Consider the following 72,089-nt stretch of genomic DNA (forward strand, 5'->3'; position numbering starts at 1 on the left):
CTTGTACTAGAGATCTGCATTATCAGCGATGCTTTTGTAGGAGCCTTCATAGCTACATATGGCAGTCTTAATTTTGGGTGCATATCTAAGGCCAAATCCTGATCTTGGTGGCACCAGTGTAAAACTGAAATTTATTGTTACATTCACTCAAAAGTAAGCTCTAGGCTTACTTTGGGAACAGAATCTGACCAAACATCCCCTTCTGGATGAAGGGAGAATTGTACCCTTCGCGGCAGCAGGGTGTAAGAAAGAAAACCTTGTATCCCACTAGAGATCCCTCAGTGTATGGTGGAGAGGGCTGCAGGTCTGCGTGTGTTTTCACATGTGCTTGTGCTTGCACTTGGGAGAGACAGGCTGTCTCCATGAGCCGCAGCAGCTCCTCACTACATGCACAGCTGTCTCTTCACTCTGGGTAGGTAGCTGTGCCTGTAGTGTGTGTGTGCCGCTGGGTGTGGGTCATAATCAGTGTGCACCGAATCATCCCTTGAGCATAAAAACATATGTCCCTTATGCCTCAGAGTCTGCCTGGGGGAGAAAGCATGAAATTGAATCTTCTTTGTGGGTACGTGTCAAAAATCCCATATATATATATATATATATATGCACACACATGTGTGTGTGCATAAACACACACACACATATATATGTATGGTTTTTTTGTATATGTGTGTGTGTGCATAAACACACACACATATATGTGTGTATTTTTGTGCTTTCATATTATTTGAGGGTGTCTTTTCTGTGATTCTGTGCTAGTAGGCACAAAAGCAGTACTGAAGATTAATTCCATTTAATTGTAGCGATAAAGAACATGGCAGTCACAAGAGGTTTGCCATCAGTGTTGGAGGACATTAAGTATTTGGGTTTTTTCAGTTGCAAGATAATAATGTTCTGGTGTAAATGTTTTATAATTATCTCATGAATTATTCACAGTTAACTTGATAACCCAGCGTTTTATGGGATATGGTCTCTAGAGTGCAAGGAGGGGAGGGAAAATTTAAAAATAAATAAATGTGAAGACAGGACCCAGCTGCAACAATGAGAAAGCACAGAGGCCTCTGATTTATTTTCTGTCTGCACTGAAGGGTGGTTTCATTCTTTCATTTATATTTTTGTGGTGATGAGCCACAGAACATAAGTGGATGAGGTTATTTTATATATATGTATATAAGGAAAAGAAAAACTGGGAAAGAAATCAAACTCCCTTCACTGTTTTTTAATCTGAAAGTGGTGCTTGAATTATTTCACGTATTGTTGCAGAGCTCAGAGGTTCTATTATTGTTGATACTGTTTGCATCTGGTGAAGCATCAACAGATATTTCTGGACCTTTTTTCTCTCTTTCCCTTTCCTTCTCTTTCCCCTTCTCTTCCTTCTTTCATCCTTATTCTAATGCAAGTTCTTTATTCACTTTTCTTCTTTTCCCTTTCCTTTTCAGTTCCTCTAGGCTTGTCTTTTTCTCACTACTTCTCTCTGATTCTTTCATCACTTCTCATCTTTCAATGTTTTCTTCTGTCTGTAACTCCTTCTTTGTTTTCTCCATTGCTAACAGGATCTTGATATCTGCTGAAGCCCATGGGTCTCAACCCAAATCAGCTGAAGAAAATCAGACCCAAGAAGAGTTCCTGCAATTTAACAAAATGTGGTGACAGCTTCTGGAAGAAGTGTTGAAATTCACACCTGCACATCCAGCCTGAATGCCCATCAGGTCTAGATAACCAAAATACACTGGAAAGAAATGTAGTAACTTCATTGTCGTACCCCAGAGATCAATGGCACAAAATACCCAGTGAGGGACTGGAGAAGTCTCCCAGCTTGCCTGGTATCTATGAATCCAAATGGAAAAGAGAATGTGGCAAAGACACTCGGTCCTACTGTGAGCAAAGGCTGCCCTCGTACCCAGGGAAGCAACTAATAGTTGGCACAGGACTGAGAGCTCTGGGGAGCTGTGCAGGAGCGATGTCTCCTGTGGGGAAGAAAAAAGCTTAGTGCAGACTCCAAGTTCTTCTCAGTACGGGCAGTGGGAAGGGAACAGCGTAATGTCTGGAATTACCTGTCATTCCTAGCTGGCATCCAGGCTCTTAGCTGTGGTGAGGTTTGTTGCACTGGGGTTTCCATAAAGAGCGTTCATCAATCAGGAATGCAGGTACTTTTTCAAAGAAACTCTGGGCGTCTGCAGAGCTTGATGGATATGCTTATAAATTTGAAAGTGGCAGTTTGGAGGGCAATTTGGAGGGTAGCTGGCAAGACATGAGCCATTGTGGAAAAATGAATTCACAGGCAGGACTTCTTTGAGAATGAATTTGAGAATGAAAGTGATTCCACCAACCTGCTTCATTCGTTTATTTAAATTTATGCTATAAAATGAACAGCAGAGGAAAGCCAAAACTTGCACTGATGATTTTTCTTCTTTGTTCCTTACCTTCTTTTATTTATTGAGCTGCTCTGGATACACCTTTCAAAAGACTTTTTTTTTTTTTTTTGATTCACTGTTTATTATATCTTCATCAGCCTTGAAATGGGAGCTGCAGGCAGCTTGATAAATGGATCAAAAAGCTGCTTCTGCCAGAATCAAACTAACAAACCCCCTCAATATCCATAACCCCTTTTGTTTTAACATTTCTAAAACAAGCATGATTTCCCTCAGAGCAACACTGAAGAGTGATGCCCCAGTATCCGTAAGTGTTTCAGCAAAGGGATTTCTTTATTCAGTTATGTCCAGGGCAGAAGTTTGTCACTGGGTCACGAACAGGACTCAGCCTGCAGCACGGGAGAGCAAGGGTAGCTGGGGTATGGTAGAGAGAGTCCTTGGAAGGCTGAACAAATCCTGACTCTAAAATGTGCTGGGCAGGTTGATGGAGTAAATGAGCCAACATGTACGAAATTGGGTCTTGCTCACAGAAACTAACTTTCTTCCATACAGCTGGGGTTTTTTTGCCTAGATGCTTTCTAAACTCTCCCTTTTCTTCCAATCCGTCTTTAAATATGGACAGCTAAATATAGCCCAGGTTCAAACCTTTTGTCTTCAGCACACTTACTGAGTTCCACAGTTGGTGCAGCCTGGCAGTAAACCAGGGCTTTAGCTACTGTGATTTATTGATAGAGGTAAGTGGTTCAGCCCCATCTGTGATAGTACAAAATGTTCAGAAGAAAATAAATACCCCATAAGAAAGTGGTAATGGACCATCAGATGCAGAGCTCCCAAACAGCCAGGTGAAGACATCACATTTCCTGCTGTAGTAGATAGCACAGGTGTTGCAGCAAAGTGGGGGGTGGCGGGGCAGGCATGGGAGGTGGGGGACAAGTTTGGACAACCCAACACCCCCCCCCCCCCAACAAAACAAAACCTAAAACAAATAAAAAAGGCATGAAGTTGTATGACTTGTGAGAGGGAGTAGCAAAGCTCTAGTGGTGGATCCCGAGGGCAAAATGACAGAGGTTTGTGTTCCTGTCCTCATTAACCTTGTTTCACCTCTGCATGCAAAACTGGTTAATATGCAAAGCAGAAGATGTGAATCTTGGCCTGAGCTCATTGGTATGTAATTTGCCAGTATGGGTCATGCTGAGAACAGTGCATCCTGCTCTCCTAACACCGTTTCCAGAATGCAGCAAGTTGGCAGCACCCAAGGGCTGCCGCAAGGATGCCTGATGGGCTCTGCCAAAGCCAACAGTCTTCTCGTCGCTGTTCCTACCCACTGCTTGCCTGGTTTCCAACCATCTGTGTCATCAGTGGGCTGCCAGGGTCCTGGGCTGGTTACAGTCACATCTTCCAAGTAATGATTCCAGTGCCATGGTCATGCTGTGGGTTTGTTTCTGAATTATGGAGAGCCAGTATTACTGAATTATTACAGTGAACTGCTCCTGTCTGGGTTTTTTTTTTCTCCCATCTTTTCCAGTCTGTCTTAAGAACTGTCTGCCTTCAGAAAGAATTTTGCTGTTCCTTGGGGCAGGAGGTGAATATGAGTGGAGAAGGATGGAGAGCTGGAGGCTGCCTTTCTCTTGCTGGAAACACACAGCATGCACAAAGCCATGCAGGCAGGAATACTAATTGGAATAAGAGGTAAGAGATCAGAAGGTACCTTGACCCTTGTGGCTCGCTGGTTGTTTAGAACGCATAATTGGAGTTTGTTTAACACCAAAGGATAACTGATCATTCACAGGAAAGAAGCCAGCGGAGGGGATCAATTTTTCTATTGCTGTGCTAGAAAAATAGCAGAAAAGGGATGGTTCTTTACCTTTTACAGCAAAGCAGAAGAAATACATGCTTAAGACTGATGGTAGAAAGAGCTGACAGAGGGTTTGTTGGGTGCTGGCTGTCATTTCAGTCTTGAGCTTCAGTGAATGCCTGTGGATGATGCATATCCTGCACTTCAGCTGTGGCCCGGCTGGAGGCAGGGCAGAGGACAGCTCTACAATCCTTGAACTAGAAAGAAAAATTAAGTCACCTTGAAGGTGAAATAAGGAATATCCAGGCCACAGACTGATGTGTGGAATAGTAATCTGGGGAGATCACAACTAAGCACTTCAATCTCCATTTTCTGTGTAGGCCATACTGATGCATACTTTGTATAGACATAAGAGTTACCAAGAGCTGACTTCACTTGATAGAGCCAGAGCTTGGTTTGCACTTCACCTGTGGGATCCTGTAGTAAAAGCACAGATTCTTTTTTGGGGGGGAACAAATTTGTTTTATCAAAATGCTTAGCTGAAGGCTTTTGTTTCCCATCAAATACCTGTTGAGCCTTGCTTGAAGGGTCTCACAGAAGTGGTAGAAGAAGTGACTCTTCGGATGGGATTCAGTGTAGAAAGTCGTAATTATAGGCTTTGGCAGGGAACATGGTTCTGAATTAGGTATATCTGGACTTGTGTTGGTTGTGCATCAATATTCTGATCTCTCATCCAGAGGGTGCAATCTGTATACAATTATAATGCCACTCCCCTGTAAAACAAAACTAAAAGGCTGAGAATTGCCCTGAAACAAGAGTATTTTTCAGGTCAGCTTGGACGAGCAGGCCAAGCCTGACTTGCCAGCTGTGTGATGCCACCGCACATGTCTGCTCTGACCTAAGGACCATTCTGGGTTTCTGTGAGCCTGCGCTGTGCTGACTGAACAGCACACATATCTCTCTTGCTGAGATTATCCAGCGACAGCCCTCTGGACACTTTTGAGCAGGGAAAAAAAGAAAGGAAAACAAGAAGAATCTCTGAATCATGAATCAACACCGAGGGAGCTGGAGCAGGTTGTCTCTTGGGGCATGGCGTGCACCCCACAGGCGTGCTTGTAGTCCAAGGCTGCTGGAAGTCACAGGGCACCCCATTGCCTCCTCCCCACGCAGGTTTGCGTGGCACAAGGCTGACCTCCAGTGGGCACTGACTAGTGTCGTTGGCCTGTAAATCTGCAGAAGATGAGTACAAACGCTCTTTAAAGGCCACATACTCAGATTTCAGGGTAGATATTTGCTCCTTGCCCCCTTCAGGCCCTTCTGGCCTATAAACCAAACCTTAGGAGCAGCCTCCTACTGAGCTGGTAAATGCAATGTGGTTGCACTGAGACAGACCATTCTGAATATGTCCTCACGAAGCAGGGAGGAAATATCCTAACTGTGGCCTCTGTCCCTACAGAGCCAAGTGGTGAGCAAGAAAGGGGCAGCAAGGAAAGGGAAGAGCCTGAAGCTTTTGGGGCAGAATGAGTTTCATTCTGAATGAGGCTGTATCCCTCACAAAGTCCAGGACTAAGGACAGGGACCTGACTGCAGTGCCATCTCCTCACAGCTGTGTAGTTTTATCTCATTCCCCCTAACTTCATGGGTCAGCCACCGGAGTCCCAAGAAGGCTCGTCCTCCAGCTGCACTGCTACCAGGGTTCCAGTTAGTTACCTCCAAGTATACACGCATGACTTGCAACTCTGCCTTTGTAGGGTGAGGGGGGAAACACATCCCAATTCAATCTGTGGTTCCACATTGCAGGGCAGCAAACAGCTGGAAGGAAGTGCACATCTGAATGAGGAGGAACCATCTCTACAAACAGTCACCCAGGCTTTCCTTCCTTCCCAGAAACCACGGGTGTCTTCTGCTAAAGGTAGGGATACAGGTCTCTGATTCCTCTCATAACTGCCACAAACCCACCCCTGCCTTTTATATTGCTGGTGGGAGTTTAGTTCCCCCTCCCCTATGTCTTTATAGGTGGCTTCATATGCCCTCAATAGAATTCTGTCGGTGGCTGACCTCTCCCCCGTGTGTGAATACAGATCTCTCCTCGTTCTCCTCAGAGCAGCATCCTGCTTCTACCGGTGAGGAATCACTGACACCATGACAAAACCTGACGGACTTAGGAAGAGCTGTCCTGGCTGGGTAATAGCTACCTGACCTCCAGCAGAAGGTGCAACCTTACCTACTAGAAGGTGAGAAACCCATCAGGTGCTAGAGATAGATCCTCCTGATTTCCAAAGCAAACCTGTTATCACAGGCTAAAGAGAGGATGAAGTATGAGGGATGATCTAGTCCAGTTAGTGCATTTTTGTCTCAGAGGGGATTTTCAAGAGACAGCTATCATCAGTGTATGGCTTTGGGGCAACCAGAGCTACATTAACCAAAAGACATCTTTGGCCTACCAAATGTGTAACTAACAGGAGGTTATCCTGGACTGAGTACCTCCAGTGTTGAGACTCACTATGTCTCAGGTTTAGCTCAGGTTTGCACCCAGGGCAGTTTCCACCAGGTATAGACTTTGAACCTGGGCACTTTCCACCTATCTGAATACGGCAAGAGGAGGTGGAAAGATTGCAGTGCCCTTGGCATCTTCTCAGCACTCACCTGGCAATTTCTACAGACATCCATTGCGGACCTCAATGGTTGTGATGAACTTGGAGAGGCTGCAAAATGGATAGACAAAATGCCCCACTTAAAAGCAGCTCAAAGGAAAGGCAGGAGCTGTGAGCAGCCGGGAGAGGGGTCTGGAGGGAGCAGGACAGACAGAGCCGAGCTGCCTTTCCCAAAGCCTGCTTAGCATAGGCCAGGGCCCCCATTTGCTATTGACTGGAGGGATGTTTTACAAGTGCCCCTTCTGGCTTAGAGAGATATGAAATCTGTCTGTAATTAAGTTAATTTGGAGTTGAACATGGGCAAAGATAATGAGCTGGAAATAACAAAAGAAGATTAAGAAAGAGAGGAAGGTGTTGCTAAGAAACAGATCTATTGCCCCAAATCCTCCCCCCTGCCCAATCAAATAAAAGGTTTTTAGGAGCTGGATGGTTGAGTGATGGGGCAGACAGAGCACAGGCGTGATGATTGCTATATAAAGGCTCAAAATAATGAAGGAGATAAGAAGAGAGGTATGACTTGGAGAACTGAGGAAGGCAAAAAGGAGGAGAAAAATTATTTCTTATGCAAGTGACAGTTGTAGCCAGTACAGTTTAGTGGCAGAGCAGTGGCTTTGGGATCAGCAGAGGGTGCCTGCTGCCTGACTTGCCTGCTGGTCTCAGGGAACCCTTCCAGTGCCCTGAGCCTCTACTGGGAAGTGCTCTGAGACGTGTAAATAAGGCCACCATGTCTTGCTTATCAAAGATGAGCAAATAGCCCCTCTTGAAGGACAAGGCTTTTATTTTCTTCAGCATTTGACCCTGGTGAGTGTTCCCACTGGAGTCAAGCATCAGGGTGAAGACTTAAGACTGTTTCTCCTTGGCTTTTAGAAATGCTATAAAATACAGCCTGTTCAAGCCAAAAGGAGGATGGAAAAGAGGTCTGCCGAAGGGAGCAGAATACTTAACAGTCTGCACAGCATAAGTAAATAGACAAGTTATGATCAATGAGTTTGTTTGAATTTGACAGAGCTTTCCTGCAAACATGGGGGAGGGAAGGGGGGCAAAACATTCCCTGCCAGTGTGAGCTGTAATAAAGAACCTGCTGTTTTCTGATTCTCACTCTCTGTGAAAATTGAAAAGGTTAGCCAGGTAATTGAAATCGGGACTGGAATACCAATACGTGTGAAAGCCTTACAGCTGGCAAATAAAGTTGCAGGGAAAAAGACTCAATCCTCAGTGGAATTGCTTAGCAGCAAAAAGACAGGATAGATGGTGGGGAGAGGATTCTTCAATATACCTGTTCCTCATGGGAGGGGAGATAGGGGAAGGAATGAGACCTGAAGCAACCCGACTGAGGCTAACACTTGTATGAGTGCTCTTTGCTGTTAATACAAGTCACACTGTAAAAAAGTGTAGTGTGCAAAGGCTGAATCATGGCAGTCATTGCTGCCTCTTGGAGTAATGTACTAGGTTTACTGGGAATTGTTAGGCTGCCACGTCAGACCCAGCTAAGGGACTGTTTCTTGTTATATGTGCAGAGAGAGAACTTCACACAACAGCCCCTTGTGTTGGGGCTGAGATATGTAAGCAAACTAGGTGCAACTGGACCATTGTCAACTGCCTGTTCATCTTGGTTGTATGCAGGAACACAAACTGATTTGCATTATTTTAAGCTAAGGCCAGGGAGGTAGAAGGTTACTGCTGAGCAGCTGAGGAATGGTTCCTTGTTACACTACTTTGTGCTCTACGTGTCCAAGTCACAGTGGAGGGTCCTGCCATTGCTACTGCAATGTAAATTTGTATGTGTTTCTGTTTCTGTGGTCTGTTTTTCTGCATGATCAGGTAACTTGAGCTGGGAAGAAACAGTGGTGCAGGTCTTGGGGGAGCTGAGGTTTGTGGTATTAGTAGAGTTCATTCACGTTCAAAGCCCCCTCCACATGTAATATTTCCTTAGCACCAACCCAACCAACGGAAACTCCAGTCTGTATGTGGTTAAATAAACAATAAATATACCTCCAAGTCCCTGTGTTAGTGTTTTATTTCCTTCCTCATGTAAAGGCTGGGGAGTTCTTCTATTTCCCGAAACCGTGACTCTTGCAGTTTTTTGCTGCAGTTGCTCAGTCCTGCCCAACCCACCTGCACTGCAGTCAACAGCAGCATGAAAAAAACTTCTCTTTGGAGCTCTTCCATTGAGTTCAGGCAGCTATTCAGCACATTCTGTGGCAGGATAGGTACCTTTCCTGCCCTCACCAGCTCCTACAGAAGGGAAGGAAAACTGCAAGCTTGCAACCAAATGCTGCAAACCCTACAAATGGTAAAGCTTTGTTTGAATTTCCCACCTTGTGAGAGCATGGGCCAGGTGTCCCAGAGGCACCACCCCCAGATCAATGAGCAAAATGGTAAGTGAACCCCTGAAGATGCTGTTCTCCCAGTGTTTTAGGGTGAATTAATTGTTAGCCATTTGTTTTGCTCATTTGGAGCATGATTTTCCTAGTGAGTCATTTCTAAGGGAGTCTCTTGGGTTTTAAAGAAATTAAATGAATTGAAAGGGACTGACAAACATAACTGCTCTGCAACAAGGAACATACAGCATTCCAAGGTAACCTGTACCTAGTTGTCTAGCTATGCTTTTCAACTGCATAAGTATAAAATATGTATATGTTAATAATATGTATAAAAACTACCTGCAAAACACCTAAGCTAGATGACTGAAATAAGTCAGCTGAGTTGATTTTAGCACAGCTTTTCTTTCCTCCTCACATTCCTTATAAAAGGAATCCATATGACCTCTGATGGAGATCTTCATGTTGTAGACATCTGAGTCTAAGGGTCTTTTGAAAAACCCACTTCTAGCCAAAAAAGCAAACAAAAGTTTGTTCCTCTGGGAAGGAGCTTAGCTGCACTTCACAGCATAGTAGAAACTGAGGATGTATGAAAGAAGTTATTTGGGCTTTTAAAATAGAGCCTTCAGTATTTCATTCATGAATTAGCTATCCTAGTGGGAAGCAAATTATTCCAACAGCTTCCAGACTCCTAAAATCAACCCTTCTTTAAAAGTTAAGTGTATTTAAGGTAATTTGCCTTAAAAACAACAGCTGCAACTCTTCAAGGTTTCACAAAGTCTAGACAGTAACAGAGTCTTCCACTTCTGGTGGCACATGAGCTTAGCTCCCTGCCCCTGTATCTGGGTTATGACCAGAGCAGGCTACCGACTAGCCAAAATGTGAAATGGAAAGAAATATGGAAGAAAATCAGCAACCCTTGACCAGGTGAGGTTCTTACATTATGGTCCATGCTTATTTCACACATGGCAAATTCCTTTTTATCAAGTCAGGGAAACCAGTCCTGAATGATGCACAAGATGGTCACTGGCTTTTGGTGCATGAACCTTTATTGCTTGTGATCTACCCTAACAGCCTCAGAAGCGTTTATTTTCCCATCAGGGAAATCTGCAAGGCCCAAATTGGGCAACCCTCTGCAGAGTTTCTTTTCAAAATCTTTTATCCCCAGCTTACTCTGGTGGACATTTGTCATCGTTGCATCAGCTTGAGCAAAATTCTAACCCCAACTTTTAATCCTTGCAAGAGTTTCTGATTGTTTGATTTCCTGTCCTTTCCCCTTATTCCTCCTCGGTTTATTGTAGAAAGAGAAAGTCCAGATTATTGTTCTGTTTTTGTTACCATATTTTTCCTTACTTTAATATCCATTTGATATGGAAATGCTACAGCTCAGCCATTTGCTAGTCTGTGGAACAAACCTCAGTGGGGAAAACCCTAGCAAGTATCATACTGAACAGCAGAGAAAATGAGGCAAATGACTGTGGAAAAAAAGAGGGGGAGAGCGGGCCTGGCTGTTACACAGCCTGGGAAGCAACACTTTTTGGTTTGAGACCTTCTCCTGGCTATGGCAACCATGCTGCCCAGTTTTTACTCTTGCCTCCTGAAGAAGCGGTCATGCAGAGCACTTGGATGCAGTAAACCACACGGGGATTAATGCTGTATTTTCATGCATGTATACCAGCTGAAATAATCTGCTTTTTTTTTTTTTTTTTCTTTTTCAAAGTACTGTGATTTCTAATAAGTCCTTAGTGTCCTGCACTTGGTGCTGACTGAACACCCAGGGGATCCCCATTTTCTGCTACTCATATGAAATCAGAGGGAGAAATGAGAAGCACGATTGCTAAAGAGTGGACCAGACATAGGAAGAGAGACTCTAGTGTATTTATTTTCATGTTACACACAAATACATATAAGCAGCTCTGCAGCTGAACATTTAGTTTTACTGATAAGCCATAGTTTTAACACTTCAAAACACAGTAGTGTCCAAAACCTCTTCAGATAAACTGAAACAGAGTTGTCCACTTGCTGTCATGGTGTTTTTTCCAGTACTGAACCTGGCTTTAGATCTGAGCACCACTCATTGGTAATGCAAACAGTTCTTCTCTCCTTTAAGTGCTTCCTTGCAACACATTTCAAACTGTCCATGTTTTGCTCACCATGCTGGAGCATTGCCCCAGTGCTCCACATTATCTGCTCACACACTTCCCAGAAGGAAACAGAAGCAGAGAAATAAATCAATAGACAGTTCTGTCTAGAAAGTCACGCTTGACTTCAAATAAATACATTTCTATCACACTAGACCACTTTGAGGGAAAATAAGTTCTCTGTTTTCTTGCAAGAGGAGCTTTTCTCTAGCCAGTTGCCAACGTTTTTCAGCACTTGGCTATGAAAGCTGCTAACTGTATAAATAAAGGAATATCATCAGCTTTCATGACATCTCTATCCATCTTCCCAGTATTTTCATATTTGGATCCAGCTCCAAAATTCAGCCAGGTAAATATCAGAACAGAGTGATAAAATAACACAAGCACTGACCTTTTGGGAAGAAAAGCCTCAAAGCCACCAGCGGACATTGACTACACTTTAGGTATAAAGTGCATTGACTGCTTTCTACAGACACCCCCACCCCCCACCCCCCACCCCCCTCAAGAACGAAGGGGTACTGAGCTGCGCTGTCACAGGGAACCAGGGAACTGAACTCGGAGCACTCAACCTCAAGCCAGCCCACATTTTTTTCACAGCATAATGTAGAAGACCTTTGACATTTCTCTCCCAATAACACTTTCAGAGAAAGTTTGACTTGGTGCAGGACTAAACGTTTTCAGCTTTGCTTTTGACATTTGTCCAAAAAAGCTGAGTAATTTTTGGTTATCAGTGTCACTTTTTAGATGGATGTCAAATTAAATGTGATAAAAACTGCTTTTAGGACCAAAAAAAAAAAAAAAGTTATTTCAGAACTGGAGGTGAGTTCCTGGTCATTTGCTTCTAACTATTTCTTTTCCAAAATTTCCCCATCCATGCACACTTCCCTGCCCTTCCACCCTGCCTTCTCCTTCCTCAGAAAACCCTTTGTCTTCCCTAGTAACAAAAATTTGGCTGTTTTGTTTAGGATCACACAAAATCTTCACCCTACAGCTTCACATTCCAATCCTGACTGCAGGTCTGTGTGCTCAACTGCAAGTCAAGAGATGCATTTAACAGCCCTGAGCTTTGCAGCTGAGCTTGCAATTGTCCCATGAGGGAAGGAGAAGAGAGCAGCATCACTCATGCATGGCTCTCCATGCACCAACACAAGACTCTGTCTGGTTCTAAATGCATAAGATGCATTCAGAGAGCCACAAAATCTTACAGAGGAATGTCTCCATCGTACAGTGGATGTGTGACTATGTCAAACTGTACTGTCTCCTCGCTGCTTTGCCTGGGTGCCTATGATGGCAGAGAGGACACACTTGCAGTGGCACAGCTCTGGGATAAAGGAGGATAACCCCCTGAGCTCTGTTAGGGAGTTGCACAAGTGATGCACAGGGGGAGGGAGGAAATCCTGCCCAGCCTCTGCCCAGGTGGTCCCCAGCCCCTCAGTGGGAGCCCAGAGCTCGGTGCCCTGCGCAGGGCCCTGGGCAGCGCGCAGGCAGAAAGGCACCGCCGGCGCGGCAAGTCCAGAGGGAAAACGCGCTTTAATACCTGGTGGAGGGAAAAATGATAATACTGAACTGGTTAGAAACGTAAGTGTCACTGATAAAACTCGAGTGTCCACTTGGGGGTGGCAAAGTATTTCAGCTGTGTCTTCAGGGAGCAGGAACTGCCTTTTCTCTCCAGGGTTTGTTTCTCAAGATTGCAGCTGGTAAAACAGGTGGCTCAGAAAACATGGGTTAAAATTCCCCTTATGCTGCGGCACAAGGTGACTCATAGCTGCTCTGAGCCCCCCAGGTCTCGCCTCAGCCAGGAGTCCCACAGCAAGAGGCAAAACAGAAGATTTCAGGATAAACAAGGTAAGAGCCCGTTGTAGCAGGAGTACAACCCTGTCCTCCTGCAGTGGGAAACATTGTCCAGCTCCCCAGTGACCATAAGCCTTTATGCATACAGTGTACCATCTATCAGGAATTAATGTTTTATTTGTTACGACAATTCTGTGTGCTCTGACTGTGTAAGTCCCAGCCCCTCAGTGACACACATGAGATGATTTTTTGTGGCTGTGTGTGCCAATCTTCAGCCCAGTGTGGTGGGTAAACTTAGCACTGCGTCATGATGCACAAGGGAGACGTTTCTCTGAAACACAACGAAAAGGCTTTGGAACATGGGACACAGAGGTTTGTAAGATTCTTTGTCACATAACAGATTCACTCCAACCTCCCTTTTACAAAACTCTACAGGGTCCTGACCCTGCAGTCAGTGGAGCTCAGGAACTCATCCGCTTGGATGTAAGTGTATTGTCTTCAGGATCTGCTTGCATGACTGGAACGCAGAAGAGTTTCTCAGACCTTATAACGTGCTTTGTGGCAACACCTTTATCCAGTTCATGCAATATCACTGCAAAACTCCCTTTTTTATTGCCTTTGTATCAACTTCTCTGACCCTGCAGGTTTGTCCCAATTCCATGTGTTGTCAAAGCTGTCCAGGCTGTTTCCTGGTGGTTACTAACCCCACATAGATCTCTTGACTTCTGCAATCTATCTGGTATGGGCAGGTGTGAAGTCTGCTGGAGCACAATCACAAGGCTTCACTGGCCGAGACAATGTGTAAGTATCTGAAGTTCAAGCAATGATAAGTTCTTGCAAACTGCAGGACGTGGGGCACAGCAGGGACCCACCACAGTCCATATGTACAGTCAGACTCCGTTCAGGCAGATGGGCAGAAATAAAATTCTCTGATGCACAGGATAAGCCCACAAAGGCTGCAGACTTTCCACATTCCCTGGGCAGATACCCCTCACCAGCCGCATTTTGAGTCCCACCAGGAACACCCTCAGCCCCCAGGATCTGTGGCGTGCGTGTGCCATTTCAGCACTGTGTAGATATTGGCAGACACAGTATGAGGAGCTATGGCAGTGACTTTGAGACTTGTTAAAAATAACCCACTAAAGGGTAGATTTTTTGACGAAGTGATTGAAGGCATTAATCACCAACCTCCATCTGAATCTTTACCTAGCTCAGAAAGCAAAAGTTTGCTTTACATTTATTTTATAATTATTGGCTCCCTGGTTCTTCTGACCTAGAAATAGCTGTTGCTGGTGTCTGATGTTTATCATTCCAGCTCAGAGCAGTGCTTGTTCATGCCTACTCGCTCACTTTGGCAAGAGGGGTTTGCAACAGCCGCATCTGGAGAAGGTTGTAGGAGAGAGAAGTGGGACTGGCTTACCTAAAGCTGGAAGTGGGTAGACAAGGCTTGGACGGCAAGCTGCCCTATTTGAAACTAAGTGAAATCTGATGTTTAAGTAAGACAAGCTTTGTCTCCCTCCTTTGCTGGTAACATTGTGAATGTGCCTAATTTTTTTAAAGCAGCTCTTTGCCGGCATAGTTTATACTCAGTAAACTGAGATTTCCAGTCCTCCTATTAGCCTGAGGGTAATACAATGCTTCTCAATCACCTGCTAATTACAGTCTCCTGGTTCATTCATTCAAGACCCCTCTGTAAACTTTCCTTGCTAGAATCAGCCTTTCAGGAGGGTCTCTTCTCTTTTTGTTTCTTAAAGTAATTTTCATTAACTTCTGCCTCACCTGGATCACAACATGGAAAGTCACAGCCCAGTGCAGAGCTGAGAGCTGCTGACAGATGTCCTGTGTGTGGCAGGGAGACTTGTGTCTTCAGCAGAGTCCATGAGATTGTGGTCCTCAACCACGAAGACGCTCTGCTGGGCAGAAATCTTGCTAGTGGGATGTTTTGGGGCCCAGTGCTTGCAGCAAGGAGAAATCACACTGAGGAAAGCCATCCTGAAGCGCTGGGACAAGAGATTGTAAATGATGGGGTTTGCAGCAGAGCTCAGATAGAAGAAGACACCTAAGAGAACAAGGGTGGGAAAAGGAGAAAGAGCTCATTTGGGTGTGAAATGATCTCAGGAGAGGAATATCTCTTCGTTGCCTACACTGTTCCACCAGGCTTGGGTGCAAGGGTGGCAGCAGCGACAGCAGAGCGCTGCCTGCTGCCTGGCTGGCACAGGCAGAGGGATGTCTCACCAAGGCTAGCTCAGGCACTGCAGCACACAAGGAAAGCAAAGCTGGAGAGAGTGGAGCTCACTATCTCCAGCTGTTCAGGAACCAGCTCTCTCTTGAGCTGTGCTGACCTGCCTCCAGCACAGCCCTCATCCCCACAGCAGGACTTGCACAGCTGGTGCCCCCATCAAAGCTGTCAGAGGAGAACTTCCAGCCGAGAGGAGCTGATTTCTCACAACACACCAGGACAACTGCGTGAGATTGGATTTGTCTGAGCTGCCTAATGGCCACATTCAGTGTTTTCCCATGGCAGACTGAAAATAAGATTCCTCTTTGAAAAAGCCTTCATTTTATGGTTGGCAGGGCCATAAACATTTGGTTTTATCACCCGGTTCTGAGCAGTATGTAAGTCTTTTGCCTTGCCATTTGGTAAGGTTTCCCATTTGCCTCAGAAACCGTCTGGAGGATGATGCCTGCTGTTGTGTAGTCATTAAAAGCAGCTGAACGACAGCAGACTTCATTTCTGAACACTCCCAAGAAGGAAAAGCAGCTGGTAATGATGCATGAGATCCTTCCTGCTCCACCCCCCCCCCCCCCCCCCCCCCCCGCTTCTTTGTGAATATTCAGGCAACTGTACAGGACAACATGCCCAGAGCTTGAAAGCTGCAAAAACTTGTGTGCAGGTTTTATTTCAGGCACAGTTCTTATCACTGCACCAAATCACAAGAAGCTTTTCCATGCATGTCTCGTGTCACCTACAAAATAAATGACTACATATTTCAAGTAAACCACTCATAAATGTGATCTTGTCAGCCCCTTTGCTAGCAAGGGGAAGAAGAAAGCTTTACCTGACACCACATGAATTAAGTTGAATATATTAGCCAGAGGCTCAGTCCATTCCACAACAAAGCTGAAGAAAAGTCGATCTATATGGAATGGAGCCCAGCAGATAGCAAAAACCATCACGAGGACAACTAACACAGAGAAAGAGGAGCAGAAAAACAAGTCAGTTATAGAAGGATATGGTTCAGTAGCCTGCACAGAGCAGAGATAGTTCAGAAAGCTGTACGAAAAAACTAAATATACAAATTTTATTCATTGTTTCAAAACTTTACCCATCCTTTCTGTCTTGCCATTACCAGCTAAAAGAAGAAACTTTCCACTGACTTGTGTGTTGGATAACTCAAGGCATACACACATAATGACATTCAAACCAAGCAGGTGACAACCAGGTAATGCTGTGGCACGTACAGAGCCTAAAGAAGAAACTGCCAGTGAGACATCTGGATTCATCTGTGGTACCTGGGACATATTGTCTCCATTATGCCTTGGGATTAATTTCCTCTGCACACTGTTTGTACATCACATAGCAGGATAAGGCCATAGGAACCATGCACTGATGGTAAGTCTGTCTGGGTACACTGCACAGGATGAAAGAAAAAGGGTTTGCCTCTGTGCACAGCTTGGCCTGTGCTGCCTTTAGTCAGGTGTTCTGGCAAATCCATTCCAGACTTGGGTCCTATGAATATCTCCGGTCACAGTCACGGGGCACAGAAAATCAGTCTGGCTCCAAAGTAAAATTTCCTAGTTCAGCTGGTGACTTAAGCTGCCTAAAAGAATAATGTTGTTGCAGGGAATAGTGAAGGTGATTTATGTTTCCTGCATAAACACCATCTCTGTAGTGAGGTGTTCTTTATTTGAAAGACAGCCTTGAATTAGGAAGTGGGGTGACCACTTTCCAGGCAAGTCTGCCTAGGTCCTGTTTTTTCTTGGGGAGGTCTAAGTAAGCAGTCTAAGTCTAACTCATCAGTAGGTGATGTATGTGGTTTGGCAGGACCTTCCTGTTCGTGCTTGAAGTGTGATGCAAAACAGGTGTACATCCTTTAAAAATGTACAGGATGGACTATTTGCACTCTGAAAAAGGGGGGTCCTCCCTGGGGGGCTGCAACAGCCAGGTTTGGAGTGAGGGATATTAGAGAGTTGCCATGCAAGCATCTGCCACATACGTGTGCTATACCTCCTCTCGTGCTGGGGAGGAAAATTCGCCTTCTGAGTTTTTTGGTAGTTATCCCTGGTCTTTCATTCCCATACCCTCTAAGTCCAGATAAAACAGCAAGAAGCCTTTTTTTTTTTTTTAAAAAAAAAAAGAAATAATCACAGCTGTTCATCTTATAACTCTTGTATCCAGTGAATTTGCCTGATACCCTTCAGGAGCTGGTCACCCTCTTGTCCATGGTAAATAAAACACAGAAGGACTCACTACTTACACAACATCTTGGTGACTGATTTCCTGGATGGTCTCTGAACATTCACAGCCGTTTCCTCCACTTCCAAAGATTTGTCTCCTTTCAACTGGCAAAAGGAGGGAAACAAAAGGAGAACTTAGACAGCAGAAAATATCCCCACCAGACATAGCCTGTTTTATATTTTGATAGCTGTATTTTGAGAAGGCAAAGTTTGAGGCAGCTCAGGATTCACTGAAAAAAATCTACATTTAAATTTCAGTTTCAGTCTAGGGAAACATTGAAGGTTTAGGTTCAAAACAATCTGCAGATTTTATGCATCTGAGACTGCATATTTACAGGAGTTTTGTATTTCAGTTCCCCACTTGTCCCTTCTCAATGAGTCAATATTTGGTTCACAGTTTGTGTTCAATTTCAACAGTATTTTGCTAGGCATTATTTTCTTTTCTAGCAAAATATTGTTTGTTTATTTTCCTAAAAGGGTTCCCCACAATTAAGCACAAACCAATGATCCAAAAAATAACCACAGAAGCCTCAGTGAAACACAGCTGTAATCACTGGAAAAATTCCTGTAGAATTCAAGGGAGTTTGTTTTGTGGCCTGAGTGTTTGGACTAATTGATATTCAATCCATCTAACGAACAACCCCCATATATGCTCTCTTGCAGCCAGCCAGTGTGCACCTCTGCTCAGATTCAGCCACATACTGCTCGCTCACAACAAGGTGGGGGTGTATTTTCTCCAGTAGATTTTCCTGGACCTCTACAAAATGGACATAAAGAATAATAATCTGGTCTTCCCTGAAGTGCTTCCCTAATATGCTTATGGCGAGACTACCCGTGCTTTGGTGATGAAAAGACCAAGTCTAGATAATCAGGACAATTGCTTTGATTATAAAAGGAATCATCTATGGAGAGTGCATAATTGGATGCAGCTTCCTGAAGTGGGAACTTCTGATTAGCCAACACATTTGGAGTGATGCTTTTGTCAACTGAGAGAAATTGGAAACAAACCTTTTAATTACATGGGAAGGAATATCAGGAATGAGGGAAAAGATAGAAATCAATCTGTATTTATAAAGATCTTGTGAAAAATGCTAGTTGTGCCATTTTCTTTTGCCTTCTACACTGTGACTTTACTTCCTGACTTTTGATTAACAATACTTCCCTTTAAGGATGATCAAATGAGACCTTCTTTCAATCTTCTATTTACTCATAAAACCCATAAAAGGGAAACACGTGTAAATCAAATTATATTCAATTATAGTGCAATTCAGCCTCTCATGTATTACGTTATTCCCTTTGTAACTTTTTGTCATAGCCACCGTTACTTAAGGAAGAGACTCAGTTGATTTGAAACACATCTAGCAATAAATGTCTACTCAGATTGATTAAAACCCTGAGTTTCCCTTCAGTGGTTTTCAGTCTCAGCAGTAATCTGTTCTAGGCATATTCCAAAGCCTTGGAGAATACAGTACTCTGATGCTGTAATAAACCAGGGACACATGTATCTTTATTTTTCACCTTCCTCCTGTCATTTTGATGATGTTATAAGGCTCCTTTTTAGCCTCAAGTGATAATGGGTGGAAGTATAACTCGTAAGAATAAATCAGCAGTTGCAATTTAATAAAACAACGAGTTATGACACAGGGGAAGGGGGAAAAAAAAAGAAAAAAGCAAAAAAGGAATGGGTCCATGGCACAGGTTGTAACTTGAGTTCATGCCAATGGCTTGACAGAGGGAGCACTTCAGCCAAGGCAGTGGTTAATTTTACATCACTGTGGATGTATTGAGGCTATGTAGGGTTGCCTGGAGATGAATGTTACCAATTCACTGCAAAAGAATTAAAAGTGTCTGGAGCAAGAAGCTGAAAATTGGATTCTCCCTCCACATATTTATTAGCTGCAGCATTTCATGCTAGAAATCAAAGGGCAGGGTGAAATTAGGGCCTCACCTATCCCCAGGCAAACTAGTGAGGCCACTCAGCAAAAGCAGAGCTGTCTTCTGTAAGCTGCTTGGCCTGCCTGACACAAGTAGTGACCCAACTTTCTCTGCAGCTGATGGAAAAATTGATATTTAAAACACACATGGCCGGTGCTACAGCATGCCGCCCTGCCTGTTTCAGTGATCAGGCTGAAGACGTTGCCGCCTGGCTGCTCTTAGCTCCCCATTGCGAAGGAATCTGTGTTAGGTTTGCTGAACCACCTCCACGTTGTGTGCCGGGCTTTGCAGAAATCAGCTAAAGGCAGTCACCGTCCACAGATGATCCTGGTTTTAACAACCGGGCATTTAGGGCATAAAGGAGAATTTGATGTTACATCTGGAGCAGCTGTGCATTGGCAAGGGTAAGTTGTCTTGGTTCAAATACAGCTGGAGTCAAAATTATCGAGGTGTCCAATGTGTTACTGCAGGGAAGTGACACCAAGATGAGGGCTGGGCTCTTAGCAGAAGAATTGTCCTGCCTGAGGTCAGTCTAGTCCCACCTGATCATCTAGATTCCCTCAAAGATATCTGAGGTGGGATGAATAAGTCTTTGGACTCTCCACTCCATTCACTGTCAAAAATCCTCATTAAATAGAATCTGACTTTTAGACAACCAGTGATAACCACCTACCCCTGTGTCCTTTTAGAGATCAGTTTGAATGAAACGGACAGGGACCTTGCACTGAATCCTGCTGCAACACAGCCTTCTTCCCAGGCAATGCCACCCCATCCCTATCAGTGCTGCAGGGGTTAATTCCGACAAGCAGCCCTCTCCAGGGCTGTCATTTCCCTCTCTCCTCTTCCTCCTCAGTTTTTTGGTTATAGGTTGCAACCAGTAGCCCAACAGCTGAACTGAGTTTAAAGAAGAGCCTGGCTGACTGGGGGATTGGTCCTGAAGGCACCTGTGGTGATGTGTGTGCTCATGAAAGAGGCAGCAGGAAGCTTCCACAATCAAGCCTAATTACAGTGTAATCATCAGGGTCCTCTTCTTTCACTAATGCTGGAATTACCTACTGACCATGCCGGTGTAGTATTAAAACATCAGGCCTTAAAATTATAACCAAGTAGGTCATGAAGTAATTGATCATGAGGTAATCAGCCTAATGGGTCTGTTAGCAATAAATTTCCCAGTGGAAGACAATTTTTTTCCTTTTTACAAGGGATTTAATTGAAAATTAACTCAGCTACCATATGACCCATGTTTACTACCTTCTTACAGGTGCTTAAATATGTCACAGGTTTCCTTCTGTACTGCATCCTGAGGCTCTCCTGAGCACTGGCAAAGCTTGAGAGAGAAACTTTGGTGAGGAAATGCCTTCTCCATGAAGCCTGGACTTGGAAAGGCTATGTCCCTGTTTGCTGAATTTGAGCTGCTGTACAACCTTTGGATCAATGCTGAGCTTTTTCACTACAATCTATGAACAATATGTGACACTCAGGAGACTGGAGCATTGCTGAAGCTTCATAGATTTTCTTGTCTGTGAGTAGATAAAAAGTGTCTTCTCTTGAAAAATCATATATATATACAAGATTCTTCTATCCTTTCTGTTGAAAAAATGAAATTACCTTCCCTAGTGCAGTTTGGAGCATGATGCAGATATACTCAGGATGGATGGTGTTGTTTAAAATTTGAAAGTCTGAGTTGAACATACAGAAAAGCAGAGGCATAAATGATGAACATTGCAGCCCTTAGGAAAGACAGCTTGAGCATATTGGTAAATATACAGAAGTCCTGGGGGGCAGCCCTCGGCTGGTACCTAGTTTCTCCTCTGGGATGGGGATTAGGAATATCTGCTGCCACAAACGGAAGTTATTGCAGTCTTCAAGACTTCTTTTATTAGTTCAGGGATTTATCTTTTTCTCTTTATAACAGCTATGTTTTTAGCAGTTTTCCCTCCCTTCCAGTCTTATTTTGCAAAATTTTCAGTGAAACTGTGCAAAGACCCCACAACAGCTGCTGGGCAGTGGGGATAATTTAACCCATTCATTGCTTTAAAGATCTGCTGTGTGTTACAGATTTATGGCAGTTAATCCTTGTAGCTTTTCCTGGGTAAGGAAAAATTGCTTCTCTATAGTTTCAGATAACAGTAAATATCAGCCAGCACAACAAAATGATACATACACCAAAGGCAGATGTTGGTTGAATTTCTTGCATGTTATTCAGTGAGTTTGTTTGTCTCTACTAGCATATTGCATCCCTGTCTTGCTATAAGATCAGACACAGCTTTTTAAACTTCAGGTTATATTCAGTGCTATGAGATAGGTTTTATATTTTCAAAATACATGTAATGTACCAGAAGGAAAAAAAGTCATCAACATGCTATGATTAGCAGTTCATTTCAGTCTTGTGCTACATAGTTTTGTAATACTGTGATACTGGTTATTTTATCCATGCATTTAAATGATGAATCCTTGGTAAAACTAGTCTCACTTTCTGAAGAGAGAATGAATATGAACTCTAAGGTAGCCTTAATCGATGGTGAAACTATGCCATTGTTACTTAAAGAAATCACTGCTGAATTTGCTAGCTGTAGCAATAAGCTAGCATTTCAGTTTATGACAGCTTTGTGAGTTTTAACAACAGATTATTATAATCATCTCCAGGGAAGGAGGAAAATAAAGTAATGCAATGGAAATTCCACAGTCACAAGAAGAGGGAAAACAAATAATACCCAAGATTCAATCACTAGCCTGCTCTCTTTTTTTTTTTTTTTTTTTTTTTTCCCACATTTTCCTTTTGGTCTATTTCCTTTTAGTCCCTACTGCAAAGGTGCAAATCTCTGAGAGGCTGGATTCAATCTCCAGACTTGGACGTTTAAGTTGCATTCAAACGTGAGCAGCAGTAATGGCAAGATTTAAAAAAAGATTGGGGTAAATTATTCCCCATCATAGCTAAATTAATTTCAGAATGGGATTACACCAAGAAGTTGGATCCTCTGCTTTCAGAGGTTTTAAATGCTTCTGCTTTTTGGGGGGGAAACAAATGAGCAAGAAAAGGGTGCAATCACTTAAAAGGCACATACAGACACAAACACACAAGGATGAGCTAAGAAAACACTGAGCAGCCAGAGTAGGACTTACTCTCAGCCCCATCAGATAGTACAGCACACTTATTACCCCCATAGGCAGCACATAGAAGAGAAAAGAAGTAATCTGGACAATACAGTTGTAGATCCACATGGGCATGACCACAGTGCAGGTAGCAGAGCCAGGGACCAGTGTGCCATTGGGGAAATACTGCAGCATGATGCCATGGGTGCCCGTGTTGGGGAGGGCGAAGAGGACCGAGAGGACCCAGAGCACCACGATGGTCCTCAGGGCACGCTTGCGAGTGCTCTCCAGCTTGGCACGGAAAGGATGGAGGATAGCAAAGTATCTCTCCACGCTGACTGTGGTCACGCTGAGGATGGAAGCAAAACAGACTGTCTCAAAGAGTGCCGTCTTCAGATAGCAGCCGATGGGCCCAAACAAGAAGGGGTAGTTGCTCCACATCTCGTAGACTTCCAGTGGCATCCCAAAAAGCAGCACGAGCAGGTCTGAGATGGCGAGGCTGAAGAGATAGTAATTGGTGGGGGTCTTCATGTTCCGGTGCTTGAGGATTACCAGGCAAACTAAGAAGTTACCTACCACCCCGACAACGAAGATCAGGGTGTACACCAAAGCCATGGGCAAGAACAGATGGCTCCGCCTGGGCCCACACAAGAAGGCCAAGTAATCCTCGGTGCTGTTTAAGTACCTCCTGAAATGTTCTTCCTGTAGGGCGAGGTGATGAAACCAGGAGCTATTACTGATCCAGGCCATCACTGGATCTGCTGAAATGTGTCACAACTGAGAGCCAGTCTTCTTTAACTTTCTCTGAGCTAGTTTGCTCACTTTTTGCAGTGAGAGGAAGGGGCAGGGGGTGTTGTCTTGCCAGACCTAGATGCACAAAGCCACCGAGAGATGTGCGTGAGTGTGCTTGCCTGGCTCCCCTTAAGGTTTTGCTGTTGTAACAGCTGTTCCCCTGCAAGGAGTCCCTTAGCCAGAAAGCCCCTCCTTTCACACATATTCATTGGCTCGCTAAGTGCATTAGATTATAGAGTAAGAAAAGAGGTTCCAGCTACTTGTATCAGCTCCTGTGGCAAATGCATTTAGAGAATCAGAAAGGCGGGATTTAGAGAGCTGGAGATCTGGAATATAGGATGTGAGACTAGCTGCAAGTTGTTTGTACTTGTCAGAGGGTGAGAAACCAGACAAAAAACCCCACCAACTCCAAAATTCAGTCCCAAAGGATTTTACAATATTATATTGATGCTACATCCAGTTACGAGCCTCAAGCAAAAGAAAAAATAAAATTCTGGCATGACTTTATTTTTCAGATCTGCTGATTTTTACTTGCTGTTGTCTACAGCAGCAAGTACTTGGGAACAGTCTGATCGGTAGAAAGCCAACCTGGTTTTATAGTCATTCTTGTGGTATTAGGCTACTATCACGTTTCAGCCTTTTTTTTAAAGACTGTAACTTTTTTCTCGTGAAATCTGACATAGGATTTTAATTGCTTTTCTTATTGATATAAAAATATTTCCCCACTCTCCTGTTATGCTGGAATCTGATCCCATATTCTTAGCTAGCTTTGTTTTGGGAATATTTCTGAACACTGTAGTATTCCAAAGACATATTTATTGCCTCCAGAACTAGATTTACATGAATTTTTATAAACTCTGATTTCTTCCTGAATGACAACCATTCTGCAAACACACTTTCTGAGCCAAAACGTGTATCTTGCAAGGATGATGGCTGTGTCAAAACAGATCATTTAACTCCTTATGAATGCTTGATTTCTTGCTGAATTTCTCCAAAACAAAAAAGCTTTTAAGTGCAGGGATGTAATTTTCTGAGATTCATAAAAAGTTTAGTTCTTTGGAATGAAAGAGGTGCAGAAGCTGAGGGCTAGTTTGGGGAATTTTTGTCAGCTTGATGTGCAATTTGTCTGCCCAGTATCTCTCACTAGCTCTCACTTTTGAGTACCTGCCCGGTGTCCTCCCTGAAGCCATGTAAACTTTTTACATCCCTAGCATCCTTTGGCAAGGTGTTCCTTGGGTCTGCTATTTATGTGAAGAAGCACCTTCATTTCTCTGACCCTCTAGCTGAGTATCCCTGGCTGCTAACATAAGACTGCATATTTTTAACGATCCAGAAGCAAAAGAACAGCCCTTTTGGCTGGCATCTCCTTCAAAATCCTGACAAAAGCAAGTTTTTAAAGGAAGATGCAAACTACTCCACTGTAAGTTGCTAGACAGTAAACTCATCCCACACAAAACCTGTTTTCTAACTCTTGAAGAACTGAGGCTGGCTCACATCATGCCTTCTTTACTCCTTCCCACCTTAACATCTTGTGGCTTAGTAGCAGTCCAATAACCTTGCAAGAAAAAAATATTGTTGTATTTTTTTATCTAAGAACAGACCGTCCCCAGAAATAGCAGCAGCAGCTGAAGAACCGAGGTTTGGTCCCATTGAGGCATATTCCATGTGTGGAGCCTGAGGCTTACTGTGCATTTGTTTTAAACGTTGAAGGCATGGAAAGTACCACGCCAACTGTACTAAAAGACAGAAGCATGTCTCTTGTGCTGACTTTCAGGTCTGCTGAAATTATCTCGCACATAAAATATCATCATCAGAAAAACCCTACTCATTTCTTTAAGCATTGCACAGAAGTATTTTGTTCAGCAGATTGAAAGGTTTTATTGGATTGGTGACCAAAAGGTGTGCTCTTTTGACCTATTTCTCCCTTCATTAAGGATTCATCTTAAAAAGATTCTTTGCATTTTAATGATGTTGAATTTGATTTTTGACCTGCCGTCGGTGTAGCAGGTAGGAACAGAGGAATTGTTAGTAGGGTGCCAGGCTGACACCCAGATTCATGATTTTGGAGCACAATAGGAGACAAGTATTTGAGAATTTGTGCAGGGCTAAACACTTTCTGTACTTCTGCTTAACTTTCAAAGGCTTCCTCCCCCCCCCCCCCATAATCTTTCAATATTTCATTTCTTTCCCTTCCTCCTTTTTCCTCCCCTAGTAAGTTCCACTGCTTTCTATACTGCATCATAACTGTGGTCTGTAAACACTGCTAAAACAGCTACCAAACTGGTCTTCACTTTTCTTCTTTCATATTAACCTCTACAAAGAAACTAAAAACAAAACCTGAGGTCTGTTCAGCTGGAACTCAATCTTACAGAAAAGGAAACCGAAATGGACTGAGTTATTTACTAAAAAGCCTACAAGGCAGCCATACCCATCATGATCTCTATGAGAGGGAAGCAATGGGCTGTAGAAACACATTAGGTCACTTGAAAGTGTGGATGTGCCAGGCCCACCTGTGTCTGCTTCCCCCTTCTTGATCCTTTCTGATCCTGCTGGGCTCGAGGGCTGACAATCTGTAAGAGCAGAAGCAGAGAGGAAAAATGGGTCTATTTGCCTAACAGGTCATCCCTGGAACCATGTTGCTATGACCACGATTAAGTGGCAGATGGAGAGGACAAGGAGAGTGGAAGATATATTTCAGTTCATTTCTTGAAGCTTTATTCGGTGTTTTTTATCATATCTGTGTCAACAAGGATAGGAGAGTATATTTAACCAAAGACCAGCTCTGGCTCTGTATGACTGGAAATGTTTTATTTTTACAGCTGAGACACTTCACTATGAGGGCAGTGAGGCACTGGACCAGGTTGGCCAGAGCAGCTGTGGATGCCCCATCTCTGGCAGCTTTCCAGGCCAGGTTGGATAGGGCTTTGAGCAAACTGGTCTGGTGGAAGGTGTCCCTGCCTGTGACAGGGGGGTTGGAACTGGATGATCTTTAAGGACCTTTCCAACCCAAACCAGTTCTATGATTCTATGAACATAAAAGCGGATGGTATTTTTCATTATAAAGCACACTTCATTGGTGTTTGCTGTTATATACTTAAAGGAAGATGGTGTGCTGCACGGTGGCCTTAGAATTGTGAAGTTTTATGTAGTAGGATCATAATTAATGTAATATTACATTCCATTAATATAGTGTGATATAGTGTGTCATTAACATAGACAAATTTTTTTTAGCATGTTAAGTGTCACTACTAGTCAGAGTATGGCATTATCTGCTTAGGCACTGACTATGCCCGCATGCTGGTGGTCTCTCTAGTACCACATTTAGATTGTGGAATCTTCCCCTTAGCTGACATAATGGAACACAGGAATGTGCTGCAGCACATTAAGGGCAGCAAAGTGCACATTTAAGAAGAGGTAAATTCAAGTGCCTTCATGTTAGCCAAAGCCCTTGTTAGGGCACCCATTAGTGACTATATATTAGGTCAGTACACGGTGGATAATTTTATGTTTTAGGAAAAATTGGATACATTCATCAAAAAAACCAGAATAGGGTGAAGGTAACCCATAGTATAGCAAATGGATAAATGCTCCGCTGGTAATGCTTACAGAGGGATGTACTTTGAAGAACTATGGGCCATTGCAATGGTCTACCCTGAACAGCTGCTCATTCAGACTGTAGAATTTTATCTATGCAAAGCAAGCTTTTTTGGATATTTATATCTATGTGGGGAGACACGGAGGTCTCTCATCCAGCTTCATACGGTCTGGTTGTGAAACTGGAAGTAATATAGCTGTGCTAATGCCATAGTGTGCCACGCTAATTAATTCTGCTGATTAGCTGAGATGCAATACTATGCTGACAGGTCCACTTGGCACGAGGACTTGAGCTGACATCTCTGAGCAGCCCTGCATGCGATGGTGCTCAGGGTCTGCAAGAAAGTGCCATAATCCTTCCTGTACATGCACACTTAGAAAGACATTGCACTTCATTGGAAGGGCTTGCAGAGGCATGGGGTTTGCTGTAATACTTGGCAAGCAGGTCCACTTTTTTTATCTTCAGCAATTACAACCCAGCCTTTCCTTTCTAATTTCCTTTTACAGCCATCAGGTTCTGTTGTTTCATCCTTTCTCCGATTTGTAATTACTGAAGGTAGGTGCAAAAGCCTTTAGAAACTCCGAAGGGGCTGCTACCCAGCCTGAGCTTGCTTTCCCTGCTCCTTTCATGGACCCTTCCAGAGCTGCCCATGGTGCTCTGCTGCTTTCTGAATTGCAGGTTCAAACTCACAGTTTTAGTCCTTTGAGAACTTGGCAGGACCAAGTATTTCTGTTCCATAGGGATGCAAAGAAGAGGATGCAAAGAAGAGGACACAGAGCTGCTAAGCACAAATGTTTAAGGCATAATACACTGAAGATGTTAACACAATTTCTAGAAAATTATAGCCCCACTCACCTTATAAATTACTGAGCTATAATTATAGATCGTGGATTTGACTCTTTTCCTTTTTTTTAATTTATTTATTCTCCTTTTTCCTTTGAAAGGCTTGTTTGGTTGACTACAGTAGCTGGAATGTGAGTCCTTGTTTTTCAAAGCATATTCAGTATAACATTCAACATGCCATCAAATGCAGAGATACATTTTGTATATTTTCTCTCCCTCCCTGCTGGAGGAGTGAGCGCCTTTCCATGCCTTATTGTAAATCACTTTGTAATTATCTAGGCTCTTTGCAGGCAGCTTTTCCATGGCTGTGCATGATAGCTGAAGTCCCCAGGATATCAATCAACACACATAAGAAGTGGATTTCATTAATTTGGTACAAAATACCAAGGAGTGCACCCCTCTGCCTGGAGCAGCTGGCAACCTGCACAGTCCGTACAGACACAGGCCACTTGAAGAGCGGAACCCATTTTGCCTAACTTCAGTCATTGAAAAAAACAAATAAGCCTACACAGATTGTTCAGGCTCCTACTTCAGTCAATAATGGAAAGAGGAACCTCCAGAGAGGGATTTGTCCTAAACCACAGCACAAAGTAAGAGATATGAAATGGAGAACCTTACTTTTTCCTATCAGCTGCAGAGGGAATGTGGGTTATAAGTTTTATATATATATATATATATAAACTGCCAGCTTGTTAAGCAGCTGAGATGAATTTAGACCCCAGATTTGGGCAGTCATATTCCTTCTCCTCCCATCAGGACCAGTGTTTAGAGGGAGTCATGTACAAGCTTTGTCTGTGAGAATCTGTTGGACAGCTGGAAACTGGGCCAGAGCACCAGCCAGCAGGTGAAGAGCAAGGACAGGGTGGATGTACCTACTGATACGGCTTTCAGCGAAGGATTGCTTCATTAGTGTTGGTTCCAGAAATTAGTGGGAACAATGTCCTTCCATTTTAGTAAGCATTCCATGTGTTGTGTGTGTGCTGATGCTTTGAAGAGGCAGTGGGTGGCAGGTAGGGAAGTGGTTCAGGCTTGACATGCAGAAGAGCAGTGAAAAGAGCTGAAAAAGAACCCTGATACAGAAAATTTTGTCATACTGAATGTGTCCATCGTGACAAAGGGACATGGGTTTACATGGGGGAGGATGAAATGATTGTCGTGGCAGAAAAGTTATCGAAGTCACAAGCACGGTACAGAATGAGTCAGGTCGTCTGAGTCAGGAGGGATCTGGTACTACAGGACTCAGATTTACACAGGAAGAATCCGATTATTCAGCATCTCTCTATGGGTTTCTGCATCTTATTACAGTACTAATACTGCGCTGCAGTTTCTTCCTCTCCTTGGTTTGTCAGGAGAGACTGACTGACTTGATTGTCTGGCCCAAAAGAGACTTAACTAATTTCTCTGACATGACTTATCAGTATTATTTTTTCAGCTTACATCCATTTGGCATCTGTTCCACACCTTGGGATTAGGGCAAGGATTTTTCTCCACTAGAAGAAAAATCCATCTCTAGCATAGAGTCTGTGTAGTGCTTGGATATGCATTAGACATATGTACTGATGAGACAGAAGGAATCACAGTGACAAGTCTTTACATATTCAAAGAAAGGCAGTGATGCATGGTATTACTGGAGGTGGCAGAAAGTTATCAGTTTGATATGGGAGAACTGAATCCATCAGTGAAAATGATAAATGGGAATTGACATAGCACATACCATATATAAAGCTAACAGTAAGAGGAATGTGAAGAGAATTCCTTTTCTGAAAATTTCTTTCTCTAAGGGTTGGTGTGGAGGTAGCCTTGCTGTAAGAATATTAAAGTGTATCTGAAAAAATTTCTCCTATTGGAAAATAATATACACTCTTTATTTCCCTCCAAAATGCAGTGATGTGTTATTTTATACTCTACGAAACAATTTGTTCAGAGCTACTTACATCATCATCATAATGATGATGATGGTGATGATGCAATGTAAGGAACTGGAAATTAGACAGCATTTTTTTTCTCCTCTTGTAATTTCAGAAAAGGCTTGTTAAAGTTATCTATGCACGCTTAAATTTTCTTGGCTCCAGTAAAAGTCTCACTCTACTCCTCATAAGGGTGACTCTGGCAAAAACACTTGTCCAGAGTTTCCATTCCCTCCTGACTCTGCTGCTGTTCAGATTGCTTTGTAAGTTGGATTACTGTGATCATCTGTCTTTGTGTCACATTGAGAATCAATATTATTTGACTTGGAGTTAAAGAAGCCGTCTTTATGAAGAAGGATGTGCATAATTTGGAACATTAATATGCTGGCAGATGATGTTGTCTTCCTGCTCTTTTCCCCATTAGACTATCCCCAGGAGTCATATCTGGGTTTAGTTAAATGCAGCAAGGGATGATACTGTTCTTTTGAATGTCTTCTGCTACAAGGTTAGAGAGAAAGAAAACTCTAGACACAACAGTGGTGAAAAAGATCCATGCTGAAGGGCTAATTTGCCACAGTTTCCAGATAACCTAAGAGGCCTTAGACATGCAAAGCAAATGGATCAACTTATTAAAAGGCTTGTTTCAAATTGTGCTGTACAAAACCATTTTTGTGTTTTGCAGCCCACTCAGTAGTGAGGTGATCCCAGGCAGAACTGTAAAGTAAGGTAAGATAACCCATGCGTGCCCTCTGGAGCTGGGAGCAGGATGAGGAAGAGATGCAACCATAACAGCTCCTCTCTGCAGGATGGGGGGTTGGGTGCCCTGAGCACCCCTATGACCTGCTGATTTTGGATTCAGTGGCTTTACTAGGTCTGTTCTTCACCAGGATTTAGATCAGTGTGCCAGTCCAGCGGCCCTGTTGCCCTCACTGAAACTGGAGGTGAGTGTGAAGCTCAGGAGCTTCCCATGCAGACCCCTGCAGGCTGTGCTCTCTTCATTTCAGGTGCAAGAAAAATGCTAATTGCACACTTCCTTGTAGCACAGGCACTGAGGCCATAGCTGCTGCAGTGCCTCTCTTTTTATTCTATTCTATTCTAACCAGCCCCAATGCTAGTTTTACAGTGGCTGTACGAATTTGTCGTAGTCCGTCTCTTTACTGGGAGACCACTTTAGCATCCAGATGGATAAATATTTTGCCTAGTCAAGACACCTTCATTATCTGCTCATTTGCAAACTTGGATTCACAGCTAGATCTGGGCTGACCCAGAACTCTATTGATTTGCTCTGATTTTACTAAATGTTAAATATATCGCGTATCGATGAACATGCGAATGTATCCTACAATACCTTCAATAAAACAGATTTCTAATTTGGAGGGAAATGACTCAAATCTGAGTACTGATGTTTAGTAATACTAATTGGGTAGTAATATTAACTCTGAAATGGAACCAAAAATAGATTAGGTAAGAAGAATGGAGCTAGAAAGCCTGATGTTTTATTTTTCAATTCTGTTTAAAGATCAATGGCTAAAGATTAATGTTGCTTGAAACAAGAAAAGCTTAATGACGGCTGGTAGGACAAAGGAGGGAAATAAAATAGAGAAGACCTAACACTCTTGAAGCAATAACCTGTTAGGAAGATAAACAGAATAACAGTGAGGATTGGAAATGGAAAAGGACAAAATGAGCTTTAGACAGGAAACGAAAAGAGTACACCAGATTAACAATATACATAAAAGACAGAGATGAGGAAGGAGGACAGAAAGAAAGAAAGCAACCAGAAACCTGTAAAGCCATAGGATCATAGGAGCACAGGCTAACACAGCCTGACATAAGATCTCTGGGGGTCTTTAGTCCAACCTCCTGCTTAGATCATGGTCTGCTGCAGAGTGAGACCACAGGCTGGACCGTGAGGTGACCTCCTGGGTGCCACTGAGGCTGCTGTGAGCTCCCTTGAAGCCTTATCTTCCCAGGTGAAACCCAGCCATTCTCTCAGCATCTCTTCAAGGGCAAGCGCTCCAGCCCCCAGCAGCCTGGTGACCTCTCCTAAACTTGCTCCAGTTCATCAGTGTCATTCCACTTTGGGGGGGACCAGAACTGGATGTAGCATTCTAGATAGGACTAATGAGTGCTGATCGTGGAGGGGGATGAACACCTCCCTCAGTCTGCTGGCTGTGCTCCTATTAATACAGGCGGCTGCTGCTGCTGCCAGGCATACAGCTGGCTCGTGTTCAGATTGCTATCTACCAACACCCCCAGGTCCTTTTCAACTGAACTGCTCCCCATCCAGCTTACTTTAGTATGCACTTGTCTGCTTTTCCCAGCATTCCTCTGTGTCGAAGCTGTTACCACTAAAATTTGAGGAATGGCTCTTTAGCATTGCTATTTCCAAGATAACACTGTGTATAAATCTGATTAGTCCCACATTGTTATTCATTATTCTCTCTTCTGCTGTTTGTGATGATTCAATCATCCCAGAAGAGAAAGGAAACAGTATCCATGGTCCAGATTTATGAGGTGTCTGGGAGCCTAAGTCTCTCTGGTACTTGTGAGACTTGGAATCTTAAAGGCTTTCAGAGCCTTGGTTTCTAGCCTTGTGTTAGCAGTAACAGAACACAAATACTATAATACAAATTTTCCCAGCACTGAGAGTGTTGTTCTTAAATATCTACCTGGTCATTTCCCTGGAGGATATGATGCATGATGAGGTGATACTCGATAGTCTGCTAGCACTAAATAAATGGCCTATAGAAAACACTCAGGATTTTTCTCCAAGCATAGAAGAGTTCCAGAGTTAGAACCGAAGGTTTCCACGCTCCTCACTTCAAGCCTTGTTGATTGCCCTTGTGTTGCCACAGTGTTGATCGGTAAGTCTCCTAAAACTTTGGGGTGTCCCACAGCTGCCACTACATCACTGTAGTGGCCCTTCTTGTCATCAGAAGATGCTATGCTTTCTTTCTTTTGGTTGACAATCACCATCTTTTGATATGCATGGTCTTGCATACCACTCATTTGAACTGAAGTCTCAGAGCTGCCGTGCAAGTGATTTACACAAAGCAGAGAGAGGAGTCATGCAGGCAGCACTTTGTGTCACTCTGTTCCATCAGGCTGACAGCGCTGTGTGCCTCCAAGCTAATGGAAAACCAGAAGCTTTGCTCATATCTATCAAGGTACAAGGTTTAAATGATACCTAATAGATAGGAAAGAAGAAGGTCCACTTTTACTGGCTAGTTGGAAACATGTTCAAACCAGGACACAGGGCAGAAATCTGTGCATCTCTGGTCCCTTTTGTGAAACATTTATTCACAGACCTGAATGGGACTTCTACGGTGAGTGAGCTGAGTGAGCGTCTCACACTGGCTCTGTGCTAAATAGGTACTTCTCAGATCGAGTGTACTGGCCATGATTTTGTCTTCAAGATGTGAGAATCAAGGCCTAGGTATTTCGCAAGTGATTCTTTCTAAAGCATTCTACAGTGTGCTGCAGATGGTGCTTCAGTGTTAAAAAAGATTGTGCTCAGTGGGGAAAAAGCTCCTTTTCCTGAGCACAACTGCCCTTGCTTTGCTGTACAATTTCCCCTGAGATTTTAAAGAGCTTCATATAGCCTTGTCCTTCAAAGCTAGATGGTTCCTCTCTTCCAGAGAGATACAGAGAAGTATAAAATTCTACAAAATTTGTAGCGATTTAAACTTTTGGGCATTTGGCCCTGTGCTGCACCAGCAACCCAGTGGAGGAAGATCACGAGGCATTTTTGTCTCTTTCCAAAAGAAATGTTGTCTTCCCTTCTACCATTTTGGGAACACCATGTAGATTCTGCTTTGAGAGACATCATGTCTTCCTCTGACAACAGCTGCAATAAGATCAAGAGCTGCTGTATGATACTTTGAAAAGTTTTAGCTCGCTACCAGATTTTGTACATATTAACTTGAAGGATTTTTCTTCAGACCTTATACATATTTATAGTGAAGTAGGTGCTTTTTCTAACTGTTCTCGGCATTTTTAAAATACAGGTGGTGGAAGGTGTTCTTGTACTGTACCTTCACATTAAAGGGTGAGAATACGAAGGCAAGTAGTTTCCACGCAGCAGCCATGCCATTGTAGCAGAGAAACTGATGCACTGTTTTGTTGCAGCTGGGCTTCTGAGATCTGAAGTCAACTGTAAGATGAAAAGTGGGCCCAAAAGGCCAGGCTTAAAATTAGATATGCTTTTTAATTCAAAAAGCTTATTTGAAGAGTGCTGTATTTCACTGCAAAGAGGTATTACTTTTGAGTATGTTAAAGTACAGGCACTGCATCATTCAAATAGAAAGTACCTAAATTTGAATAGCAAGAAGCCGTGTGTCATGGAAGCATGCGAAAGCACCTCCTGAAGAGCAGGATAAAAAAACCCAACCTACACCCAAATCTGAAGAACAGCTGCATTTTTGAAACCATGTTATTTTCTGACAGTACATACGTTAATTCTGGTGAATAGCTGTTTACCCAGTTAGTTGGGCAAAAAAATTGTGTCTACTTTTCCACTTCAATTTCAAAGATTTGCTGCTGAGTTCAGATGTGCTTTAATCTAGGCTGGAACACTCAAGATAAAAAAAGCAACAAAGCCACCTCAAAGCAGATGAGCTGAATGAACCTGTGGCATCACAACAGAGCAGTAAAGACCTGTTTCCCTTTCCCACTCTTGCTGGGGAAGTGTCCCCAGGTATGGAGCACATGCTGCAGCCCACCAGGGCTGTTTCTATTTCTAGCTTCAGTGGGGCTGGACTGAGGGTCCACTGGGAGCTGCTCCATTTTGGTGGATAGCATCAACCTCACATCTCGGTCTAGACAAGTCCAAACCGCTGGTAAGCGTGATGCTATGGGCTGCTGCCTGTCTGTGTGACTTCAGCAGCATGGGATCAAACATTGGTAATATTTCATCCTTTTTGCTTCTACCTGTTTCATCTTCCTCTGCTGCTCTCTGCCAAACCTTCCTGGCAGCATGGAAACTGCTCCCAATCCCCTCCTTGGACAGTTCATGGAGAACCTGTTGGGCCTGACCCTTGAGACTCTACCTTAAGCTCACAAATGGATGTGTAGGAGTTGAAATAATGAAAGCCTTGGTAGGAATCAACTCTAGTTATAAGCTTATGGTTAAAACAGATTTCTTTTGGGAAATAATGTTTTGATGAAAACTGGGGGGTTTTGTTCCTCATGAGATGCTACTGATTTTGATGAAATTACTCCCCTCCAGAGAATTTCTGAAAGTAAAATTTAATCAGCTTTGGAAATGTCAAAATAAAGGTTTTAATATCAGAATATTTTTATGCCTTTTCGTTTCTATTAGTTTGAATATTTCTATATTATTTTCAGGTCTGTCATAAATATTACTCAATAGGCTTTGTGAAGAATGTGTCAAGTCACAGTGTGAAATACAGCCAGACATAGCATGACATTTACATATTTTCTAACCTTTTAAAATAAGTTTTAAGTACATTTACTGCTGAGTAGAGATTGAACTGGAAAAGTAACACTAAGTCTTTCAGAGTGTTTCTCATTTAACCAAGAAGACAAAAGCAGCACTGAAAGCGTTACCCAGGGAACAGCAGTTTTCAGTAGACCAGTGTTAACTTGGAATAATTTTTTAATACATAAAATTATATTCAGGATTTCATCTATTCCTCCTTATTTAGAAAGGCAACAAGTCTTCAACCATTAGTATTTCAAATGAACCCAACTTCCTGACAAACTCTAATAAATATCAATTTTCTTTTTTGCAGATTGGTTACGTGCAGATCTGACGTCTGAGAAGTTCCACAGTCACCGTTGCAAATAGGATCAGGAGACTTTAGGTAGGTAAGGTTGCATTTACATACTGAGCAGACAAGCTTCTAAGGGGTGCATCATCAGACACTTCATTTTCATGTAAAACGGACAAGTTTTACAGCACTGGCCAAAATTAACTCTGTGTTTACTCCTACACGTTGCATCTTTTGATAAAGCAAGAGCAAACTGCATCTTTCAAATACTTCTTGGATTTGACCCTTATTATTTGTGCTGTTATAAAAAAAGGTTTAGCAAGTGAGGCAAGTCCTTAATTATACACAGAGGAGAGGGCAGGAAGGGCAACGCTTGATTCAGAGGTAACCTGTTAAACTGTTAACAAGATAAATCAAAGACATTCTGGACTTCTATGTGTGCACTTCTATGTGTGTATGTAAAGTCTCTGTATAAAGGGTAGCTATGAAACGACATACACAGTTTTCCCTTTCCTGTGGTTTATTCTAGTTCTAAACATAAAATAAGTCTTTAAAGAAATGAAAACAAAAACAACAACAAAAAAAATAACCCGACCACTACAGCAAGTATATTAGCTTATAGTTAGACAGACAAAAATTAACTTATGCTTCTGACACTTGTTTTTAAAGCTTTTGTATTACTCTTAAAAACTTCAAGGTACGGGTGGTATTTGGAAGCAAATTAATGCCTCTTATTTACTGTCTTAATGCAATGGAAATGAAGTGTGTGAGAAGACCTTTGAGGTTTTCTAGGGATTTATCTGCCCAGCTTTTATTGAATACAACTAATCAATCCTAAAAATTTTTGAGAATAGCATTTTAAGCACTGTTTTTACAGAGCTCACAGTATCTACCATTTAAGATTGTGATCTTAAACCTATCCAGTGCAGGAAAAAACCCAATACTCCCTTACGCTGCTTGAAGGCAGGTAAATACAAATACTTTCCTCAATGGAATTTTCCAGATCAGTGGGATCCTAGTTGAAGATTTTGGAATAATTTTGCAGTTTTGTATAGGTAATAATTGGTGGCAGTGTATCATAATATCTTAAAATAGTGCAGGGAAGGGAAGGGATGCAGAATGCATTGGAGTTAATTACATCATTCATCCAACTGGTAATTTTTTTTCAGTAGAAAAAGAACTGTTATCAGAAAATATCAGGTTGTTGAGCTCAAAACCTTTCATGTGAATGCACTTGTTTTAAACACTTACTAGGCAAAATTTTCTCTGTTTCAGGGTAGGCTTCGAAGCAGCACACTGAAGGACTTTGTTCCTTTCCAAGACAAGTCAGTAGCCCAGTGCACTGGGTTTTACTGCAACATGTGACACCAGGTTCAGCTCTCCATTCCTACATCTTTGCTGAATTAATTCTAAAGTGGCCAAAAGTCTGGCTGTGGTGAAAACTTTGTGGTGAACAGGTAGACTTCTAACCTGGAGCTGTTGGAGTGGAGGTTTGAGCCTGACCTGCACCCACCTTTGTTACCCTGTAATAGAGCCTGGCACCTCTATTTCTTATATGATCTGGTTTAAGCTTTGCAGCTGTATCGTTTGTTTCAGTGTAATTACTGTGGAGAGATTGCTAAGAGGGAAGGAGTTGTTTAAAACCTATGATCCCTGAAGAGACTGTACAGCAGCTGAGACCATTCTATAGGTAACTAATGAAACAAACTTGGACTCTCAGACTCTCCATTAAGGGAAGAAAATTAAGGTTCAGTGATGGATCAGCTGTAGCTATAGGGTCGACTATTGTTTGAGACACCTTAGAAGACTCTGAGATACCTGTAAGCACAATGCTGAATTAACATAGTAATGCCTATTGAATGAATATGTATGATTCATAAAATCAAATGCATAAAAACAAATGTGGACTATATAATTTTGTTTGAATGAAATATACGGCATGCACTTTGGGTGGAATGATCACCTGTGCACCCAGTGCTGCAATAAAGAACGCCTGCTTCTTAACGCTATGTTGGTGTTACGGAGTTCTGTTATTCCCAGTTTCAGCGAGACCACCACGTGGAGGGAGCCCCTACCCACAGGCTAGCACTCACCTATGCTCTGAGTTTTCCCGAGGTAACATTCAAATTGTCTTTGTTTTAACTAAAAACTGACCCTTAAGTATTAATGTGGTAGAGGGGGCATTTCTTCTCCAGATCCAAAATTTATTTCAGAAAGCAGCTAAGATTCTGTGATATTTTGGTGAGGTTACATACCCACCAAGCACAGGCAAATAGAGAAAACAGAGATAGCGCCGAGATTTTTCCAAAGAACAAATAAAATTTTTTTCCTCCTTTCTTCTCCCTTATGACAAACAAAGGCCATTTATAATGACAAATAAAATGTAAAAACTTCTGTGACTTGCCTAGGGCTGGAAAACGGGTCAGTAATTCAACTTCTATAAGAATGCAATGTTTATGGTTCCCAGCTGCCTCCTTGCCTCCCTAGATTGTGTTATTTGTTTCCCTTGTATGCTGAAAATGCCCTAAAGTATGAAGAAGAACTTTTAAGAACCACATGTGATTACATAATGACAAAAATGGGATTGTTTGGAATAATTTTGAAATGACTAACTGAGCTACTGATAAAAATTATCTCCTAATTTTGTTGATAGAGTGTGATGATAGCACAGAAATACACCTTCAGCAACGACACTGCTGCAGCTTAAAAAGGAAGAACGTAAACATTTTTGCAAAGTTAGGCAGTTTAAAGCAAATAAAAAAAGCTGTGGCATCTAATTTACACACAACCCCCCAAAATGTTACTACTATTTTTTTTTTTTTCATATTTAGAAATAAGTTCTAGTATCTCCATTTGGAAATTTATTTCAAGCAATGAAAGATTGTACTAATACCTGGTATCTATACACTTCTCAGTGCAGCTACTCCCATTTTTAAAAACAATCATCATCACAGCTTGAATGCACCAGGAAAATAAAAGTCCAGTTATTGAGAATATACTTGTGCATGTTTCAAGATGTTTACATTAAAGCCAGGCTGATATTTAAGACCCTCTTTGGACCAGACCTTTTCTATGTATAGTTCAGGATGCAGATTTCTAGAAGGAGAAAGAGAAGTGAAGGAAGAGAAACCCAGCAAAATGGAAGTGATAAATAACCAAACTTCTGCAAACTTGTGCTTGCCTCTAACTGCATTCAGGAGCTGATCGCTCCTGCTTTCCCCCTGAACTCAGTGACGAATACATTGTTTTAATGAATCTGTTTACCTCCATATTATAGCAAAAGTAAAAAAACCCAAAGCCAAATAGGACTGCATTTATGAAAAGTCACAGATTACTTAACTGCATTCTTAAAATGCTAGCCACAGAACTGTGCATACAAAAGAGGGGGGAAGACTCACCTGAATGAAGAGTGCTGCACGGAGTGTTAATATATGTCCTGTTACAGAGATGCGCTTAGGATGAATAAACACATAAGGATGGAAAATGAATGGTGGAAGAAGAACACAGAGATAGTAATTTGAACAAGAGTCCTGGCTATACTAAACCTTCAGAAGTCAGAAACTTCTGATAGAAGAGGAGGCGGCAATCAGGCACAAAGATTAAAATCTCAGATTTGCAGCATTTGAAGTAAGCAATATTAATCTGCTACGAAAGCCAGTTGCGACACAGAGGTTAAGGCAAAAGGCACTCCTGCTTTTGTGTGTGTGTTGAAAAGAATGGTAATTGGGGTTTTCACTAGCCACAGGTAACCAGAAATATTATAGGAAACTGTGCTCCTAACGGAGCCATAGGCCTGCAGAAAGAACTCCTTCCTTCCCGCTCCTGCCCATGTGCCATGTACCTCTAGCATCACCCGGCTCCGAGTGAACCTACTGCCTCTTTCCTTGCTCACGTCTTGATTTCCTTTTGCTGCCGTTCTATCGTTCTCTGGACCAAACCAGAAATCTTCCTAAGACTCTACCAACATCACGTGCATCCATACTTCCATGCCCCAGCGCAGGTTACCCAGCACCGCGGCAGGACAGGGAGGAGCTGTACAGAAAGCTCTTCCCCCACTGCAGGGCAGCAGGGCTGGCTGGCTCCCCCCCTTCCTGCCCAGCCCTTTGCTGGCGTTCCAGTTGCTGAAATTCTGCACCAGTGAAGTCTCACCCCTCTGAAGTTAGCCATTCCTAGGTAACTTTTTCCTGGATGTGTGCTTGATGTTTTCACAACCTTTCTGTCTCAGGTGTTGCTAGGAATCCAACAATACCTGCCCTACAAAGCGTGTTAAGTTTGTTTGTTATATCGACAACAACATCCATCTCCCATTAGCCTTGCCTGACATATATGTTTGTGTGTCTGTGTAAACACGCTATAAACCCAAGGGGATTAGAACTAACAGTTTATGTATTATGATATATTATGACACCAAGGAAGTAGAGCTTAAGGACTAAAGATGCTGATCCATCATTGCTAAAAAATAACGTTCCAACCCTTCTTCCCTCCGAGCTGACCTTTTCCTCACCTTCTCAGCATTCATCTCTCACTTGCTTATTTTGGTGCAGATGTCTTCCATGATTTAATGTCTTTGACAGAAGAATACATGTAGCATTTATTATCGATGTGTCTTGGAAAGGCAGATCAGCATGCCCAGAGCAGAAGTAGTTTGTTTACTACTTAATGGCAAAGTGGTTGAATTCTAAAAAGGGCACTGATGTTATTATTTAAAGACAAGCAGAAAGCAGACAGCAAAGAGAAACAACCTATTTGAAATTCTGCACTGTCTACAAGATAGTAATAAACTTCTGCCATGGTTGAGAAATAGAGGTAATTAATACCTTTAAACTCCAGTTAGAAGCCAATTTCCCAGGAAAGGCGGTGGAATTGCTGTGATGAAGCTCCGAAGAGGCAAAACAAATGTCTGTGGTAGCAAAATGCCGACCCATCCTGAGTCCACGCTGGCTAATTTAGCGGTTCCTCAGCTTTGCGTAAAGAAAAAAAAATATCTAACTTTTCTGTGGAAAAAAAAAAGAAGAAAAGAAAAAAATTAATTATGCAGCACAGAGGGATGAGGGAATGTGAGAGGTTTTTGGAAGTTAAGTCTTTGCAAACACTTTGCCTGCAAAAATCTATTAGTTTCTTATTGCAGAAAATACTCTTAGGAACAGTGCCTCAATTTCATATAATCCTATAAATAAAGACCATTACTGTTCAGTGAATTTTTCCCTCTGGTGGGGACAATGTGATAAACAAAAGATAGTATTTCTATGAGAAGATAATCTTTCTATAGCCATAAAACTAAGGCCTGGAAAATCCCATTGCTCAGACATGAGTTTCTCTGAATGAGCTACCCAGTGTGAAGCTGTATGCTTCGGAACTTGGGGGCAGAGAGCTCTACAGCCTCTGTGCGAGCAAACGTTGCCAATATTTGCTTTCCTAACAATCTCCAAGAATATAGGTCTCACTTTCCCACTGTAATTGATGCCAAAAAAGACAATGTCGTTCTTCTCAGAAGAAATGAAAAAGGAACAATGCCACAGTTCCTCTTTCTGCAAGTTTTCTTTAATTTTGTCCAAACAAAGTGATATTTTACTTACTTTTTGGGACACAACTTCAATTCCGGCAGTCTGTGACCATTTAAACTGCCAGAAGGAGCAACGCATGGACTGATGACAATCTGAAGAGTAGCACAAAGGCAACCATGCTTAGGAGTCCAGTTAGCACTAGGAACCATCTGCTTCTTCAGGACCATGTTCTTTTACATGGAGCAAGGGTGCCTGCTCTGCTACCCTTTGTGGGATGTGTTTCAAAGCTGTCAGTTGCTTGGCAGGATACATAGCTCATCAGCCAGTATTTCAGAGTGAGGCTGTTTTGCAGGAGGCATTTGTGAGATGGCACATTTGTGCAATCAGAAGGAAATGGGGCTCGCATCAAACGTCCTCCCGATTGCCAGTGCGGCACTCATCAGTGTAGTATCAGAGCCACTTGCAGCCTCCAAGGCCACTAGGCAGGCATGTAGATTTTCCTGGTGAAGTATGCTGGAGAAGGTGCTACAGCATCTCAGAAGCCTTTGGCTAGCTCATATATCTGCACATGCCCACATGTTGATGTCTCACAGGAATGAAGGTTTACTGCACAGACTGAGCAACCTCACAGCACGTGCTGCTGGGGGAGGATCTGCTTTGCTGGTGATAACTGCCTTCCACCAAGCAAGAAGCAAGGGTTTTCAGGACTGACATTTTGGATATTGGTGCATTTTTTCAGGATGTCCCTAAGTGACGCATCCAGTGCACATCCTTATAAGTAGCAGGACTTTGGAAGTCATTTCTTGACCAAATATAAAATGGCTTTTCATATAAAACCTCCAAAAAAATATTCATGACTACTGATTGTCATTACTAATGTTATTTAACCCCCACCCCTAAAACTACATCTAATTATAGAGACAAGAAGAAGTGAAAAGAAGAAAAAATTTAAGATCAAAGTCTGGTAAGAAAAGTATTCCAGCAAGCTTTACAAGTGACATCAGAAGAGACAGGAAATAAGGATGTTAATTACACATTTGGCCCTCTGTGAATTTTCTGTCTAGGTGAGTCCAAGTAATCAACTCTCACAACATTCATAAAATCTCTGGGAATGAATTTCAGCCTTGTGAATTCGTTGTGTGAGAAAAGCACCACAAATAAACTCCCAGAATCATGATTTGTTTCCACAAAGGGCCAGACCACGGGGAAATGTCATAAAATCAGATGAAAACAGTGCCCGAACTCTAACAGGCAGATAATTCTCCCAAACTCGGTCTCTGCCATCAAACAATAACTTCAGATGCTGTTTAAATATGACACTATTGATCTGGCCAGTGCTAATCCCCCAAATCTCTTCTTCAATTGCATATTGCTTGACAGCTTAGTGGCTCCAAGTCATTTCTCTGCAAGAGATGACTGTTCCATTGCAGCAAGGTAAAAGATATTGAGTTATTCCTGGATCTGTGTGTCTGAAGCCAGCACGGCTGTGGCAGTCAGAGGGTGCCTGTGAGGCTGTCCTGGCACCCACGTCTTTCCCTTTCACCCACATGCCTCTTCCCCAGCCCAGGCTAATAAGCCAGTCCCTGCTGTGGCAGGCTGGGGAGATGTTTTCGTAGCTGACCAGTAAACCCAGTGAGTGGAATGTGCCTTAATGGGAAAGGGAAGATACAGAAAGTTGCTCCTGAGGTTCACCCACTCCTTCCCAGCTGGGTGGGCACAGGGGAGCCTCCTGTAAAAAGGATGGGGGGTCTTCACACACTGCCACATGCAGAGCAAAGAGAGCACTGGGGTGGGAGTGTGACAAGAAGTCCAGATAAATGCTTTACAACCTTTCACAAGCAGCAAAAGCAGCACAGGTGCAAATGGAGACATACCCTCATCCTTCCTCCATGACCGACTTCCTGATTGGCTTCCCAATAAACAGATTTTGTCCTTATTTACTCCTGGAAGTTGATACCTTCTTTGCTTGCAAAGCTTTCCATTGTCTGATCAGTAAATTTACACCTTGTTGCATTCTGGCTTCCTAGAAAACAAAGATTGTTTCTGGTTTAGCAACACACTGTCTCAAGGCATACAGAACTTCACTGGGATGGTTGCATATGCCACCTCCTTTCCTTTCTTCAACACTCACTAAGTTTTGTAAGGTGAACGAGCCCAGGGGTGCTTTGGGGGAAGAGGCACCAACCGCTCCCCCACACCCCAGCCACGCAGCGAAGATGAATGTGCCCAGACTGAGGTGACAGATCGAGCCCACCCGGATCGTCCTAGCTGATCATCCCTAAAGCATTCTCATTTTTTCCTACCATTAGAGAACGAGGGATGGAAATCAAAATAAGTATTCTAGTATTGACACATTCATGCTGTTAACACATTGAATAATTGCACAGTTGCAGAATTTAGGCTGGATTCAATAAGGAAATTAATTTCTCACTCACTGTCTATTCCCACCCCAGTAAATTTGAGTTCAATGATTTCAACCACATTTCAAAGTCTGAAAAAGGAATTGAGATGTCACATGTTTGCAGAATTAGCAGCTGAAGAGAAAAAGAGTCTCATTACTGGTCCTGCTGAAGGAAAAAGCACATGGCTTTTGTTGCCCATTTTGCTCCCCACAAGCACGTTGCCTCCTGACTAATGGGCTCAGAGGGAGCCCCAGCACACAGCTGGCCCACAGAGGTTATTCCTGGCTGGACTCATAGGAAGAGCTGAGATTCCCATCGTGTGAGTGAGGAACCGCGGGGGGGGAGGGGGGGGGCGGGGGAAGGACACAGATCTATTGGAGTGCAGCTTCCACTAGGTATGCTTTTCTTGGCACTACCCTTTTTGGATGGAATACCACAGTTTTTTGGGTTTGTTGATTACTACTTTTATGAGGGGAAGTAATGCTTTACTTGCTCCTGAAAAGCTGTTAATGAGATTTTCCAAGCCACATTAAACAAATTCATAGTGTTGCAATTCTGTAGTTAAAGATGAATCGTCTTAGTTTATCAGCCGGGCAGCTGTAAGCAATAAAAACCTGGTTTGGTGACATTTACTTCAGTGTGGGTCATTTGCACTTCTGCTGTATTTCATAAAAGATCCTGTTGGCACGCATGACAAACTGGAATGATCTGCAGCGATGGATCTTTTATTCAAGGAGCTTTTCACCTTCCTGTGGCATCCCATGATTACTGGAGGGAGAAGAGATTTTAAAATAGGGTTTTAGAAGTTGTTCTTTTCTTTCCGATTCAAGAGACGCATGATTTCATATTCACTTCACTGGATATCTGTAGATTTATTTATATAGACTGGTTGCTCTGAAGTGATTGCGCAAGCAGATTATCTTAACACGACAGCCAGGGACTCCTCCAATGAATTTGTATCCCACAGCCACAGCCAATTCAAGCTTTCCTAGGAATATTTACTCCACTTCATTTGAACTGCTTAAGTGCATGTCAACGGCCTTTCATTCCACTTATGCTCACTCTATCATCAATGCATTAAGTAATCTTCAAACACAGCATTTTTAACCTGTTTGGGGTAGGTTTTAATTGGTCTGTTTCAATAAAATCAACATTGGTACCTTCTCCTTCTCTAGTGACCACTGTAGTGGGAGTTGGGATGATTCAGTTCCTTGTTTTTACTGTAAAAGCTAGTCTGGGTAAGTTAAAGTTCAGGTTACATATTGTGTAATAATCTAAACACAGAAAGACACTTAAACAGTATGCTTTGTGAAATGCTAGTTCTGATGCCTTTATTCCATACACAAACTTAAAATATTTAAATACACCAAGACCTAACTGTAATGACTGACCTAGAGGTGGCTGGTAAGGAGGTAGCCCAGCTTATAAATATTAGGCAAACATTGCTTGTTTATCTCCCAAATATTTCTCAGCTCTCAGATCTGTTCCTCTTCTACAGGGAGAGAAATACAAAGTCTCAAAATGAAGGTCAAAGTGAATTCTAGAGCAAACGCGTACCTTGGTTTTGGGAAATGCAGGCTTGGTTCCTTCTTTGTTATTTCCCCGAGTGTCATGCAGGTGACATACACACCATCTTCTGATGTGAGATGTGACATAACTGACAAAATGCCAAGACCTGGGCATCCTCAGAGGACTGGAGAGCACAAATTTTCCCAGGTTTTTGGCTGTGATCACGGTCAGACAGCAAGCCATAGGAGTAGGAAGGCTCTATTGCCAAGCGTTGGTTAACTAATATCGAAAACATAGAAGACAGACAATAATTTCAGCTGACAACATAATTCACTTGCTCCTAAAGGATATGTTCTTTATGGCTTTTCATTCTGATAGCAAGAGAAAAATGTTTAAATAATAATAAAAAAAAGTCACTGCAAATGAAGCCCTATCGGTAGCTCCAATTCTGTGGGAAGGTACCAAGGAGCTGGCAGTTCGTGCGAGGGATCCAGCACAACTACCGGCATCTTAGCTCTGTGGATAAACACAGAAGATCAGAAATGAAGGTCACCAGTTTGATACATTCCAGCAAAGCTAATTTCCTGGAAAAATGTCAATCTTGTTGCCTTGGTGAACTGTCCAGTGTATTAAATTTCATAAATCCTTTATCATTTCAAATCTTTGCAATTTGCTGCTTGCTCAGCCACTTACCAGAGACGTCTAGTTTCTCTGAATATTTTTCAAAAGCTTTGCTACAGCTGCTGGGTCTGTTTTGCACTGAAACACAATTACATATTGTCACAAGCCTGCAGAAGTCTGGGATTCATCTGCACTACCCATGTCCTTGCTACAGGGCAGAAGTTTCTTTTCCTCTCAGAGCCCTGTGTTACGAGACCTCAAGACAGGAATTTGGATGAGCACTCAATAGCAGTATAGACATGTTAGGCAAAAAGCAATAAAGGTATTTCTTTCACTAAATCCAAGTAGGAAATACTACATAAAATGATCTATAGAGATATAGCTGTCTGGGGAAAAAAGAAGCAGAAAAACTTACCTAGCGCTTAGACTGACATTATTAATATAAATAATTCAGCTGATAGATTGGTAGGCTCTTCACAGGCTTCCTTTAACAGGTGTCTAGTTCTCGTGCATCCCATACTGAAGACTTATTTTCACAGAAGGAAACCTTCCTTTGCAAGACTATTATATTCCAGTGTGGGTATCCTTCTAGACATCTATTCCTGGACATCACTCCTCTGAAGGCTTGACTTATCTCAGTTCAGCCTAAATTTATTTGTATCCTGCAACAGACACATTAGCCTCAAAATATGGCTTAGTCTCTCCCACCACTAAAGCATAACCAGGAATAGCTATCAAGAATAATTGGAACATCTAATTATTTTTCAAAACCCCCAGTGCTGAAGAATCCCAAACATCGCTTGATATTGTCTAAAGTTTGATTTTCCTTAGATTTTTTTCTTAATATCTCAGTTAAATCTCTTTGGCTTCATACCAAACCCCATATTTGTGAATGTGGTGAAGCACAGATCACTGCTCATCTAAAAAAACCCAAACAAACAAACAACAAAACTCTTTCACAGAGTTGGAGACTTCTCAGGCTTTCCCTATCACTTCCCTTTTGTAGAAGAAAAAAATAAACTTCTTTCCACTTCATATTGTAGTTCGTCTTTCCCAAAACTTTATCATTTTCATAGCCTTTATGAATAGCTCTTCTGTAATTACTGCAATTTGGAAACTGCTTCCCAGTAATCACTCCCTTGATTATTAATAGAGGAAAGTTATATGCACTCAATTAAAAGTTTAATATGTCAGAAAGCTTTCTGTGGACAGCAATATCAGAGTAGAAAACATTGTAATTTCAGTCATGGCGTTTGTTTAAAATGGTTTATGAATCTATTTTCATGTCTAAATATGAGCTATGGTGTGGTCTGAACTTGAGATGTTCTATAGCTAACGTGTTAAGTGATTCTGAGATTAACAGCAACACTTGCTGAAACAGAAAAAGTCTGGGAAAAGCACAGATTTGATCTTGTGCTGAAATGACAATTTTACGAAGCAACTGATTTATCTTGGAATTTCTAGATTTCCGGAAAGTCTGAAATGTGTTGGCTTCAAAAAGAAAACCAAAGAAAAACATAATGGTTCTTTTTATTGATCTGACCTAGTGACAACCGCTCATAACCCTGGGGCTGAAGTGTCCCCTCTCACTTGTTGGTGACTTCATGGGGTAGGACAGCACACAAAGCACCTCAAATCCAAGTGATCTGCCACCTGGGCCCTGACAAAACTGACCACAAGTCCCAGAGTTAGTCTAGTTATTTTGGTCTGGATTTTACTCCACTGGCTCCATTCAGCTCATTCAAACACCGCTGAAAGTCCCGACACGCAAAGGACTGGCTCTACAGACGTAACAGAATGACAAGGACCCTCGTCCTTGCCGAGGTAATGAGCTATAGGGTTTTCCGAACAGCTGTTTACTACCATGGAAAACCCAGGAAGAAAGAAAGATCTTTTTGTGATGACAATAACTAAGGAATAGGATTCAGTGAGAAATTGCTGCTTGCCCAGAGTGTACATCGATAACGCTGTCCACTTTCACAGTCTGCTCAGCGATCATGGGATGGAGTCGGCACAGAGGATGCCTGCCCTCCTGTTTGTCATTCCCTTGGGCAGAAAGTGGACACACTGGTGAGGCTTTGCCTATGTCTCCATTTTCATCTGTGGTACAAATAGACAAAGTTTCTTTCCATCTCTGTAGCCAGGCACTGTACTCCAGAGAAGTGAGAACTATCTCAAGATACCCGAGACCCTAATAAAAGCATTGGCAATTTTTTCTATTCTTGTACAATTCTTTGTTCCCAAGTGCCTATCCAACTTCAGAATAAATAAATAAATAAAAAAAAAACCCACCAAGAAATTAACAAAACAAACAAAAACACCCACAACCAAAAATAAAAGTTGGGGAACAACACCAGCCATCCTTAGAGCTGAAAACATTTGCAAATTCCTGCATAAGTCTGCTCTGAAAATCTTTAGGGAAGATAGCTTTCCTGGAACTGTGCTGCCTCAGCCTTTGGTTGCACTCTACTGACCTTTTCATGTATTAAGTTCTCCTGAGAACTGATGTTCTCCAGGACGAATAGCAGAAAAAAAATATGCGAGTGTTCCCTGACTGTCAAAATAAAACGTGCCTTAAGTTGCAGCTAAATTAATTACTTGAGAAACAAAATCAAAGCTTGATGCTGGCAAAAACTACTGAAAGTTCCAGCAATGACTCAGCCCTAAGGAGCAGGGCTGGGGGCATCGCACAGGGGGGCCGTGGTCCAGCGCTGTCAGCCACGCTGGGGACTGACTGCATCACTGCGGCTGGAATTATACCGGAGCGAGCCTTGGGCAAGCGAAGGAGAAATTAAGTGCTAATGAGCAGATTGCCCTGAATCACTCTGGTTCAAACAGACTGTAAATCCAGCCAGCTGAGGCCTCCCAGGTGCACACAGCGATTGCTCACAACGGGAAGAAAGAGCAAGACAGGGATGCTTGCGGTGCGGAGAGGAACATGGCTGTAAGAAGTTTTAGGGTACCCTTTCCATACCGGAAGCCACCCTGTGATTTAAAATGCATTGCACCAACGTTAAGAAAGGAAATTTTATTTAGAAAAAAGTTAAATATTCCAGACAGAGAGTTATTTGGGAATATCTGTTGTCTAACTACTGTGAAACGGGTGCTTCCAGATGAGACAGTGCCCTACAGCCAACACAATGAGTCTGTTTATAGTACAATAGCATTTGTGGGAAGTATTAGCTGGCTGCTGCTGTGAAATTCAGATGTTTTTATCAGCAAATCATTTTCTCCCAGTAGTTTTCTGTTGTGCCAAATTGCAGTGCTAGATCCAAAGAAATTTCTTCTGGCACTACACGTACAAATTGGAAATGCAAGGCTGCCAGTCTCAGTAATTTCTTGATCAATCTGTTGCACTTCTGACAGAAGGAAAACAGGTGAACATAAAGCCCGGGTGATCCAGTCAGCACAAAGTGAGCGCAATGTCTGTTGCAAGTACAACACCCCCAGACTTACCCATGCAACACAGGGCAGGTTATTGACTGTATTGCTAATAAATATTGCCCTATCACAAAGATGAATATCTACCATTAGAGCTAAATCATATAGTGTGTCTCGCTGAAAGTGTAACTGCATTAGTCTGGCTACTCGTCTCACCGATGCTGGACACGCACACTTAACAGACTACATTATTAAGGCATCTTTGCTTTACAAGGTGGTATGAGTATGATTTGGTTTGATTCAAACTGAAATACATATTTCTTTCTTATGAGAAACAACACAAAGAGGTTTTTCATATTTTCTAATTTTAGATATTTAGAAAACAAACAGTAGGAACTAAGAGCTAGACGTCAGCTCCACCTCAAATCCAGCAGAGCAGTTCTTCTTCAAGTCAATACCTCGACACAGAGGATGTTTTCTCAGTCCAGTTCAATTTCCACATCTTCCTGAGACAGTCTGACCTGATAGCTATTCCTTCCACAGCCTGTGAAATATTTCCTAACAAGACTTTTCCAGTCTAACCTGATAAAACCCTCCCATTTTCCTTAGACTATTGCAATATTATTTATAGCAGGAGCAGGTGCTTTCAACAATATCTCCCTGTTGAGCAGATGTCTTTGTTCTTCAACGATACAGACAAAAACATTTTTAAGAAGATTAAAAAAAAATATTCTTTGAAAGAGTAATTTATAGAACAACCCCTGGTGTTTTAGATCATCAAAATGAATGTAAGAATCTCAGTTTGCCACAAAAAAAAACCAAAACCAAAATTTCACATCATCTTTTCCTTTCCAGAAAGAAGAAAAACAATCTTTGGGGTAATAGCGGTGGACTTTTTGGCAGATCCAGTTCACCGTCAGTAAACTGGTAATAACAGACCCATTCCTGAGTGTCTAAGGCCACACATCAGCTTCCCTTCCCCTACCTTATTCTCACACCCATACAGAAAGTTCATTTACTTCTTTTGCAGTCAGGCCATTATTTTGCTCTTCTAGAAGTTGAAAATACAGGTTACAGAGGTGCTGCTTCCAACCTGACCACAGTCTGACTCTTCCCCTCTTCAGGAACCACACAGGTTTTGTTTTCACTTATTTTTCTGAGAACAAATAGACATTTGGCCTTAAAACTGACTTCTCCTAGCTCAGCTCTCTCTTAACCAGGCAATATTACCACATAGTGACAACTGTATTAGCAGCAAAATAAACTCTGTCTTTCTTAGAAGAAACAGCTTCTTTTTAAAGTTTTCTCCAAGGGCGCAAAAGTTGCTGGTGGAGAAATATTTGAAGTATTTTTTCCTAGGAAAATGGAAATTATTCAATGTTTTCTTACCTGATAAGCCCAGAGGTGCAGTGTGGTCATTCACAACTTCTCAGCAAACCTCCCACCTACAGCTTAGGACTCTGAACTAATTTCAGATTTCTTCTAAACGTGAGAATACAGCGAGAAAGAGTGATGCAGAAAGGGACAGAGGCTGGTGCCCAGGTTTTGTGGAGGCAAGTAATGAGTTTAGGTACTGCATGCAGAAAGCAGCTGAAATAAATCTCGCATTTCCCACAGAACTTGATTCAGGTAATTGCAGAGGGAGAACGACAGTACCGGATAGCTCAGCTGCTTCAGCTTGGCTTAATATAAGCACAGAAAAGTGTAAATAAATTCAGCTCACTGGGGAGAAAACTATTGCCTGGGCTGGTTGGGGCTGCTTCTGGCTTTTCTTTCTCCTGCAGCAGTCTAGTGTGTTATCTGTGTTTTCTGATTGTTTCTCACCATTCTTGCTAAAACCTTTGACTCCTACTCACTTCTTTTTGGACATAATTTGAAGAAGTAGTAGCATGGCTTTTAAAAAATGTATTTCAAGCAATTTACTTTCTGGAAAACTGAGAACAGCAAGGCTACCGTACAATGGCAACAGAAGGGAGCAGATGGTGGCATTGATGCTAGTTACTGAGGGGAGCGATGCTCTCAGTAACTGATGTCTGTGGAGAGGAGTGATTTTTACTCGTATACAAAAAATAAATAAATAAATCTCTGTATACAATGTTTTCCTTCTACAAATTCATTTAGTTCTGTCCAATATCCAACCCTTTTTCTTGTAGCTTCCTGAACCTTTTTGCTATTATAAAAAAATGCATTTATATTGTCTTGTGTCTGTCCCTTGTATCTGCATGCACATGGCTGGTTGAAGAAAACAAGCTAAAAGTACAGCATAAACTATTTCAGTAACACTGACATAACTGGTGCACAAGTGCCGTGGTTTAGGAAAGGCGTTGAAGTCATATCTGTCCTAACACGCTGTCAGAGGCTGCTGCTCCGGTCCAGGCTGGTGCAGAAGTGAACATGTGCAAAACCCTGAGCTGTCACAAACCCTCTCCAGAGGGAACTGGAGCTGGCACTGCAGCCTGCTGAGCTAAATGTGCAGAGGTGACACACATCTGGCTCTGCCGTCTCTTCTAGAAAGATGTAACCTCTGGCAGAGGGAGAGGTAGGGTGCTGGAGGTGGGAAAGCTGCTATAAGGTGACATGGCTGAGCTGTCAGAGCCCTAATCCTGCTCTCGGTCTCACTGTGCCTCAGGAAGTGAAATGCTGCACATGGGAAACCCCCTGTGAGACAAGCAAGGCCAGGCAGACGCTGCATTTTCCAGTCAATTTGGTTTCAAGTCATATATTTCCTTCAAGAGGAGAGAAGGATCGACAAGTTCGATAAAGGCACCTTCCTTTCAAGAAAAATGAAAACGCGCTTTGATCGAATTTTAGATCAATTCAAAGGTTTTCACTAGACTGGAAAGGAAATACTTCATTTCAAGTTGCTTAACTTTTTAATTAGGCCGGATTTGAATGGAGGACACTGCTTTGGAACAAATTGTTCTAAAAAGCAGAAGAAAATAAAACTCTCAGCTTTTGATGTTGAAGCAAAACCCTGTGGCATTTGCCAGTGAAACATCCTCATGCTCCACTCCCTGACCAGCAGACAGCCGGTAGAGATGGCTTATGGCATCTGATGCATGAAGGTGCAAGATGTTCACAAATTTAGGATGTTAAGTCATGAAAGAAATTAGTTCAGATTCACAGCTACCTCAATGGCAAGAAACAACTGCAAATAAACAAGACCAAACATTACAGTTAAGCATATGAAGATTATAAAGATCTCATGATACTTAGCAGTGAACCCACAGTGCTTCCTGAGTAGCCAGGGTTTTCAGCAGAGATCACAGATGTACATTCAGCGCCAGTAATGAGAAGAAACAGTGGGTTAAGGAGTATAAAGATATTAAGAAATTATTTTTGATGTGTGAGTCAACAAGGCATAGAGTATTAACCATGTATGATCCTCATGGGCTGACTCCAGGCTTCATCTCTGGGGGGAAGAATAAGAAAGCACATAATTGCTGGTCCCGGCAGGGAAGCAAAGGAAAAAGAACTGTAGCAGCAGCAGCGCTATAGGGGTCCCAAATGTATGAGCTGCTGTGTGTATACCTTCTCTGGGGGGAGCCTGCACAATCCTAGAGCATAAACAGCAACAGCTGTTTGTATCCTCATCCCTTACCCTGGGTAAGGGGGAGGTCCATCATCCCTAGGAGAAATGCTGACAAGTGTTGGGAATGGGAATGGGAAAAACATCCTATTTTCCCCCAGAAATGTCCAAGTTCTTAATAGGCCACAGGGGAAAAACCCACAACCACCAAAACAACACAATTCTCTTTAGCCTTATAAAAACACATATTTTACAAAATCCTCAAAATCTTTTGTAAACTTCTGAAGTAAAAAAAAAACCAAACAACTTGTAGCAAAGAAAAGCCAGTACAATGATCATTAGTACTTCCTAGCATTAACCATTGAACTTCCAAAGCAAAAACCTTTGAGGATCTAGTAAGAAGATATCACAGTGTAGAATTTAGTTTGAAGTCAAACTAAAACAATATTAAATTTTAATTATTAATAACATTGGGCTTGAATATGCTGAGTATCAGACAGAAATCCAGCTGGAGCCTGACTTTATGACTGGGAGCTTTATAGCCCAAACTGCGCAGTTCTCTGCTATTCTCCCCAAGAATCAACGCAGCGTTTGGCACTGATAGCTGCCAGGGCTTAATTGTTACCTTGCCCACATTAGGGACCAAAGTCCATGAAACCCATTCATGTTACTCCTTCCATACTGCAGCAGTTTCCTCTTCAAATGTCTATTTTGAGAAATTGGTTTTAAAACTCCCTGCCTTGCTGCTGTCTATGAATGCTTTCCCTTGGTGGTTCCCCCCCGTGCTGTTGACCTGGCATCTCGCTGCCCAGGGCAGTGATCACCCTGCATAGCCTGTCCAGTCCAAACAACCCCAAAAGGGTAAAACCGACAAAAAAGGAGTGCTGAATGTCCTGCAAGTTTCTGAGAGCGCTGGCAGTGAGATGTTGCGAGGACAGGTATGGCTTGGGTTCCACCTGGTGGCCAGGAGCTCACCTGTGATAGCCACATGCTCCAAAGTGTCCACCTCGGTGGACACAAGGACTTGCACAAGCATCCAAGGACCACAGGTCACGCTCTGGCCATGAGGGCCTGGGCAGCACTGGGGAGGCTGGGGGAAGCATCCTGCCCTGCCCTGGGGACTGCCCTGGATCAGCTGAGCTCGGGGCATTGCCAAGCACCTGGGTGGGCACCTCGCTGCAGCCAGCAGCAGAGACTGGGTCACAGTTTTCTCATCAGTGCATGGTGCTCGGCTCCAGGAAAGAGACAGCTGAGGGTCGTTTGTACATTCTCTGTCTTTTAGGACTTTGTTATGGGCTGTCTAGGGGAGAGAATCAGCCTTCGGAGGCTCCCACCCTGCCACCGTTACGTGGTTTACAAGCCTGGGGAACGCTCTCTGCAGAGCACCCAGCACCTCACCACAGCAATGCTCACTCTGCAGCAGAGACAGGCCCCCACTCCTCAGTGCACTCCTAACATCTGCTGCCAAAATGGGTATGCAGGTGCTCTGATCTCTGATAAATCACAGCACATTTTTGGGCCAAACAGCGGCTGCTCTCAGAACAAACCAGTACATCTTCCAGATGCAGCAGTGGCTTCTCTCCTAGGTACTCAGCCATCAAATCATTCCCAACAAGAGAACTGCCCACAGTGACTGGCCCCGAGGAGGGACTCTGCTCTGTTTATTAACCGACAAAGTGGTCAGTCTTGCTAATACATTTGCACTACCCCCAAAAACAGATCCCCAGCGAATAATTGTCATGGGAAGATTCACCCTCTGGCAACTGTTGGCAGGATACTTCTGCAAAAACTTTCCTGCCAAAGAAAAACAACCAGCAGATGTCATTGTAGGATAAACTATTTAAAAAATTCCTACTCAAAGACCACAAAGCAAGGTCTGATTATTTCACTTGTTCTCTGGCAACCCCATGCAAAGCATCACTGGCCTGTATGTCCTGCTTTCCTTCACTCATAATGAGAGGAACCAGTGAACTTGGATCAAATTTATGGGCTGGATTTCACACAAAGTTAAATTCAGAGCAATTAGCCACACGCTGTACAGTTTGAACTGTGTTGCTTCTTCTTCAGCATAGTTTTTTTAATTTACTTTATTCCACTTGTATCAGTTGCTCTATTAAACATTACCCTTGTATATAGACATTTTGATTCACATTTTGATGCTGCCATGTTTTCAGCACTGCTGTGACAGTGAGAAAAATGTACGTTAGTAAAAATCAATGAATGATATGTAACATCAGTCAACTATGCAACAACAAAATCTTGGCCAAAACCTCATTTCTGCAAATGAATGTTGATTTCTTCTCCCCACTCATTTCAAGATACAGCTCTTCTGCCACCGTCAGAGTCATTGCTCTGTGTCAGAAATAACCATAAGACTTTAAATACTGTGAATCACCTCTTCAATATCATTTAAACAAGCATACTGAAACAGTCATTGCATAGAGTTCCATAGGTATGAATGGATCTTTATTCACAAGGGCTGTATAACTGAGAAAAGTCTTTTCTACAATAGGACTATTGCCCTAAAATCTGAAACAAGTTTCTGAAATTGCCAGAGCTGGTCCTTTTTGCACATTACATGCTAGCCATATGGCAAGGATCTCTCCTTAGCTATAAAATACATAGTTTGCCATGTCTCATCCTTCTCTCATCCATGAAAGGTGAAACACTTCTCTGTGAGCACCACTGACCTTGAAGAAAGGAGTACAGCTTTCATCCATCTCCAGGGCTGCTCCTGCAGCCATAAGGGAAAGAAGTTCAGTGGCCAGGGAAGGCTAGGCAGCCTTCGGAGACGGGTGAGCGATGGTGGCCTTCAGAGCTGGCGTGCAAAGGGCAGCTCTCTGATGGCATGTCCACAGTGCCACCTGCAAAACTTAGCTCCTTCCTTCCTCTGACCTGGAATTTGGGAGGGGAACCCCAAAAGGGAACAACATATTCACTCTATACAGTGTCTACTTCAAGTAAATTCCTCATTCATCCCAGCAGAACTTCCAGCAATCCTGGGCACTATTTAATTGGCACAACATAACCACAGCACACAAAAGAAGTTCAGTTATAACTCTTGCTCCATCTCCAATAAGATGTCTATCTCAAACAGCTCCTGGTCCTTCCCAAATAGCTCCAGCTATTTATTGTGACCCCCCAACCACCTCCCACAGAATCAGAGGTGAGGGACACATCCTGGATCTCCATCCCTCACACCGATGTTGTCGTACACTGGAATACAGCCTTGAGTGGCTGACAGCTTCCAGTCCGTGTGGCTCACAGCTGTGCACCTGAGCTTACACTCCTTTCTGCTGACTCCAACCAGATGGACAGCTGGGCTGAGATCAAAATCAACTTTCTGCGCACGGTGCACCACTGCTGGTATCTCAGAGCTCCTCTGCCAAGACCCATACTGCTGCACTCTGTTTCTAGGCTATGGTTTCCCCAGTAACACAGAAACCTGTTTTATTGCATGGAGTGAATGAGCACACATAATTACAAAATACAAGTGGGGAGCATCTCTGCTTTGTACGAGCTTCCTTCATTGGCTTTGCTGGAGATATTCCTGCTCCAAATGGGAGTTTAAATTACTGACCACCAGACGTCCTTTCTGGCCAGCATTTCTCTGTTTCTACTGTTTTTTTCTGTTCCTCACATTGTTGAAGGAAAGGACCGTGCAAGCTAGAAATATTATTGTTGGTAGAGAATGAGAATTTTAGTGTTCAGGATTTCATGCAGGTTGAAACCTGTTAACAAGCAGAGTGTCAGAGAGAGCAATTATGGATATTCACATCCTGTTATGCAGGTGAATAGGAAAGTCCTACTGAAAGATGCGTCTGGTCTGTGTGTTCAGCAATTTTCTGTGTGTCAGTGGGGGGAGAAGACGGAAGAGGATTTGTATAATGGTACTGCAGCCACATGAAAACAAAGGAACAGTACATAATTTGATTCCTCATTGGAAAAAAAAAATGACACTGATCTTTGAGCTATTCTTATGACTGAGTTTGAGGCTTAGGCCAGGTACTACATGCTCTGGTGTTCTGTTAGGTGTCACTTAAATAGATGTCACTCAAGCTGTAGGTGACAATCTTTTCAGTTTGGTTTTGACCTGCAAGACATAAATGCACCACGGGGTTATCCTCAAGCCAACTTTGTTTTGAACATTATGGGACACATAACTTTCTCTCCAGATCTCCCACAAGCCCTGGGACAAGCCCATGGTTTTCTATGAATCACATTCTCTCTGTGTATACAAAATTCAATGGAGCATTGCAGATATGAGCAAAGTATCTGTCTCTTGAACTCCAAATCTAGACCTAATAGTGACATGTTGTACATGTGTTGATGTGTGTTGATTCGTTTTATCAGAAGGCAATATGTTATATAGAAATTATTCTCTCTGATAGTTCCATTGCAGCTCATCACATCTAGAAGGCATCTAGGATGAGGGAATGGCACCTTTTCTGAAATTTCACAGTTGGTAACGTACCATGACATTCAAGGAATAAAAATACATCCTCTCCATTTGAGCTGCCTTATATCGGCCTAATCTTTTGACATTCATATTTGCATGCCTCAGGTGGAACCAGCTTAGAAATAAACATTGTCATAAATGAATAATACAGCTAGTATATAATTACACAAACAGTCAAAGAAAATAAGGGTTGCAAAATTAAATACTGCAAAGTTAGGAAAGGTGGCCCTAACTCAGCTCTTTTAGATCATACTGATATGCATCATCATTAATTGCACAATCGTATATGTTTCTTTCACTGTCTTGTCAGCTCACAGGATGGATGATGTTCAGTTAGTAAGCAGCTGTTCCATGTTGTGCTTTTTCTTCATTTCTCAGTATGTTGTCCTGTGTATTATTTATTGCAATGAGTTAGTGATTTGTTCTGTGGTGAGGATTATTCCTTTTTTGCTTGAGATCATACAGGGAAAGGGCACCTAGAAATCAAACAACCCTTTCCCTCTTTCCTACCTTCCCTCTAAAAGCAAATAACCTAAAAACTTGACTTCCATGCTGTGAGACTGCACTCTCTCACCTCTCCCAAAATTGTTGAATTATTTCCTTATCTGCATAGATCTCTATCTGTACTTTGTCTCCTCATTCAGACTGTAAATGTCTTGGGATGAAATACCCACTTGCCAAAACCCAGCAGTTCTTCAGCAACATTTGATGCTTATAATTTTGTCTGCTAACAAGTATTTTGTCTTCCTTCTTCCAGGACATTCTTGAGGTTTTTCAGTGAGCTCAGAGGAGCATAGAGTTGTCAGCAGCATATTACAGTGACAGATGATTTAGAAAACTCCAAGGCTGATCGGTTTTAATGGAGTCACGCTAAGCTGCAGCAGGCATGGGGAGCTCCATATCATTCTGGCATGAAACAGAATTTCTCAAAGGACAGCATCACAGAGCTCAGAATCCATGACCTTATAGACTGGTACCATTTCCATCTTTTTCTGTCTCCTGCAATCATTAAGTTTATCCAAACTGGAAATAAAATTAAAAACCCACCCAAATTCCCCCTAAACCACCGCAACAAAACCTCCTGTCCTCCTGTGAATAAGGAAGCTTGGGGAACAGAGATGATAAGCAGCTAGACTATCCTGTAGCTCCCATCTGTAGGGACACATTCACATGGATTTGCTGTCGCAAACTAATTGCCTGTGCTGACTCATTCACAGAACCATGCAGGCCACAGACTGTAATTATCATGTCATAATTATCACTTCAATAGCACAAAGAGTACACTCTTATCTAGTATGATAAAATAGTTCAATTAATTTTAAACGGAGGGAAACACTAGTACATCTTTACAGCCTGGCCACTGAGACAAAGCAAGCTGTCAGAATTAGATTATTGATTTCATGTTCTTTTCTGGCTTTATTAGTTTTTGTTCATGTATTACAGTCCCCGTTTTTCATGCACTTAGGAGATTTTAATTTGGCATAATACAAAAGAAAAAGAGTAAGATTAGGTATAACTTCAGAAGAGACAGAGATAACGGAAAAAAGATGTAAATTATGGGTAATGTTTACAGTGGAGGTACCGGTGATTCCAGCAAGCAGGAATCTGTTCCCACTGAGAGGAAAAGGTGGCAATGTGAAAAGAGGAGAGGAATTGCTTCTCATTGTCAGTAGTAGGGCTTCTGTTTCTCTTTACAAATCAAAAGAGATTGCTGCAAAATTAAAGTTTATATCTGAAGCAAGGGAATTCTACAACAGAATAGAACAAAGGTACCCTTTAATGACGATACTTCCAATTTTTCCAGCTTGATAGCTTTCATAAGCAGTTTCCTTTGGGCTTGTTCCTATCGTGTGCTCCAGGGGCAGATGCTGTGTAGCATGTCAGAGTGTTTCTCTGCAATGTTACCTGATCAGTTAATGAGTTCTGTGCTTTTAAATAACATGGTGAGCCTGGGTACCTCATAGGAAACCTAATGTACGAGGTTGTGGTAAACGAATTCTTTTAGTATCAGAAAACTTTCCAATGAGTGCATTGCGTTACCATGGTTGCAAGACATTTTACTATTCCAGAACTATCGTCTGTCAGCGCTGCTCAAAAAATAATAAAAAAGTCTGAAACAAATAGTTCAGCAAGAAATTGGGGTTAAATGGTTAAGATTAGGGTTAAACTTAGGGTCAGCGATTCTCCTGTTTTCTAATGAGAAAGGCGAAAAAAGCCTTCTAAGAGGGAAGCTGTATTTAGGAATCACAGCCACCAGAGCCCAGGCTGTATCTGCAGTGCAGATCTTGCCAGCTCCAGAAGGGAAAAGCCATGCAGCTGCGAGCGGGCTGCTGTGCCTGCGCCGGCTGACACCCGGGTGGCACTCACCTCGTGGGGCTCAGGCAGTGGCAGCACAGGCAGTGAGAGCCCGAGGGATGGTGGCAGAGGATGGCTATCTCCCCAGCCCCGGGTGCTACGGCTGGGGTGTGACAACGACACGTAGCCAACCTGCGGGGCAGCCTGTGGGACTGCAGCACCCAAGCTATGGCTGCACTCCTCTGCTGGGCTGCAAGGTCAGACTTGGTTAGACAAGGTTAGACCCAAGGTCAGAACCCAAACACCTAGCAGAGGACTTCCAACAGAGCACAGCCAAATTTTACGAGGAACAAAGGCAAAGCAATTTTGGTCACAAAATCAGAAGTTATGTTGTACCCTGAGTCTGCAGTTTCTTTCCTTAGGTATCGCAGAAGATGAGCCAAAACCACCCAGATGCCTGTGGCAAGCTCTGCTGAAAAGGTCTCAGCAGGTCTTGGTACAACAAACTCCAGGAACTCCAGCTTTTCTTTCAGAACGTAATTAACTTTGCAGCGGCTTGTCTTCCCCCAGCACCCTCACTCTCCACAACATGCCTTACAATCTTTAGTGCAATTATCCTTATAGCATACCTTAGGCGGGCTAAACCTTGTTTTCACAGGCTTCTCTCTAACCTCATGTTGTAGGGAGAGCATACAGCAATTAGGCTCCTTAGATATCCTAGTTAAACATCTAAAGTTTTCTGAACAGAAGCCAGGTCTGAATGACCTAACAGAGCATATCTGAAGTTCTGTGATACAGGGACCTTAACTGAGTTTTCCAAAGCTCTAGTAGTTTACTATCATCTCCATCCTAGAGGTTTACCTAGCAACCTGGTGCTGTTTAAAAACACATGGATAAAGTATGCATTTCCCTTTCAAATCTGAACTAAACTTTGGGATGACGCAGTCAACAATGTAAAGATTTAACCAAGGTACCGGTCCCACTTCTTTCTGCTGATGGAGTCTCATGTCCTGCAATGTTACACATGTTGACAGGAATTTCTCATTGCTCTTCCCTTGGGTGGGAAGCTGACAAACAGCAAGGGCAAGAGCTGCCCTCAGCTAGAAGACAAGCATGAGGTTTGAGGCTGCCATGGACGCCTGCCAGGCGTATAGCCAATGGCACTGAAATTCACTGTGGTTGATTCTCAGCTCATCATAATTATGGGCTACCAGAAGGGTAAAAATACCCCAGAGCTTTTCAGTTTGTGCTGGAACTTCTCCCATTTGGACTACAAGGCAGTATCTAGTAAGATTCAGGAAAACAAGTGATTCCAAAAGCAGGTGAGGGGTTCTGCCCTTTGGCCAACTTGACAGCCAGGCTTTGCATCCAGTAGCTGGCTTCATGTGCAAATCCTTTGCTTGTAATACAAGCTCTGAAAAACTGAGCTCTGCCCTCTATCAATTGACATTTTTTGTACAGCAAGTCCTGTCTTAGAGGCAAAGAACAGAGGTTACAGATTGTAACACAGCATCATAGGGCTGCATGTAGTTCTTGAAGTCAGTAGTGTTCTCCATCATCCAGATTGATGTCAAATAGTTATCCCCAAAGAAATCCTGTAAAGCCTTTGTACACAGCATGAAGAGGCACATTATCGATTGCATCCTTCTTTGACCAGCTAGAGAATCAGATAGGTACTATGGAAAAATCAGGATACATATCCAGATAAGAGGATAATAGAGCTGTCAGTCTATCAGACCATGGAGCAATTTGCCCTAGAAAAGTTTCTGGGGAGTCAGAGAGGACCCAGCTAGTTCCCAGGCCTTCCTAGTGTTCTCAGCTGTGTGACACACTGCTTCCAGATTCCTTTCACAAGGTGTAACATCTCTGGGACCAGTCAGTGTCCTCATTTGGTAGTGGCCAGGCAACTACCAGTGAATATTGCTATGGGAACCCAAGATGTAGGAAATTCAACACCATAAACTACTTCATCCCAGTTCTCTTCTTGTGCCAACTACTTGGGCATCCTCTGTGGAGATGCTCCATTGTTAAAGCAGGTACAAGGGAGAACTGATCACTGCCCAGGAGGTTATAGCATTTCACCTGTAGTGACTTGTACAGTGGACGAAACTCAACAATGTTAACTGAGTGTCCATATTCAGGAGAGAAAGGAGTACTGACTTCTGCTACTCTTCTGCTGCTTTCTGGTCCACACAATATAGAATTCATTTTTTATTTTCCCCACATATATCTCAGGCGCCATGTGGTACTTGGTTATCTCATACCCTGCAAAGTGGGCAATTCTTGATGCAGGTTTTGATTACTGAGATTGTTGGCTTCTCAAAGATGACATCAAAACTTAGGAGAGAAATCTAAATCATGCTGCCAATTTGACCTAATTCTCTTAGGCAAAACCTAGTAGCTAAATGCAGCAAGCAGAGATAATGAAATCTGCTTCTGCCTAGATGTAAGAGTCCACCTAATCAAATACTCCTTGGTACATCAGTGTTTAAGAGTGAAAATCATTTAATTAATATAGTAAGTGCAGTTACAAAGGCATTTCTATATTCATAGATTTTTTTTTTATCTGAAAGCAAGGATGTAAAATGCACCCATGTATTTATGCATACCTTACATAAAAAGGGCTTCTCATACTAGTTGATGTTAATAACAAGCTTGCACTGACTATATTGATACATAAATTTTTGACACACATGCACAAGTCAGGTAATGCATTTGCATGCTAAGCAGGGAGTTTGAGTTCTAGCTTTCTGGGGTAGAAATCACTTTTATTTGTGTGTGATGCTTAGCACAGGGAGGCTGACAGTACTAATCAAAAGTTAACAAGCAGGAAGGATTTGTTCTTTGAAAGCTGAAATTTTGAAGTAATCCTTTACATCTAATCCAGCTTGAGCTAAGGAGTCCAAGAATAATTGCAACTGGACTTTTGTGACCTCCTCAAAAGATTGCCAGTGGAGTTTCTGCTCTTCCAGAGAGGTGGACATAGTTCTGGTCTGGTCAGCAGAATAAACAAAGAGGAAAAAAATTGCACAAAAGCAAACCGGGAAAGAAGTTTCTTCACATTTCTCTAAGTTGACATTTTTTTTGGGTGACTGCCAGATGCATGCCAATGCTTCTCAGAATATTGTTTGGGATTTGCTGGTTTCAGCACTAAAATGAACAGCAATGGAAGCTCTCAGTGTGTTTGAAGATTAATTTCACATAATCGCAACAAAGCTGAAGTCAACAAGCTGAATTTAATTACTACCCTGACAGCTGGGAGGCAATTAATGCCCTTAAACTTTCAAGCGTTCTCTCACTTGTATTTTTCCCCTTGCCTTATTCCTACTAACTGGAAACTTGCTACAGGGTGAAGCTGCCCATGGTGCTAAATTACCACCTTGTTATCAGAACCAGAGAAACTTCCCAGTTAGACGTCAAGTCTTTTACCAGTACAAGAATCAAAGCCACCTCTGAACAGTGTGAGCTGCAGAGTACTGCTACCATGTCTGTCTTACGCTATCAAGTCCCACTGCATTCATCTTCTGGGGTGAGTAAAGGAATATCCCACACTGACTGTGGGCAGGAATTTCTTCTGACCTTAAGGCCTTTCAGATTTCTGTACTGGGTAATGAAGTGTAAGACAAGCTTTGCAAAAGGACATTAGCGTGCCAGCAATTTAGTTAGAACACCTCCTATGAAACTTAACATACCCCATCGCGCATCTGGAAAGGGTGGGGTTGCATATCTCCAGAGAAAGTAAGCATTAAAAACTTTCTATTTTTAGCAGCATAATAAGCAAGATCTACATCGCAGCATCAGAACCATTACACTTTACTCTGAAACGGGGGGTGGGGGTGGGTGGGGTTGGGTATTGCTGATTCAGCCGAGTACAGTTTGGAATTTCATCCCCAGATAAAACTCTAGCGTTTGGGTTCATTGTGAATCGGGCAAAAGATGAACTTCTCACAGGATCAGAGATTTTTGTGGGTGTTTTGGCATTTTCGGTATTTGAAAATGGCAATGCTTTATTTTGCTTTGCTGGACTGATAGAAACATTTTTGATTTCTGTCAACATTAAACTGCATTTTTCTATTCCAGCAGCTTTCCCAATGCACTTAAACTACCTGCTGATGCACAAGGCACCATGTTGCCAGCCGCAGAGGGGTCCATAACATAGAGCTCTATATGTACATGGTACTGTCCATTAGATAGGCCATAAAGAAGTCGAAACAACCTTATGTATAAAATAAATTCCCTCGGGACACAATATAACAATGCAGATTAGCACTTCAGTTGAAAAGGTTACTTCAGCTGAATGAGGTATTTTAGGTTGGTTTTCCTCTATGGACAAATGATACTTCTCAGAACAGTTACATTTGTGAAATACTTAGACAGTGTAAAACATGCATTTTTAAGGGCTCAGATTGAATACATTTGGCTTGTTTGGAAAACGACCTTCATTGTACCAAGAGGTCAGAAGAATACTGCTGGGGCTGGAAACCTCTGCGGCTTCCTTCTCTACTGGGTTCAGTAGCGAGCTCAGCCTATCTACTGGCAACTCACAGATATTTCTGCGTGTGCTCAGTCTTGCTGCCATTAGCAGAACAGAATCTGGAAAAGAAACTCTGCCCAATAGTTTTGCTTTATGTCTGCGTTTCAGCGAGTACCAGCAATTAATGATCTGCTGGCAAATTAACACCGCACATGGCAATTGACTGTGGTAATGAAGTTATAGAGTCTTCTTTATGGTTTATTAGTACAATAATAAACCACACTCAGCATGTAATAATGGCACACAGTTAAATTAAAGACTTGCTGATGCCTTATAAACCATTTTGAGAAACATTCTTGTAGCAATTGGTAATAGTCTTCCCCGCGAGCACAGGCAGGCTTTGCTCTGTATTCTGCGGATACAGTTCTGTCAATATATTTTTTCTATTACTCTTGCATTACTAACAAAGCAGGTTGGGTAGTGGAAAAACAAATTGACTGGAACATTTACTTCAAGTTGAACTAATTTTTAAGCACTTTGGGTGAAAAATAAGCCTTAGCTTCTTCATACTGCATCTATTTCTTCTGTTATGAGGGAATCTAACATCAGAGTTGTTCATCACTTTCCTCTCCAACAGAGCCACCAGCTGAATTTTACAGTGTTTCTCAACACTTGGCAAGTTGAATAAACTATATGGCTTTTTAAAAATTAACACAGGCTATATCTACGCTCCCAAGTCAGGCAGTACTGTTGCGACCCAAGTTTTACAACGAGCTTCCCTCAAAAGCTCTACTTCATGTGTGTGACCACAATCCTCCCTGTTTAGACATGACGCCTGACTTCAGACTCCCTGCCCGTTCACTATTTGATCCTAAAAGCAGCAAAGTGTTCACACTGAGCCAAGCTCTGTGCCTGTGCACCTACTAAGCTCAAACCACCCAGAGAAGCCTGGCACCAAAGTACTTTCAGATCTGCTTTATAGCCCTTACCATAATGTAGGAGCATCATTTCTCTCCTTCTTGCAGGAATGGCAAGTACTTTCCTTTATTCAGTGTTGCAATATAGGATTCATGCTGGGAACGATCAGGCTCTTAGAGGGGCCCGTAATGGCAACTGTATGCTGAATTTAACAACAGACAAAAATATCTGGAACTCTCCAGACTTCTCTCTGTAGGAAGCCAAAGCAATGCTTAGGGAAGCTATTATCTGCCTCTTTCCAGAAAAGCTGCATTTCTTTCCTCCAGCTCCCACAGCAGCGTGCTGGCCACTAGAGGACTTCCCAGACCTCAATGACTGCTGGCCCCATTCACCAAAGCCATCCTGATACCAACCCCCTAGTCTCCTTCAGTCCAATATTAGCGTTGATGTGGTTTTAGGCCAGTCAAGGTCTTCTTTTTTTTCTGTCTGACAGAGTGAATATAGAAATATAGGAAGACAAGCAGTCTTTTTCCTACCTTGTATCTGTCTTGTCTGCTTAAACTGAAAAGATTAGGCAATGGCTAGGTCTGGTGTGGTGTGAGGTTTGACTGTAGGCCTAGGTATTACCCATGTGCCTGATTAGAGATTTTCTCTTAGTCAAAACACTGAGATGACCTTGTAGTCAGTGTATGCAGTTACAAGCAGAGAGTCCGTAATAGAGGAGAACTCTTCAATCATCATTTGAGATGTTTGCTTACAGTTCAAGGAGATGCCAGGTCATGCTCCTGGGCTGAACAAGAATAGTCTTTGTCGTGATGATACAGGCTTACAGAGGTCCCACAGGGAAATCTGCGTCTTTCACCTCTGTTCGTGAAAGCTGTGATTCCAAGATGAGAGGCAAAGAGAACAAGGTTGTCAGAGACCCCTGAAACTTTTACATTTTCCTTTTATAAAAACTAGTATACAGACAAGAACAAAGTGGCCACTGCCTTCTCCAAGTAGTCATCTGAGGAGGCGGCCAGCCCATCAGAATATGAGATTACTTAGGGAGATATGCATAAAATTTCACTTTAGCCAGGGCAAGGAGGCTTGAGAGGGGCTCGGAGGAGCTCTCAGAACTTATTTCCATTGACTGCGGTGGGACACTCTTCCAAACCAAGGCTGAGGATACATCACTCTGCTCCCAGCCCAGAATGGCGTTTAGTGCATCTTTTTGTGCCTACATGGAATTGCCACGATATAAAACTTCCTTTGTGATAACCATCTATAAATCCTACATCACCTCCTGCTCACGAGCATTTGCAGATGCTCCACCAGGGCACAGTGGTTTGCAGTAGGTCCGTTTTGTTGCCAACTCTCCCTCTGTTTTATCCCTCAGAAAACATTACTCAGCATTATGTAAGTTCCATGCAACAAAAAGCTTTTGTCCTTGTGAACACTTCTATAATATTATCCTCTTTAAGATTGCTCCCATTAGGGATTTAAACCTTCTTGAGGTCTCCAGGTCTAACACGGCCTTAAGACTGACAGTGTTTTCAGGCCACCTCTGACACTGTCATTTCCTTGAATTGCCAAATTCCCCTCTCTCCACTGTTCCTACAGGCACCACAAGGAGTTTCTGAAGCAATTTAAAGAATACCTGACAGATTCTGCTGCAGCTGAATATCCTCACAGGGGAATGGAGCAGTCAGCGGGGAAATGGAGAGCATGCAGCTGCATCCTGCTGTTGTGAGGCAGTCTGGTTTAATTTTCACTGAGCTGCTCCTAGCTGGTCACTTCCATGCCTAGCTTCAAAATGCTAATCCAGAGCTTCTCGTTAATTAATGAGCTTTGCCCAGTGGGAATCTGCTTACTGGGGGATATCTGTTCCTGAGATGAGCAGCTTCTTTAGGAGTCTAATATCCTCAGTAGAAGGTGCTCAGTAAACCCAAATACATGCATATGCACAAATTAATATGTAATAAACACACCTAGTAATGCCAGTGTTTAAAAACTGGCTCATAAATGCTGACTGGACTCAAGGAGCTGTAACAATTCATAATGAGCAATTATGATCTTTCTTGTTCTTTAGTGCTTTGGAAAACATCTATCTAGTGACAGTGTGAAATAAATACTCGCAGGAACAAATGGAGCAGCTCAAACTATGGCATCTGTCAGCCAGCGAACCCTATAAACAGAATGTTTTCTGTTGTAGCTGATTTCACTCATGCTTTTTGTGGTTTATCCTTGCCCTGGCCCCACCGACACTAATGGGATATTTCATAGGCCAGTTAATCACCACTAGGTAGCAACCTCCTTCCTTCTTTTGCAATATGGGAGGAATTTCAGCTGCGTTGTGCTATGGTTCAAATCATATTCTCACTGCCCTAAGAGGTAGCCCAAGCTACCTCTTGCTGTAGAAATCATTCTCGCACGCTCTCTGACCTTTGTAAGGACAAGAGGCTACTGATAATACCCCCTGTTCATTTCAGAAGCACCCAAACACTCACACTAAAATCACCTGGAAAGCACCTGTTCCCCCTTACTCTTAGAGCAGAGCCCTCGAGGTGTTCAGTGACATCAAACTGGTGAGCTTTGCAACGTCTGCTCAGAAGAGCAGGTGCAGTCTGTGTCCCAGGGCAGGCAGATGGATTAGATGATCTGCTGAGATCCTTTTAGAGTATGAATCTATGGGGCCATGGCCAGAGCAGATCTGAGTATTCGGAGGGTGTGAATTTAGAGGGCATTTAGGGTCAGGAACGCAGACTGCATGTATTTGTAACACACTGCTTTGGAGGTTACCTGTAAGGATTAAGGCTGGGACATTCAGATTTTCACATCTCTTGTAGAAAACCAGACATTTGTAACTCCTGTTCCTGTTTGAAGGCAGAAGGTAACCAGCCTCACTTTCTTAACACAGGCTGTAGAGTGGACCAGAGACAGCTCAAATCTGATTTCAGAGCTACCCCTGTGTTTTAGATTAAGTTATCTGAGAAGCCACTAAGGTGTTCTAGGTTTTGATTGCTGTGCTTGAAATACAGTGACAGATGCTCAGTGCTGAGACCTATCCCTACTAATGAGATGGAATGAAAAAACAAAATTTGGATGTCAGAAGGCTAACATCAGCGACATCAAGTCCTCTGAGACATCTCAAATCTCCGACTGCAACCACCTATCACTTTGTAAAACTTTCATCTGAAGCATCTTGGATAGTAAGTTAAAACACTGGCTTATTTTCATTGATCACATGCCAATACCCCCCCTCCTCTCTGTTGTCTCTGGAAAATTTCATCTCCATTGTTGTATTCTCTCTCAGACTGCTCAGACATCTTCATTACAGAAAAAAAGAGAACGCATGACACGGTGTGTTGGTGGGTAACCTTTGAGTTCAGACTAATTAGCAGCCTGGTCAAATGATTTCTGAAGGACTAACACATGAATATACTTTGCTAGTGTTTTTGCAGATGGCAATATTTTTTTCTGAAAAGATAATTTAACTAGATGGAACTCTTCCTGAAATGTTGGTATACAGTTGGTTGTGGATTTACAGCTATATTTTACCAATGAAAAAATCTGAATGTTCTGGCTGCCAAATGAAACTTCATCAGCACGTTATATTTTATATTTTAGTTCCATCGGACTGTGTTTTACACTTTTTTGGTAGCAGTGTGATCAAATGGGAATAATTTATCCTTAACAGTGTTAGGTTCTGGTGTTCTGCCTAACTAAGAATAGTTATTCAGTGACTCACCTCAGACGCCAGACCACGTCAGAGTTGTTAGCTCTAGTGCAGGACAGACCTGGACTGAAGTACCACAGAGATCTTTCTGGGAACTGTGGAGGAATCAGCTGTGTTCAGGAGAAAGGTGTATAGAGAACTTTAATCTTGGATTCTGCTGCAATTGCATTAGAAAAAAGGGTCAAACCCCAGCTTCAGGAGGGGTTTTGATATGCCTTGGCTCTCTCTGCTGAGAGGACTGCTCCGTTCTGTTGCTGGCCAGGAGCTATGGTGTAGGGGAGCGACAGAGATGACAGCCACATGGATGAATTTGCTCTTCCCTAATACTGTTAACACCAGCTGTCCAGGAAAGCTTTTCTGTTAGAGGACGAGCAGCTGTAGTCATTATGCCTAGTGAGATCCAGAAAGTAGAACTACCTCCCGTGGTCCCTTATGTTTTCATTACAATCAAATTCTTCTGAGTCCTTTTGCAGAGGGGAATGAAATAACATGTTTTCTTCTGTCCAGACTAATTCACTCATGTTTAGATGGATACAAATGAATGAGATGCATACTGTGTTCGAGAGACCAAACACCCATTTCTGCTGGCTACAAAGGAAATATTTGGAAGGACACTTTTAGCTGGTCTAACACCAGCTTTCTTATTTCGCCTGAACTCCACTTCTATTGTCTGACCACAGTAGAAACGAAGAGTCTGAATATACAGTCTAAAAGGCTGGGCTCCAAACTTCAGCTGCGTCCTCATCAAGAAGTAGTCTGTGATGCTCTGCGACACCATGGCCAGGTAGCCTGAGCTCTCTGATGGGCCCAGTGATCAGTCCAGCCACAGAGATATTTAGACTTTGGGTAATGGTGCAAAGAGACTTTATTTCTTCCAGGAAGATGTTTTTCCAATTCTCGATAGCAGTCATTAGTCACTGACTGGGTCAACTGCTTGCAGTCTGGCAGCAAATCCTCATGGACTGGGACCTTCATAAGGGTTCATCTCAGTAGCCTTACACAGGCTTATTTTGCAGTGAGAAAGATTCAGGTTTCTACTAGTGAGGTGGTACTGGTCTGTTCCTCACCAACTTTTAAAGGAGAAAGAACAAATGAACAGCTTGGAAGTCACACATGTCCAGCTAGCTGAGACTCCAATAGTGACAGCTATGCTTAGCTCAGGCTGCAAATCGATTCTTGATTACCATATCCAGTGAGAGCATTGCTATTCAGGTTACTGATGGTGATAAAGTAGGTCGTTAACAATAAGCCAGGACAAAGCAAGTCATTTTAATAGTTGAAATGTTATCCTCTCTAAAGAAGTCATAATAATAATGCAATATTATTGAGCCTTTCAAGTCTGAGGGCATCTGTCATCTGTCTGCCTAAAACTGATAGGGTAGAGTGCATTTGAATTTCTTCTGCAGGAAAGAAATGATAAAGCTTTATCACTGCTCTCTTTTTTCCCCCTCCTTCGATGCCTGAACACACCAATAATTGTCCCTTTTCTTCTTTTGTTGCTATTTTTTTAAAACTTGCTACACATGGGAACTCACTGCTACACAGGATGATATTGACCTGTTACTACAGATTTACTGCCTAAATTGACCCAAACGGAGGTGACCAGGATTGCACACAGGTCTTCTCATATCAAAAGTAACAAAAATAGTAGTCTTTGTAAAAGCAAATACTTTTATTCCTGGTTTGCGCTTCTGATGCATTTGTCTATGAGAAATCCAAACCAGAAAGTCTTATTCCCGACGTGTGTGAAGTTGTTAAGTGTTCCTACAACCACTCACAGAGGAGTGCTCCTTGGTGGAAGTCCAGAAGCGCCTCCTTTCCTTTTCAAGGGGGGACAACATGCAGCTGCCATAGTTTTCAGTAGGATCCCTGAATGTTCATCATGTCAGAAACGGTACAGAAAACACTGGCAAATAGTACGTACGCAAATGGGTCGCCTAATAGAGCCTGAGCTAGCACAACAGGTTTTCATAAGGCTGGGACCCAAGATGCTGCTGCAGGATGTGATAACCCATGCTCTGAAGCGCAGCAGCACTGGTATTATTACATTACTCAGACACATGCAGGGTTTGGATGACTCAGGACACTGAACACATCTAACCTCTAGGTCATTTGATTTAGATCTCAATGACTCCTGAATCTGGTAGCAACACAAAATGTAGCTCTAACTGTCCCATGCATGTTGATTTAGAAAGGACAACTTGCCTGTTAAGCTTTATGCCTACCCAATGTATATTTATTTATTCAAGATTTTTTAATGTGGTATTATCTCTTTGTAGCCACAGACCTGCAGTATTAGGAACATAAGTGAACTATTCATGTGAGAACATGACTAAAATGCTGATTTAGGCTGCACCCAGAAAGATGTTGCCTGGATCTTTACAAAAGAAAGGGCTAGTTAATGTTAATGTATGCAAATACTTATCCAGCCATCTAATTTGATCTGCTTTGAAACTTTACACAACCTTCATCGTCAGACTCTCTGAGTGACTTTAGCTTAATCAGCTCCTACTGCTTAACGAGTGGGGTGATTAACATACAAGCAGAGGATTTGATGTGCAGTATGTCCGGTGTTAGTGAAGGACAAGACCTAACAGGATTTCTCCTCTCTCTGTTTCTCATTTTCCCAAAATGTGAGGTTTCTCATATGTGAAGCATAACCCCCGACCCATTATCTATTAGCTTGCTATCAGTAAGTCATTATGGGATCTATCCCAATCACGTGCCTCTGAGTATCAGGTTCTGAACCAATTCAGCTATCTCTTCTCAGGTATTTACTTTTCTCTGAACAACTACAGCATAGGAGAGTGCTGGTTAGTAGCACATTAGCGTGCCTGCAGGAGTTACTGCATGTAGCCCACTGCACACAACTGCTCAGCAATCACCTGCATAATTATGATTATGTGCAGTGGGCAGCACAGAGTGACTCTTCCAAGCCATCAGTGTGTACTCCGGATAGGGATAGCTGGGTGGGTAGATGATACTGAAGAAAAATGAACTGTTGTGCCAGATGCAGAAGACTGTAAGTCCAGTCTGCTGTTCTTGTGGAGTCTAAGTATTATGGAGTAGATGACTGAATCCGACCAACTGCAGAGTGAGGACATAAGCAGTATCTGGGCAAACAAGCTCCCAGCTCAGGAACCCATCATCAAATCATGTTCTTTACAAGATGACTCATACTTAATGCAACCTTCTGAAACAGTCTTGGTTTTGGAAGATCAAATCCAGAGAAGTGTGAAATCCTACAAACTGCCCCTCATGTCAACTGAAGTGGCAAGCGATCAGCAGGTGTTGAGCACATCTCAGCCTTATGTCTAACCTTACTATAAATTCAACTATTAATAACTGTTTTCCAAAGAAATGTCCATACCACCTCCTACTCACATCCTCTAAATGTAAATTGGAGTTGGTCTTGTGTCACCTAACAACTGAGGTGCTTTTTACAAGAACTTATGCTCTCTGAGCCAAACCACACCTTTCAAAACCTTCTGTGGCTTCTAATAATAAAAAAAAAGTAAAATTGCCCAGTGATCCTATAAGAATCTATTATTGTCCTGTTCTCTCACTTACGCTATATAATACCGTGAGTGAAATGTCTGCCAAAAGCAGGTACCTGGTGGAGGTGAGATCTAGTGGCACAAAGAACTGAGACTTGTTCTCTCTTAATGGGAAGTATGAATATTAGAGTTGCTCTCTCCTCCGCTTGTGCAGATTCAAGACCTTTCATGTCGCTTTATGGTGATCCTGAATCTCTGTAACACTGAAACTCTGTGACCTATCTTGAATTGAATGTTTTTGTCAGGAATATTATCAGTTATTGTTCAGTTTTGTCTGTACCAGTAGTGACTCA

General features: G+C 42.6%; 1 protein-coding gene and 2 long non-coding RNA genes across 4 annotated transcripts; 2 read left to right on the plus strand and 1 right to left on the minus strand.

Moving 5' to 3' along the window:
- The first annotated feature begins 1,554 nt into the window (after window positions 1–1,554).
- Window positions 1,555–8,816, plus strand: LOC119153021. 2 transcript variants are annotated; one of them, XR_005106014.1, is made up of 4 exons: window positions 1,555–1,706; window positions 3,895–4,058; window positions 5,965–6,076; window positions 6,267–8,816. It is a non-coding gene; the product is annotated as an uncharacterized LOC119153021 (long non-coding RNA). The 2 variants fall into 2 exon arrangements; XR_005106013.1 differs by having other exon boundaries at window positions 1,555–4,058.
- Window positions 8,817–13,856: 5,040 nt separating this feature from the next.
- On the minus strand, window positions 13,857–23,657 carry NMUR2 (neuromedin U receptor 2). The gene is made up of 4 exons (XM_037398602.1): window positions 22,588–23,657; window positions 17,550–17,634; window positions 16,131–16,256; window positions 13,857–15,130 (listed from the first exon to the last, which is right to left on the minus strand). The coding sequence occupies exons 1-4, from the start codon at window positions 23,305–23,307 to the stop codon at window positions 14,871–14,873; spliced, it is 1,191 nt and encodes a 396-aa protein (XP_037254499.1). The 5' UTR covers window positions 23,308–23,657; the 3' UTR covers window positions 13,857–14,870.
- On the plus strand, window positions 19,275–37,387 carry LOC119152866. Its single transcript, XR_005105953.1, has 3 exons — window positions 19,275–20,986; window positions 35,451–35,522; window positions 36,705–37,387. It is a non-coding gene; the product is annotated as an uncharacterized LOC119152866 (long non-coding RNA).
- The last annotated feature ends 34,702 nt before the right edge of the window (window positions 37,388–72,089 follow it).

The sequence above is a fragment of the Falco rusticolus genome, chromosome 8, assembly GCF_015220075.1.
Source record: "Falco rusticolus isolate bFalRus1 chromosome 8, bFalRus1.pri, whole genome shotgun sequence".
Taxonomy (NCBI): Eukaryota; Metazoa; Chordata; class Aves; order Falconiformes; family Falconidae; genus Falco; species Falco rusticolus.

Bases quoted from the DNA above. Each gene is read 5' to 3' on its own strand.
- NMUR2 (XM_037398602.1), bottom strand. From the start codon at position 23,307: ATGGCCTGGATCAGTAATAGCTCCTGGTTTCATCACCTCGCCCTACAG. The intron at 17,635-22,587 runs GTAAGTCCTACT...TCCTTTTGCCAG, and splicing joins ACTATCTGATGGGGCTGAGA to TTGAAAGGAGACAAATCTTT. The intron at 15,131-16,130 runs GTAAAGCTTTCT...TTGTTCTCTTAG, and splicing joins CTTAATTCATGTGGTGTCAG to GTGTCTTCTTCTATCTGAGC.